Source organism: Macaca thibetana, chromosome 4 (genome assembly GCF_024542745.1).
Source record: "Macaca thibetana thibetana isolate TM-01 chromosome 4, ASM2454274v1, whole genome shotgun sequence".
Classification (NCBI taxonomy): Eukaryota; Metazoa; Chordata; class Mammalia; order Primates; family Cercopithecidae; genus Macaca; species Macaca thibetana.
In genome coordinates, this window is record NC_065581.1 from 135441023 (window position 1) to 135511879 (window position 70857).

At 36.7% G+C, this 70857-nt stretch overlaps 1 protein-coding gene and 1 long non-coding RNA gene across 3 annotated transcripts; one reads left to right on the forward strand and one right to left on the reverse strand.

Moving 5' to 3' along the window:
- Positions 1-3399: 3399 nt before the first annotated feature.
- Positions 3400-18304, reverse strand: LOC126953022 (uncharacterized). Its single transcript, XR_007725111.1, has 5 exons — positions 16506-18304; positions 14638-14720; positions 10433-10551; positions 7268-7316; positions 3400-4182 (listed from the first exon to the last, which is right to left on the reverse strand). It is a non-coding gene; the product is annotated as an uncharacterized LOC126953022 (long non-coding RNA).
- A 6960-nt stretch (positions 18305-25264) lies between these two features.
- TMEM244 (transmembrane protein 244) lies at positions 25265-58758 on the forward strand. 2 transcript variants are annotated; one of them, XM_050788281.1, is made up of 6 exons: positions 25265-25779; positions 40941-41026; positions 43159-43232; positions 53196-53321; positions 55415-55459; positions 58204-58758. In XM_050788281.1, exons 1-6 carry the CDS (start codon positions 25747-25749, stop codon positions 58293-58295), a joined length of 456 nt encoding a protein of 151 aa, XP_050644238.1. In that variant the 5' UTR covers positions 25265-25746; the 3' UTR covers positions 58296-58758. The 2 variants fall into 2 exon arrangements, with proteins under 2 accessions (XP_050644238.1, XP_050644239.1); XM_050788282.1 differs by lacking the exon at positions 58204-58758 and having other exon boundaries at positions 55415-55554.
- The last annotated feature ends 12099 nt before the right edge of the window (positions 58759-70857 follow it).

Here is a 70857-nt window from a genome sequence, read left to right on the forward strand (position 1 = left end):
GTGGGATTGTAAACTAGTTCAATCCATTATGGAAAAGAGTATGGTGATTCTTCAAGGATCTAGAACTAGAAGTACCATATGACCCAGCCATCCCATTACTGGGTATATACCCAAAGGATTATAAATCATGCTGCTACAAAGACACATGCACACGTATGTTCATTGTGGCACTATTCACAATAGCAAAGACTTGGAATCAACCCAATTGTCCATCAGTGACAGACTGGATTAAGAAAATGTGGCACATATACACCATGGAATACTATGCAGCCATAAAAATGGATGAGTTTGTGTCCTTTGTAGGGACATGGATGCAGCTAGAAACCATCATTCTCAGCAAACTATCGCAAGAACAGAAAACCAAATACCGCATGTTCCCACTCATAGGTGGGAACTGAACAATGAGATCACTTGGACTCAGGAAGGGGAACATCACACACCGGGGCCTATTATGGGGTGTGGGGAGAGGGGAGGGATTGCATTGGGAGTTATACCTGTTGTAAATGATGAGTTGATGGATGCTGACGAGTTGATGGGTGCAGTACACCAACATGGCACAAGTATACATATGTAACAAACCTGCACGTTATGCACATGTACCCTAGAACTTAAAGTATTATAATAAAAAAAATACATGCAATTTCTGACAATTGGAACATTTGGGGAAAAAAAGCCTAAACTTCTTTGTAACCCACAATTAAAAATAAGTTATCAGATTGGCACTACATTTTTCTGGGATCATATCCAAAGGAAAATAGACCTTCATATATACTGAAAGTGTAAATCAGCGTAGGCCTTTTGGTAGTCTCTATCAGAGCTGGAAATCTGCGTCTCTTTATCCAATGGTTCTACTTATAGCACTCTATCCTTTAGAAGTAGTCTTATTTGTGTAGTACACAATATGTGTTGCTTGTACTACCAAGCAAACCAACCAACCAAACAAAGCAACCCAAAGAGGAAACAATCTCAATACGCACATGTAGGTGAATTACTAAGCAATTTATGGTGCATTCCTGTTACTCAATAACATAGGTGCATTCCTGTTTCTCTGTTTCTCTAAAGAAATAAGATGGCTAATGTTAGTCAACATTTATTAGCACTCAGTATATGCCACATACTGAGCTAGGTGCTTTGCATATTTTTTTCTTATACTTTAAGTTCTAGGGTACATGTACACAACGTGCAGGTTTGTTACATAGGTATACATGTGGTATGTTGGTTTGCTGCACCCATTAGGTCATCATTTACATTAGGTATTTCTCCTAATACTATGCCTCCCCCAGCCCTCCACCTGACGGCAGGCCCACAGTAATACTTGCATCTTTCTACTCTTATTGAGACATTGGCTTAAACCATACATTTCACGTATGGATGGATTATCTTGAGAACACAGATCATATTTTCTAATTTCTTTTCTATACTCACATGTGATGCATTTGGAAATTTAAATTGCACTAACTGGTTTGATCCAATGCCACAAACATATTCCTTTTCATCTTTAGCTGTCAATACAAGAATTTCAAAAGCAATTTATTTTTATATTTAGTTTGGACAAAATTAGTTAGATACTTCAAATTATATAAGGCTTTATGAGAAAACATTAAAGCTAAGATCCTTTTATTGCATGGAATTCAGAAATGCTTTATGTCAAAAATTGGGGTTGAAATGCTCCTTTAACTTACGTCTTCCAATCACTTTGCATATTTGGAAAACACTTCAAATTGATGAGGTGCTTTCTTCATCAGAATGCTTGATGTTAAAATCCAGTTATTGCTCTGATTTCCCTGCAATGTGTGTTTTAAATCAGAAACTTAAAATAAATCCTAAGCTTACTTACGTATGATGAAAAGGTAATTAAAGATACACAAAATCATTCCCCTTTTATATTAGGGCTACATAAGACAATAATCATAAATTTCAACTACTTCAGTAACCCGTCTCAAAAATTAGCATTTCAATATTTTAAAAAAATATATTCTTCCCTAACAAAGTGTGGTCTGGAAGGATTGATTGCTTCCAAGGGTTGTCTGCTTTTTTTATTTTGTTTATTTAAATTCAGGAAAGACTACAACTTCCTAAAATATCACAAATTTGGGATATTGACAGGTTTATCTTTTTATCTGTGGTATAATTATATAGATCTCTTTTGCATCTACTTTGGTACTTGCCACTCTTTCATCAACTCAAATAAAGAAGTCTTTTTATGCCTTGTATTGCTTTAACATATTTCCTCTTGACATGAAAGACTATTTCATTGTCAAATTATTGTAACCTGTGCAGGGCCATATCTGCATTTATGCTGAAATCTTATTTAATTTTACTTTTGTCATATGGGAACTGAAGTAATTTAAGATGTGATATTAAATTTTGGATACTAATAAATTTATTTTTACATTAATAAAAATTCTTTTTATACCAAAGCCTTGCTTATTATTCCAATTGCCCTCTGGAAACAGCTGAAGGACCTCCTTAGGGTGAATTATGTTGCACTAAGGATTTTCTGCTTTTCTGATAATTAACCTCCCTTGGCAGACCAAGACAGAGCCACACAAAGCCAAATATCAACACTGTCTTTGAATGTGTAGTCAAAATTTTTATTGAACAGAATGACTGATGTGATTTTAAAACATTTTTAAAAAAGCTAATTTACAAATTTTAGGATCTCATAAAACTTGAAGCATATTTTGAAAGCCAATTGAATATAATCATAACAATGTTAGCAACTCTTCCAGTGTTTTTCTGAAAGCAGGTTTGAAACAAGAAGATAAAGATAAAATGAAGGCCTTTCTAAGTATAAAAAACTTATTTAGAAAAGGAAGCCAATTTCATCACGAAAATAAGTCATTACTGCCAGTGAAGATACTGAGCTAAATAGTGCTCAGATAGATTCAATGAAAACATTAATCCTAAGGTTTCCTACATTAGATGAATTGAAGGATCTCATATAATACATTTCTATTGCACTTATAATGAGCGTTATACTACTATTGGCAGCTAAGATTTAGTGGGTACTTACCATATGTCAGGCAAAAACTATATTACTGAGTTCTCACATGAACTCTCTGAGGTAGTTGCTATTATTATTCATGTTTTGAAGATGAAGGGACTGATACATACAGAGAAGTTAAGCAAATATCCCAAAGTTATGTGATTATTAAGTGGTAAGTAGCTGGGATTTGAATCTATAATCAGGCTCTAGAGTCAAATATCTTAACCACCATATCAACTCAACTGGGTCATATCTATATTTTAATAGTAGAATTTGCTTGTCATCAAGATAAGTGATTACATGACAAATGAAGTAACTGCAGACCAGAAAGTTTAAAGAAATGATCCCAAGTCATTCAGTTAATAGGAAAGCCACGAATGAATCCTGGTTTCCCTGTCCAATGTGTCCCTCCAAACTGCTGTCTCCCAGTTATATAATATGTTAAGAAAACCAGAAAGTAAATTCAGAAATAAAGTCTGTGGCAAAATGACCACAGAATAATGAAACATGACCAAAGTGATTTAATCATTTCGATTCTCATCGCCTGTCTAGGTCCCCTCCCCAACTCTCACTCAAAGTTTTCTATTCATCGTGGCATTTTAAGAAGCCTCAATAAATTGATCTGACTGAATTTCTTAGACACATATAATTCTGCCAGTGTCCTGAGTTACGGCCATGGAGATGACACAGTTTTAGCTCATTTGTAAATGATGTTATTAAAAGCATGTTATTGTTTGGATTGTAGATTAAGAAGGTAGGAGCCTTCTGAGCTATTCATCTGCCATCTTTTATTAATTTTTAATTAACCTAGAAATTAAACTGAATTACTTTTATGAGGATGAAAAATTGGTTTGGTAATTATCAGAATAGTCACTAGATTGCATTTGATTCTTAGGTCATGTCTTGAGTTGCTTATACAACCTTCAGAAAGTCAATAAATCTCTCTGTGATCCGCGGAGAGGAAGGAAGAGCAATGTGGTTCGGTGACCCGCCTGAGAGCCACAACTGGGCAGGGGAGCCCCCACCTCCCAGCCAAGGGAGGCAGTTGGTGCCCCTCGAGGTCAGAGGTCTCAGAAGAAAAAAGCAGGCACCCATCTTTGCCGTTCTCCAGCCTTCTTGAGTGACATCTCCAGGCACGGGAGCAAACCAGATGAATAGGGCCTGAAGTGAACCCCCAGCAAACCGCAGCAGCCCTGCAGAAGAGGAACTTGGCCATTGAAGGAAAAACAAACAGAAAGCAACAATAGCAACATCAACAACAAAAAGTCCCCAAAAAAACCCCATCCAAGGATCAGCAGCCTCAAAGATCGAAACTAGACAAACACAAGAAGATTAGAAAGAATCAGCAAAAACACTGAAAACCCAAAAGGTCAGAGTGCCTCTTCTCCTCCAAATGATCATGACAACTCTCCAGCCAGGTTGCAGAACTGGCCAGAGGATGAGATGGATGAATTGACAGAAGTAGACTTCAGAAGATGGGTAATAAAAAACTCCACTGAACAAAAGGAGCATATTCTAACCCAATGCAAAGAAGCTAAGAACCTTGATAAAAGGTTAGAGTAGCTGCTAACCAGAATAACCAGTTTAGAGAGGAATATAAATGACCTGATGGAGCTGAAAAACACAGCATGAGAACTTCATGAAGCATACACAGATCGACCAAGTGGAAGAAAAGATATCAAAGTTTGAAGACCATCTGCTGAAATAAGGCATGCAGACAAGATTAGAGAAAAAATAGTGAAAAGGAATGAACAAAGCCTCCGAGAAATATGGGACTATGTGAAAAGACTGAACATACAATTGACTGGAGTACCTGAAGGACGCCGGGAGAATGGAAAAAGGCTGGAAAACACACTTCAGGATATTATCCAGGAGAACTTCCCCAACCTAGTAAGGCAGGCCAGCATGCAAATTCAGGAAATACAGAGAACACCTCTAAGATACTGCAAGAGAAGATTAACTGCAAGACACATAATCATCAGATTCTCCAAGGTCGAAATGAAGGGAAAAATGTTAAGGGCAGCCAGAGAGAAAGGCCAGGTCACCTACAAAGGGAAGCCCATCAGACTAACAGCAGATCTCTCGGCAGAAACTCTACAAGCCAGAAGAGAGTGGGGGCCAATATTCAACATTCTTAAAGAAAAGAATTTTCAACCCAGAATTTCATATCCAGTCAAACTAAGCTTCATAAGTGAAGGAGAAATAAAATCCTTTCCAGGAAAGCAAATGCTGAGGGATTTTCTTACCACCAGGCTTGCCTTGCAAGAGCTCCTGAAGGAAACACTAAAAGTGGAAAGGAAAAACTGGTACCTGTCACTGCAAAAACAACCTAAAATATAAAGTCCAATGACACCATGAAGAAACTGCATCAACTAATGTGCAAAATAACTAGATAGCATCATGATGACAGGCAAGTTGGATAAAGAGTCAAGACTCATTGGTGGGCTGTATTCAGGAGACCCATCTCGTAGAAAGACACACATAGACTCAAAACAAAGGGGTGGAGGAAAATTTACCAAGCAAATGGAAAGAAAAAAAAAAAAAAGCAGGTGTTGCAATCCTGCTTTCTGACAAAAAACTTTAAACCAACAAAGATAAAAAAAAAAAAAAGGGGCATTACGTAATGGTAAAGGGATCAATTCAACAAGAAGAGCTAACAATCCTAAATATGTACGCTATGTATGCACCTAATACAGGAGCACCCTGATTCATAAAAGAAGCTCTTAGAGACCTACAAAGAGACTTAGACTTCCACACAATAATAGTGGGAGTCTTTAACACCCCACTGTCAATATTAGACAGATCAACAAGACAGTAAATTAACAAGGATATTCAGGACTTGAACTCAGCTCTGGATCAAGTGGACGTAATAGATATCTACAGAACTGTTCACTCCAAATCAACAGAATACCCATTCTCCTCAATGCCACGTGGCACTTATTCTAAAAACAATCACATATTTGGAAGTAAAACACTCCTCAGCACATGCAAAAGAACTAAAATCATAACAAACAGTCTCTGAGACTACACTGAAATCAAATTAGAACTCAGGATTAAGAAACTCACTCAAAACCACACAATTACATGGAAATTGAACAACCTGCTACCGAATGACTCCTGGGTAAGTAATGAAATTAAGGCAGAAATTGGGAAATTCTTTGAAACCGGTGAGAACAAAGAGACAATGTACCAGAATCTATGGAACACAGCTAAAGCGGTGTTAAGAGGGAAGTTTATAGCATGAAATGCCCACATCAGAAAGTGGGAAAGATCTAAAATTGACACCCCAACATCACAATTAAAAGAGCTATAGAAGCAAAAGCAAACTAATCCAGAAGCTAGCGGAAGAAAAGAAATGATTAAGATCAGAGCAGACTTGAAGGAGACAGGGACACGAAAAACCCTTCAAAAAATAAATGAATCCAGGAGTTGGTTTTTCAAAAAACTTAACAAAATAGACCGCTAGCTACACTAATTAAGAAGAGAGAGAAGAATCAAATAGACACAATAAAAAAATGATACAGGGGATATCACCGATGACCCTGTAGAAACACAAACTACCACCAGAGAATGCTAAAAACACCTCTACACAAATAAACTAGAAAATCTAGAAGAAATGGATAAATTCCTGGACACATACACCCTCCCAAGACTAAACCAGGAAGAAGTCAAATCCCTGAACAGACCAATAACAAGTTCTGAAATTGAGGCAATAATTAATAGCCTACCAACCAAAAAAGGCCCAGGAACAGACAGATTCACAGCTGAGTTCTACCAGAGCTACAAAGAGGAGCTGGTACCATTCCATCTGAAGCTATTCTAAACAATTGAAAAGGAGGGATTTCTCCCTAACTGGTTTTATGAAGCCAGCATCATCCTGATACTAAAACCTGGCAGAGACACAACAAAAAAAAGAAAACTACAGGCCAATAACCCTGATGAACATCAATGCAAAAATCCTCAATAAAATATTGGCAAACTGAATCCAGCAGCCCAACAAAAAACAGCCACCATATGGATCACCTGAAGTCAGGAGTTTGAGAGCAGCCTGACCAACATGGTGAAACCCTGTCTCTACTAAATATACAAAAATTAGCTGGGTGTGGTGGCGCATGCCTGTAATCCCAGCTACTCAGGAGGCTGAGGCAGGATAATTGCTTGAACCCGGGAGGCAGAGGTTACAGTGAGCCAAGATTGCGCCATTGCACTCCAGTGTGGGCAACAAGAGTAAAATGCCATCTCAAAACAAACAAACAAACAAACAAAAAGCCAACTTACCTATCATGATTAAGTCAGCTTCATCCCTGGGATGCAAGGCTGGTTCAACCTATGCAAATCAATAAACATAATCCATCACAAAGCAGAACCAAGACAAAAATCACATGATTATCTCAATTGATGCAGAAAAGGCCTTTGACAAAATTCAACATTCCTTCATGTTAAAAACTCTCAATAACCTAGGTATTGATAGAACATATCTCAAAATAAGAAGAACTATTTATGACAAACCCACACCCGATATCATATTAAATGGGCAAAAGTTGGAAGCATTCCCTTTGAAAACCAGTATAAGACAAAGAGGCCTTCTCTCACCACACCCAGTCAACACAGTATTGGAAGTTCTGGCCAGGGCAATCAGGCAAGAGAAAGAAATAAAGGGTATTCAAATAGGAAGACAGGAAGTCAAATTGTTTCTGTTTGCATAATTCTATATTTAGAAAATCCTGTCATCTCAGCCCAAAAACTCCTTAACCTGATAACCAACTTCAGCAAAATCTCAGGATACAAAATCAATGTGCGAAAATCACCAGCATTCCTTTACACCAACAATAGACAAGTAGAGAGCCAAATCATGAGTGAACTCCCATTCACAATTGCTACAAAGAGAATAAAATACTGAGGAATACAGCAACAAGAGATATGAAGGACCTCTTCAAGGAGAAATACAAACCACTGCTCAAGGAAATAACAGAGGACACAAACAAATGGAAAAACATTCCATGCTCATGGATAGGAAGAATCAATATCTTAAAGATGGCCATACTGCCCAAAGTAATTTATAGATTCAATGCTATTCACATCAAACTACAACTGATATTCTTCACAGAATTAAAAGAAACTACTTTAAATTTTATATGGACTCAAAGAAGACCTCGTATAGCCAAGACAATCCTAACCAAAAAGAACAAAGCTGGAGGCATCACACTACCTGACTTCAAACTATACTACAAGTCTATAGTAACCAAAACAGCATGGTACTGGTACCACAACAGACATGTAGACCAATGGAACAGTACAGAGACCTCAGAAATAACACTACATATTTACAACCATCCGATCTTTGACAAACCTGACAAAAACAAGCAATGGGGAAAGAATCTCCTGTTCAATAAATGATGCTGGGAAAACTGACTAGCCATATGCAGAAAACTGAAACTGGACTCCTTCCTTACACCTTATACAAAAATTAAGATGGATTAAAGATTTAAATGTAAAACCTCAAACCATAAAAACCCTGGAAGAAAAGCTAGGCAATACCATTCAGGACATAGGCATGGGCAAAGACTTCATGACTAAAACACCAAAAGCAATTGCAACAAAAGCCAAAATTGAGAAATGGGGTCTAATTAAATCAAAGAGTTTCTGCAAATCAAAAGTAACTATCATCAGAGTGAATAGGCAACCTACAAAATGGGAGAAAATTTTTGCAATCTACCCATCTGACAAAGGTCTAATATCCAGAATTTACAAGAAACTTAAACATATGTACGAGATACAAACAACCCCATCAAAAAGTGGGCAAATATGAACAGACACTTCTCAAAAGAAGACATTTACATGGGCAAGAAACATATGAAAAAAAGCTCAACATCACCTATCACTAGAGAAATGCAAATCAAAACCACAATGAGATACCATCTCATGCCAGTCAGAATGGCAATTATTATAAAGTCAAGAAACAATAGATGCTGGCAAGGCTGTGGAGAAACAGGAATGTTTTTACCCTGTTGGTGGGAATGTAAATTAGTTCAACCATAATGGAAGACAGTATGGCAATTCCTCAAGGATCTAGAACCAGAAATATCATTTGCCCCAGCACCTCATTACTGGGTATATATCCAAAGGAATATAAATCATTCTACTATAAAGATACATGCACACATATGTTTATTGCAGCACTATTTACAATAGCAAAGTCATGGAACCAACCCAAATGCCCATCAGTGATAGGCTGGATAAAGAAAATGTGGTACATATACACCATGGAATACTATACAGCTGTAAAGAGGAATGAGATCATGTCCTTTGCAGGGATATGGATGAAGCTGGAAGTCATCATCCTCAGCAAACCAACACAGGAACAGAAAACCAAACACTGCATGTTCTCACTCATAAGTGGGAGTTGAACAGCGAGAACACATGGACACAAGGAGGGGAATAACATACACCAGGACCTGTTGGGGGTTGGGGGGTGAGGGAAGAGAATTTAGAGTACAGGTCAACAGGTGCAGCAAACCACCATGGCACAGGTTTACCTATGTAACAAACCTGCACTTCTGCACATGTATCCCGGAATTTAAAATAAAAATAAAAAATAAAATAAATCTCTCCTACTCTTAAGATAAAAATTATGAAGCTTAATTTTATCATGCTTTCTGTCATTTAGCACTGGCCAACAATTCTCCTATGTGTAATGTGTTCCACTTACAAGATTACATGGAATAAGCAGAAGTCAAAGAAGCACAGTTGCACACATGTTTAGCAGGGCTTTCCCCTCTCTCTCCCAAATTCTAGGCCTCAGGCCCCATGCTTTTAAGACTTACTGAGACAAAATTGCAAGGGCTGAGATGGAAGCCTTGAAAAGAACCTCACCTTTCCTACATGGCTGGTTATCAATCAGTATAACCTTTCTAGAGGAGCATTTTCAATACACAACAAATGCCTAGAAAATGTGCAAATTACCTAGCAAATCCACTTTTGGTAATTTACTTTATTCAAATATTTATTCACAATCATAAAAGAATTCACATCACAGCATCATTTAAAATAGTAAAACAATAGCAACAATTACAACTAAGCCTGTGTGTGGTAAAAGTCTGGCAATAAGAGATTTGTTAAATAAAGTGATACCTCCATAGTGTGCAGTATTCATTCTACAGCCATTTTAAATATATAATAGTTATTGACACATGGAAATGTCAATTAAAAGTTAATAAAACATGATCTCTATTTTTTTAAAAAAAATTATGTTAATAGTCTAAAATTTAACAAGGATTATATCTGAGGAATGAAATTATGTGTTTATTTCTTATTCTTCTTTGTGAGTTTCCCTATTCCCCTACTTTCCCTAAACAAACTTGGCACATTTCCTGGTCTGATCTCTTTGTAAGTACTGACTTTGGATTATCATTAAATTTGGGTATTTCTTATCTCAATGCTCACCTTGGCCAGGTGCAGCTTCCACTATATTTATCTTCAGCAATGGTGACACATCCATCTCTTTCCCAGCATCAGTTTGACTGTTTTGTTTTGGTTTTGTTTGCCGTTGTTCCATCAATGTTCTGTTGGTAAGGTCAAGGGGAAGTCCTGATAAGAATCTTTTTTTCCTTTCAGTAATCCTTGAGCATGTTACTCATCACTGTGAGCTGAGCGATTAATTTATTCAAAGCAAAACTTTAGAGTAACTGACAAATAGGAGGAATCATTCTCTAATTAATTTTATAGATGCTATTTATGTTAGAATAAATAATGCCCTGGGGATAACTAGGCTTGTGAATGAACATTTACTTAAACATTGACAAAGGGAGTGATGTGTACGATTATAAGACTTTCTCCAAAGTCTCTATCTTACATAATAAATGTGCTCCCCAAAGTAATGGGGCATGAAGAAAAAAATGCGTGACCTTGCAATTGAAAAGAGAAGGAACAAAGAGCTTCTTACAAGACAAATATTCATTCTGTAATTTTCTGATTGGTAAGTTTAAATCTGACATATAAACTATGTTTAGTTAAAAAACATATTAACTAAACAGTTAATGTCTTGAAAAGGGCAAGGCAAAGCTTTCTTGGAGGAAACTTTGTTTATCTGAGTAACTTCAGTTTTGTGTGGGTTTGGTTTCATGCAATTAGGTTTCACTTCCTGTAATAGATCATTATTTTTTTAACCCATGATGAAGAAAGTATGTCAGTTTATATCATAGCAATTTGAGCAAGCTAGCATAATTTAATTAATGTATCAGGTCTTATCTCACATGGGATTTTTCTGCAAAACTTCAAATTGTCCAAGAATGCCATTACTATATGCAAACATAAATATTTTCTGTTGGCACAAAACTTTCTATGTAAATTTTTCCATATTCAATTATGCTTAGCTGAATCGCCAGGCTCAAGAGTCATTATGATTGAGTTTCACGAGAACACTGGGCTGGAAGTGCAAATACAGAGCCTATGGACTTATTTTTGGAACACCTGTCTGCATTGTGGTGTCTGAAACAGTATTATTGAATGGTTCTTTTTATAAATGTTCAATATGCTTAGTTCTGTAACAGTATCTTATTTTTTGATTCAAAAAACACTTATTTCACTGTCTTAAACAAAAACATAAAAACCAGACAGGCAGGGGAAGTCTAGATGACTTATGATTGAAGCAGCTCTATACAGAAATAAAGATGGTCCAATGCTGTGACTTCAAAGAAAATGACGAAAACAAACATTCACAAACATCTTCATGTTTGTAATAATATATTAATGCACAAAATATCAAAAACACAAAGTCTGTTTTTTTCCCTATAGGTTTATGATAAGCTATCAAACTTCTATTTAACACATTTACTTTTACAAGCCTTCAGTGTTTAGAAGTATACACTATACAAGTACATACCTGCTGGGATTTTACCATGAAAATTTTAGTTTCAGTTTTAGTTTTAGTCTCATACTAGTGACTTGCCTTTTTATTCATATTTATATACATTTCACTTCCATTGTAAGCCATGTAATACCTTTCTAGTGGTATATTTTAATCAACATATATTTTTAAAATATTGATTTTTAAATGAATCATTTTAGTGCTGTGACATGATAGGTTTAGCAGATGAAGCACAATATGGTAACTACATTGTACTGTTTAAGCTAATTCACAGTTGTAGGAAAATGTTTGGTTATTAAAATATAACCAAGATGAGGCTGGACAGTAATAAACACTGAAATACTAGAAAACAGTGAGTGAATAAGTAATATGACTTTTCATCAGTGACCATTGATTATTTTGTTTTTAGAGACATGGAAGAAGTTGTCTTGAGTTTTAAACGTTCTGGTAAATTGTAACAGTATCTATTTTAAGTCCAGTGGTAGTTTAGACTCATTTATTTCCAGATACTTCTCAAATACTTCAGGTTTGTTCAAACTCAGAAGACCTTCATCTAACATCGCCTTCCTACCATCCATTTGAAACTGTTCATGCCCTGGGGGTAAATTCTAGAGAAATGTGCAAAGTTAACCATCAAGTTATCATGGTGTCATTTTCTCTACCCTTTTTATTTTCTAAAAGTTGTGGAAGTTATTTCACGAACTGCTACTGCTCTTTCTCCTCCTCCTCCTTCTTTTAAACTGCTGGAAAGATGCACTCCCTAGTGCTAGGCAAAGCAAAACCCAGAAAGAGCTGGAAAATTCAGTGTATTCTAAACTTAGATTCCATGAAGTTTTGAGTGGGTCTAAATTTGGTAAAACCTGTTCTCTCATTTTTACTGTCGGCTTGTTTTAGATCATCTGGACTTGATTTTCAGAGAGAAGAACCTAAGGATCAAAATTCAGCGGCATAACTTATTGCCAAATCAGTACTTTAATGGGCATATGCATGTAGGATGTATGTGTTTGCATGTGTACGTGCGTGTGTGCTCATATATGCCTTTAAATAAAAGACAAGCTATACATTGAAACTAATGATTAATCAAATCAAGTTTTAAGGTTCCTACCCCCATCCCTGGTGCTGACCGTGGGTTTGCATTGGAAGGAAAAGTGGAAAGCTATAAAGAAATGGGTATAAATAGTCTAAAACTGTTTTTTAGAATTTTTTTAAGGTACCAATCAGTGTAGAGAGTTGTTTTTTCTACAATTTATTGGTCAAACTACTAATGCCTTTATTGACCTATATTACATTTGAAAAGAGGATGTCAAAATTCATACTTTTTTCACAGGTTCCTTCACAAGACCCTGTATATAGCAATTTTTCAATACATTTTAGTGAAATGAATGTTTGGATAAATGAGTCAGTGATCGATCCTGTCTTCAAAGGTATGCAGAACATTCAGTGATTAAAATAATTTCATGTTTTCCTATGAATATGCTATAATTATGCTTTTTTATTTAAAACTATACTCATGTTACTGATTGCTATAATCAATTCATTTCTCTTAACTTTTGTAATGTAAAAATCCTTGTTTGGTCCTCAGGCACCCTCTAATCATATTATCTACCCAAGATGTTAATATTTAATGATATTTGTGTTAGCCTCCAAAATGATCCCCAATGACCCACACCCTTATAGAGCCCTCTCTGGATTTAGTAGATGAATCAAGGCTGGCCCTGTGTGACGGAGAGAGTACAAAAGTGATTGTATATGGTCTCAGGGGTGCAAAGGTATTGTATTTATCACCCTGATCTGTTAGATTGCTTTCTCTGGGGGAAGACAGCCACCATACTACGAGGGCATTAAAGTGGCTCCTTGAAGAGGAAAACTGGAGCAGCTGATCAACTTCTCACACCTGTAAGGAAGGCACCTTAGAAGAGGATCCTGAAGCCCCAAAACCTTCAGATGACAGTCACCCCAATCAAAATCTGACTGTAGTCCTAAGTGAGAAATAACCAACAGTGCCCTTGAACTCCTGACCTAGAATTTATGGGCATAAAAAATCATTACTTTATGCCATCAAGCTTTCTGTAACTAGAATAATATTTAAAGGTCTTCATAGTTAGCAAATTTATGAATTAATTTTCACTTTTAAGAGAATTGAAAATCAATAGTGATTCTGAGATCAAGTACATGCTTAATTGTCCAAGAATCATCTATCAAATTTCTCTTAGAAAAATTTCTATGTTGAGTGTATTCAGTTCTGAGTCATTAAGTTCCTTGTTGGTTTTGTTACTATTTGACACTGAAAGGCTGCAAAGCAGTCAGTTCCAGGTCCAGCTTTTCTAGACTTTAACTGCTTTGGTGGATTTACTTCTTATCCCTCTCTGGAGACACGCAGACAGGGATAAGAAGTAAATTTTATAATCGATATCTGCAGCTTCTCTTGGGATTGGTGAGCTAGACCTGGTGAGTGAATAAATTAAGGGATTAACAAATAATAAATGATAAACATATAAACCAATGAACAGATTTTAGTGCCTAATATGTGCTGGGGACTGTGTTAAGTGTTCTCACACATTATGCTCTGTGTTTCCACCCACATTACCCCTTTCTATGTATGCAGTGAGTTTTGTAGTACCTCGCATGCATTTGATCTTTCCAATTAGCCTGATATTCAGAAAAAAAGAAATCTCCTGGACAAAAGGAGTTTGTTAGCATTTGGTATCTTCCTGACATAATTTTCTCGTGAAGAATGTAATCAGCTTTTGATTTGTGTAAAAAAAAAAAATCTGAGAATTACCCATTAATCGAGAGCTTCAACTTCCTCCAAGAGCCACAAGACCCCTGCTCTCCAAGGTCTTCATTCTTTTAGAGAAAATGACACTAAACAAAAAGAAGAAAATTACTAAAGAGCAATAAGCTCTGTGCAGAGATGTAAAATAGAATGGTATGCTAGAGTCACTGAGTGGCTGTTTCAGAGGACAGATAACCTGAGATTTGAAAGAGGTGACAAAGATGAAGGGAAGGGTATCACAGGCAGAAGGAGCAGAAAGTAAAGGCCACACGAGGTGGGAAAGAGGTTGGCATACTTGGGATGCAACAAAGGCCAATAGGTGGAAGAAAAGTGTACAAAAGTGTACAATGGGCAGGAGAAGGGTGTACTTGTCAAATGAGGTCAGACAATTCAGCCATTCCAGGTAGGGAGACCTTTCTATGATAGAATAAACAATTAGAATCTTTTTTTTTTTTTTAAGCACTAAGAAGTTAATGAAGATTTTAAGCCAGTGATTTGACTTATATTTTAAACTGATTCTGGCTGCTTTGTGGTAAATGGGTATTATATGGTGGCAAAAGTAAAAGCAGAGTTGTTAGAATGGGCGCTAATCCAATGCAACTGATGTCCTTATAAGAAGAGGAAATTTGGACACACGAACAGCCACCAGGGATGTGCACACACAGAGAAAAGACCATGTGAGGACACAGAGGACTAGTAGAGTAGTATAAGGAAGAATAACGGTGGCTTGACCATGGAGATAGTAATAGAAAATGAGAGAAGCTGATATATGCAAGGTACACTTTGGAGGAAGATCCAGAGGAGCTTGATGGATTGCATGTGGTGAAGTTGTCTGCCAAACCTCAGCTCTTTTGGCTCTGTCAAATTTTCTGGCCGGCACAGCTCTGTTTATACACTCATTTTACCCTTTACTGCCCTTTCCCTTCTTATTTTGTAAAACAATAAAAATTGGAAAAATGAAAACATTGGTATTAGTGATAAAAACCATGGATTTCATAAATGTGACATCTCAAGACAAAGATGGATATCATTAGGCATTCTGAAAAACACAGTTTTTGGCTTCAATTTGTTTGTCTGTTAAATAGATCTAAAGCAGTCAACAGTGTATTCAATGTTGAGGAATGAAAGAAAACGAAAGGTTGTGTAAAATGAAGGAATGTATGGTTTCTTTAAGAAAAAGCACACTTAAAAATGTTTTTTAAATCTCTCTGGTCTGGAAATCTATCACGTTTAAGTCTGTTGTTGAACTTTTGTACACTTTTGCTATTCTACTATTCATGTTTTCACACTTTCAAATGTATACAGTCCTTTAGTAGGCACTGTATTCCACTTAAAATAAAGGACCGTATATATCTGAATGTAGCCCATGATCCATTTATTTATCTGTTAATATATGTATGGATGTGTGTGTGTGTGTGTATATGTGTGTGTGTGTGTATATGTGTATATATATGTATATATGAATGTGTGTCCATGTATGTGTGCATGTGTGTGTGTCTTGGGCATTTTCTATGTGCTTGCATTGTAGAAATAAACCAGGTCAGACACAATACCCGCCTTAATAGGGTTTATAGTCTAGTGGGTATAAAGATAAGTAAATAGGCAATCACAATGGAAAGTGACAAGAGCTATGATGGGCAATGTGCAAGGTGCCATAGAAACACACAGGTAGATGCACTAACTAAGGCGAATGTGTTGGGTTGGGGAAGAGTATTGGAAAACACCCTGAGGGAAGTGAGTCTCAGGCTGAGGCTCAAATTTGAGCTCTGTTTGCTATGGAGCTCATCCATAAGAACTGGTTGCCTCACTAAGGTGAGAGTGCAGTCATTCATTCATTCATTCATTCATTCATTCATTCATTCAGTAGCCATAACCTGGAGCAGCTTCTTTTCCCTCCGTAATAGGGCACATGCAGTAAATCTGGTAATGAGACAAAATTGCTCTTATTTTAAAAAACAGGCCCTGGAAAGAAAGACAATTGTTAAGGCCAAAGATGGAAGTGAAGATGAAGTAACCAGTGTAATAAATTAATGGCTTTTAGCCATAAAAATAGAAATCTATGATCTATTGAATTGTTTTACAATAGTTCCACTCTATGAGGCAACTGAGTTCCCTTGTGTGTTCTGTATGGAAATAAGTAAAAACAGATTGAAAAATTGATACAGCAAGTACCAGAGCCAGGAAAAATGTACTTGTAGGTGAGAGAGATCAATCACCATGTGTCTGAAGAGGTGCATAGATCTTCACTTGTGGTTTTGCTTTTGTTTTGTAGGAAAATAGTGTTTTACGGTGGCATTCACAAATTTGGAAATTCACAGAGGTCTCTGGACTTCCTTTCTGCCAACATGAAGGCCTATCCCCTTCAGAGAGACATGATATTTTCTCTAAAGAAAAACTTGTAGAAATCAAGCATCCGTATCTTGGGTCTCTTAGCATCTTCTGAGCAAACCCATCCACTTTCCCATGCTTGTTTACCCTCTCCAAGTTCTCCTTCCCTGCAAAGACAGGATATTGTCAGAGGTAAGAAGTCCGTGAGACTGACTTTCAAATATTTTAAATGTTATTTACACAGCTAATTTAGTTTGCCCAAGTAAAAATGTGCACACCTAACAGGATCTATAAATGACTCCCCAGTTCAGCTCAGATTTCACTTAAAAACTGCTCCTATTATTAGCTTATTAGCTGGAAGTGCTTATGATAGGTTTTATGCTCAAATGAACCTTCCTTTTGAGAAGCTAGAACCCATCTGCAAAGTAAAAAACAGTGAATTCACTTACCCAGGGTCAAGAGCAAATTTGGGGTAAGTTGAGGTTTCTGATATTCTTGCTTACGTCCATGGTATGTCTAAATTTTAGATTCCTGGATTAAAACTACAAAGATTATCATACATATCCAACCCTATAAAAGCTCTCACCATGCATTCCATTCCTCTTCTTTACCTTCCTTTTCAACTAAACACTGAAAAGTGACTATTTAGAAAATCTCTTTGTAACTACTTTCTAAGCTATTACATGAATATAGTTATTGAATAGGATCCTGTATGAATAGGATGCTAGTTTTTGATCCACCAGAAAAAAGGCATGGGAAAAATCGTTAAACTAAGATCTTTGCTAGTGCTGAACAATATTTAGTACAATAAAAACAATAGAACTGAGATTTTTTAAAAATACATGTTTTCCTCATATATCATTTTGTTAAAACCTTTTAAAAGCTTTTAAAGCAGCTTGAAGCTTACTTTTACTTGCTAAAGCACCAAGATTAGTATAAACCTGGCTTTGTCTTACCTGATACTAGAAGTCCCAGAAGGCCTTGCTGTAGCGTGGTCACACCCCAAGAGTGATATGATATAGACATGCTGTGTACTAAAACAAACAAAAGAGCCTAATAATGCATACACGTAAGAGTCACTACGTGTTTTTCTTAAAGTGACATTTTAGTTATTGTTGTTTATTTTAGTTTCATTTAGGTTGAGGGGAAATAAAACGGCCAGCAAATGAAGCATTCTCTCCACAACATCAGGTTGTACTCCTGCTGTATCTTTGGGCACTGAGCATTTCTTTGTAGTCTGTGAAACTAATGCCAATGTTTGATTTATATTTGTGCGCAAATGCCCTCAGCCCAATCCCTTAGAAAACTAATGCTTATCTGTGAAGCTTGGTAGTTGCTGTACAAGCAGTATTCCATGTCTTCATTAAATTATAATTAGGTGACTTTTATTTCTTTTTTTAGTTTAGTGCAGTTTGTAAAAATGAAAAAAAAAAATTGGCACAGTTTTGCATCCACCCAAGAACCTCAGATAATTTCTCAAATGTTTTTGGTTCAGTAAAATCCCAAATGCATCTTGCCAAGTGCCCTTTTCTCCATGACTTCCAAATCCATGCAAATTTCAGGGAAAATTTAATCCGTATGTTTCTGATTCATTCACTCTTAACTCATCATATTGTTGTCTTCAAAAAACAATTTTATGTCCAAGAAACCCTACGGGCATGTTTTATATATACATATATATACATATAATCTGGCTTTAGTCAAATTTTTCCCCAGTTGGAGCCTGGAAGCTGTACATTTTCAAGTATTAAGGATTGCTTGAACTTTCCCCCAACTTCATTTTAACTTCAAATCATTCTGGTAAGAGGTAAGTTCCAATCAGGATACAGAGAATGTAAAATGGCTGAACATTTCTGCCAGCAGCTGCCTTGCCAGAACCAAGGCTGATACAATGAGCTCGAGCCTGCTAAACAAAGTCAGTTTGCCCCTTAATCACCTTCCGTGCTCTGGAGTCTCAGGCGAACTCCCCTCCACTGCGTCATCCTTTAAAAAGTTAGGTTCAGGGATCTGAACCCGCCATTTTGTAAAAAGTGTAAGCTCAGACACGTCTGAGCCCTTTGGGAACAATGTAGTATCACTTTGTAACCATTATTTTTGAAGGGTTGAGGGGAGCCTTTGTATAAATGGTATAGTCTGCATCTACCACAATATTGTTTGTTTAGTTTTCCAAACATCATTTTAGGGTCATCAAATCACATAACACAGGACTTTAGTTTTCATGAAAAAAAAAAAAAAAAAAAAAAAGGCCAGAATACATAAAGATACTGAACACATTAACAAGTAAATAACAAATACATGTTTATGCATTGGCTTCTAGTTGAAGCAGTCTGGTTGGCATTTTCTCAAGGGAGTTATTTAAATTTTAAATGGAACAACATCTCATTTAGATTTCTACAAATATGCTAGGGCACAGAAGTAATTTATATGTACATGAAACTCTTCACTTAAGCACCTGGGTACTTGACAATAATTAAAATACAAAGTAGACTTATTAACTTTTCCTTTTAAATTTCCACCTTTTTGCATCTTTGCAGAGAGTGAGAAGAAATTTCTAGAGTAGATTGTCAAGTACCTAGTCTTTTTTCCCCAATATCACATAATGCCTGATTGCAATTCCCTCCTGGTTCTCTTTCTGTTGCATTCTTCAAAAGCTATGCTCTGATCTTCCCTTATACACTCACTGTCTATTTTCAGAATGTTTTTATTTCTTAAACTTTCAGCCCCTTTTACTCCCAACTGCCAGAGAATAAACATTCATTTCACTTCAATATGAGCATATAATTAAGGAAACAGTTGATGGAAGGTATCAAAATCATAGGAAGTGCTGTAAGTCAGAAATTTCCGTGACAAAATTTCAACAACAGCCTGGGTATAGATACTTCTCATACTTATGTCGTTGGCCCAGACCTCCATCCTCACCTTCAACCATCATGAATTGTCTTAGAGGACATAATTTAAATAAGTGCTTCTCAAAATATGGTACTCAGAAGTGCAAACACTAGGTCCACCCAAGACCTATTGAATTAGAAACTCTGGTTTGAGGCCCTTCTATCTGTATTGTAACAAGTCCTCCAAGTGATTCTGATGCCCACTGATGTATGAACTGACCCTGAAAGTTAATGTGTTGAATCCCACAGTTTGCTTTTCATTGCCTGTTTTCATAACCTATTCTTACCAATAGCATTGTAATCCCCTTAATTTATTGGCATTAAAATCTTGACTTTATTTTTGTTCTTCTTTGTTCCCCCTTCCTCAGTTTCTCATCAAGAAGGCTGTTATTTCCAAGGTGTTCTCAAAAATCTAACTATTCTCAATTATTCTAGGCCCCAAAATCAAACTTCAAGCCTTTTCAATAAGCCAATATATACTCACTTTGTCGTCTCTTCTCCTATATTGCTGTTAAAATAATTTTTCACATCTGCTGATTTTGTCTTTCATGCTGCTGCTCAAGAACAGTGCTGTTTTATTTTGAACCAAAATACAACGCTCCTTTTGTCCTTTGAGGCCTTCACCAATCAACATTCCACCCCTGCATTAGTCTTATTTCTCATTCTCTAGCAAAGCAGATCTCATTGCCTTGTTCTCACTTCCTTTGTACTTTATATTTCTCTTATCCGAATGCCCCCTCTCTCCTTCTCTCCACTCTATTTTATTTTCCTATTGAAGATACAACTCATATTCTTTGAATTAGGGCTCTAACTTCATCTTTCGTATTTATTTTTACTATGTGATCACTGTATTGAATTGCTCTAACTTGTATGTTTCTTTCCCAATGTGAATTCAAGTTGATACAATGTATATCTCCAGATCTTTTCTATATCCTCTTAAAGATGATCCTTTATTCCGTACTACCTATGATAAGATGCAGCACATAGTCAACTGGCTTAAAAGTAAGTAAAATGAGATACCAAAACTCAAGTGTCCACATTTGCAGTCATTGGTAAACCTGGTTTAGGTTTATGGGAGGCAGCATGGAGACTACTATCTATCTAATAACAGTTTGAATATTCATAACTAGTCATCCATGCCAACTCTTTTATGATGCCGTGCCATTCATTACCATACGGGGCACTCCTCCTTATTGTGCCTTTATCTTTCAAGACACAATTTACTGTTCAACAAATATGAAGCAGTGAAATCAGTGTGTGCTCGTGTGTATACATGTATCTTTGCCTTAACATGGGCCTAAACCTAAATTCCATGAAGGCTGTAAACAGAAAAAAAATTACCCCACTTTTGACCATTATTTTCATGGCTCCCTGAAATAAAATAGAGTCTGTTTATTCTTAATGTTTTTATGATTTAGTGATATCCTATAGAATAATTCAATTTCACAAAGGCGGTGAACAATAGATGTGGTAGAAGGGCCTGAAGGGAAGAAATGGGTTAGAGAGAATCAGTAAAACTAAAAATATAACACCATCAGACTTCCAAAGCAAAGCCAGCTATAATGGAGCAGAAAGCATCAGGGGAAATCTCTTATTTCATTCTGGCACTGAGGGCAAAGAAATTTTACTTTTTAATTTCTTGGGGACAAATTGACTTTGTCAACACAGCATTTTTATTTTTACCACATCATTTAAAATTGTATTTACAGTTTTAAAAGAAAAACTTTAGAAAAATTAAATTTAGCAGAGTTTATTTGAGGAAAGAATTATTCATCTATTGGGCAGCCCTCAGAACCAGGAGAGGTTCAGAGAGCTCCACTCAACATGGGGAGGCAATATTAGGAAAAGGAAATGACATACAGAAACAGCTTGATTGGCTACAGTTCAGTAGTTGCCTGATATAGACACTCTCTGATTGGTTGACAGTCTGTGATTGGCCAAAGCTCAGCTGCTGTGATTGGCTGAGGCTCAGCAACTCCTTAGAAGAATATGCTCTTAAGTTAGGCTGCAGTTTGTTATGTGCAGAGGCTGCTTTAGGCCAAATTTAATTTAATTTAGCAAGAGTTCTATTATCAATGCCAATCTGTAGATTCTTATAATTAAATCTGTATTTGTCTAGTACTCCTTTTGTGAATCCAAAAATCTAAAAATCCGTGGAAACTATTTTTATTATCCTTGGGTGACAGAATATTACCAGACCTTAATGAATTTGGTGATGAAACCAAATTGACAAAATTATTTAATTTTCATTTATCCCACTTCTGGCAAATATTTATACATTTTGCTGCTCAAACAATGTTTGGATACAGAGGGAAGTTCTGGACTACTTGGACATGTGATATACTATATGGATCCTATTATTTGACTAAAATTCAAAATTTTCTGAAATTGGAAGCCTATCTGGCCCTAACGATTTGCAATTAGTAATTGTGGATCTGAGCTCATTTTCTCTTTTGATTTTATCAAGGAGAAATTCTAAATTATGTGCTACAATCTTGAAAATATTTCTTTAGTACCTTGAAGTTTTTGAATGCCTCTATCATGAAGGAAGTAGCTGAGTCAGATTTTTAACAAACAAAGGAGAACTCTGGATACAAATTACACAAAAGGACTGAAAATAATTTAAAACATGATGAAATATGAAGGAGCACAATTCAGAACTCAAGAATGTGAAGAGTTGTATGTATTTTATTCTTTATCATAAGTATGTGCTGAATGAATATATGTATACACTATATATATGCACACACATATACATATAAAATGTACACATGTAAATATTTCATCAGTCTAATGACAGACTTGGAAATCAGAATTGTAGTTGCTGAATGTGTATGCGCATGCCTCATGCCTTTTTCTCACAATAGATCACAGTAGCAATTCAAAAAATGATGCTTAAATCCAGTGTGGTGACTCTGATGAAAAAAAAATGCTTATTATAGATGTAAATACCCATATACACATAATCTCTACCCATCAGACTACTGGCCTTCCAATTTTTTTCCAATGTAATTATAGAAAATTAGTACTTTTCAGTATTTTATCCAGTAGAGTTGCTGGAGTATTGGTTCCCAATGTATGGTGCCAACTTCCTGAGCGATAATTTTTGGGTGGTTATTGTTTACCTGAGTAATTCAGAAGGCATCTGAGTTGTACACAAAGCAGCCTGTGTTGGGAGTAGAGTGAGTCAGGCACAAGTCCTCTGCTTTATGCTGTGCTCTGACTCCCAGGAAGTTCCACTTGCCCTTTTTTTTTTTTTTAATTTTTTTTATTTTGTTTGTTTGCTTGTTTTTTGAGACGGAATCCCTCATTGTCACCAGGGCTGGAGTACAATGGCGTGATCTCGGCTCACTGCAACCTCTGCCTTCCGGTTTAAACGATTCTCCTGCCTAAGCCTCCCGAGGAGCTGGGATTACAGGCGCCCGCCACCTTGCCCAGCTAATTATTTTGTATTTTTACTAGAGACAGCATTTCACTATGTTGGCCAGGCTGGTCTTGAACTCCTGACCTTGTGATCCACCAACCTCGGCCTCCCAAAGTGGGAGGATTACAGGCATGAGCCACCGCGCCTGGCCTCCACCTGCCCTCTTTAAGGAGAAAATCTGGGTCATCACTGTTACAAACAGGGCAGGGCATGGGATTTGGACAATCAGCATTTACTTAGGGTCCACCATGTGCTGAGATCTGAAGACGACACTGGGAGCTGTTTCAGTGTTACTAGCAGACAGAAAAGTCTTTTTCTGCAAGAACTCACAATATAAGCAGAGAACAGGGCAACCCCATATTAAAGGAATTATCTAAGGTATATGAATAAAAGAGCATTGATAGTGTTATTAATATACATTATGAATGTCAAATTCAATAACATATTCAGATGAAAACTATCAAGGCCTGGACTTGCTGAAGGCACTCTTTTCACCTTTGCTTTTGGTATGCAGGTAGGTATTGCAGAATCTTCTCTTTATAGAGGTTAAGAAGATGCTGTAATGGAAAAAGGATTACAGGGCACAGCTAAGTTGCCATCTAAAGTTGGTGCCACAGCAAAGGAATCAATCAACAAAGTGAAGACACCAACCTGCAGAATGGGAAAAAAGTACTCAAACACTATCCATCTGACAAGGGGCTAACAACCAGAATATATAAGGAGCTCAAACAACTCTACAGGAAAAAAATCTAATAATAGGATTTTAAAATGCTCAAAATATCTGATAGACATTTATCAGAAGACATACAAATGGTAAACGGGTATGTGAGAACTGCTCAACATCACTGATCATCAGAGAAATGCAAATTAAAACTACAAAGTAATATGACTTCACCCCAGTTAAAATAGCTTTTATCCCAAAACAGGTAATAACAAGTGCTGGTGAGGAGGTGAAGAAAAGGAAACCCTCAGACACTGTTGGTGGGAATGTAAAGTAGTACAGCCACTATGGAGAACAGTTTGGAAGTTCCTCAAAGGAGCAAAAATAGGACTGCCATATGATCCAGCAATCCCACTGCTGAGTCTATACCCCAAAGAATGGAAATCAGTCTATCGAAGAGGTATCTGCATGTCCATGTATATTGCAGCATGTTTCACAATATCCTAGATTAAGAAACAACATAAGTGTCCATCAACAGACAAGTGGATAAAGAAATGTGGTACAGGTGCAGAATAGAATTCAGTCAATGGAAAGAATGAGATCCTGTCATTTGCAACAATATGGATGGAACTGGAGGTCCTTATGTTAAGTGAAATAAATCAGGCACAGAAAGACAAATTTCATATGTCCCCACTTATTTGTGGGAGCTAAAATTGAAAACAATTGAACTCATGGAGATGGAAAGCAGAAGAATGGTTACCAGAGGCTGGGAAGGGCAGTGGGAGGAAAGGGGGAGTGTGGGGATGGTTAATGCATACAAAAAAGAGTTAGAGAGAATGTATAAGATCTAGTATTTGATAGCACAACAGAGTGACTATAGTCAATAATAATTTAATTGTACATTTGAAAATAACTAAAAGGGTATAATTGGATTGTTTGTAACACAAAGGATAAATGCTTGAAGTGATGGAAATCCCACTGACCTTGATGCGATCATTACATATTCAATGCCTATATCAAAATATATCATATACCCCATAAATACTATGGGTATATTACTGTATTACTATGTAATCACAGCAATTAAAAATAAAAAAATAATAATAATAGAGTTGGTGCCGGTAAAAAGATGAGAGAATGGATTGTAAATGAAGGATTGGTTCTGGAGCCTCAGGACTCAGAGAGACACAGAGCTCCAATACTGCCTCCTGGCAGTTTCTGGAAAACATTCCACCCACTGTACTGTGACCATTATTTTAGAGTATGGGAATCCTTTTGTTTCCTAACAAAAAGTCATAGTTTTTACATTTCTTTGTCATGATGTGAAAGGAACTGATGATTTCTTTCTCAGAACTCTGTGGCCCTTGTGAGTGAAACAGAGAGGACAGGCCATGCTTCAACATGAATGCAGCAGCATCCTTTGGAAACAATCTCAAGACCTAACTGAAAACCAATGTTTCTAATTTAAGTATGAGACAGTAATTACTCATACAGCCAGAGAGGATTCCAAGTCCCTGCCTATTTGCAGCACTATCTAAAAACAATCAACTCATCTTTCAAATCTGACCAAACTACAAATGGTATGAGAACTCCGTCGTTTAATAAGGATGTTCATTTTGGCACTCAGCAGCTTACGCATGGCTCGCAGATGGCATCTGTCTCATTTTGCGTAATCCAATCATCCTGCACTACTGCGTCTCACACTTAGTCTCCAGGAGTAATTGAAAAGCTCACGGTGACAATTGTGTCTTCTTCCAGATGTCATCGCTATAAGGAGTGGGGCTTTCATCACCTCCTTGACGTAGGATGTGTACATGGCTCTCCAGGTCAGAGTTGCTCCAAGCAAGGTAAAGAGAAATTACTTCTTTGCATTGCCTTTCAGTGGCTGCCTAGCACTGGTGTAAATGAATATGTTCTATAAATGGCCTCTCTGTCAGTGGGCAACTTGTTTCACTTTTGGCTGGGTACCATACAGAAAACATTCTGCTGCACGGCTTGTATCTTGTGGTAATAGGGCAATATAAAGGCACCCATGCCCAAGAAAGGATTCTAAAACATGTAAATAGTGGCTGTTTAGAAGGCACCATTTTATTCAGAGGTGAGCTCTCTGGTGTTAACACCTGCACGTCTGCTATCGTTTTCTGAAATCATGACAGTTTGTTCTCAATCTTTTTTTCTTTCTTTCTTTCTTTTTTTTTTTTTTTACAGGGAGTGGTTTTTATTTTTGTAACTTCTAAAGGGTGTGCAAAATTTTAAAGGCAAAGTTTTGAAACATTTCAAGCTGTAGGTTTGTTAGTTTCTTTTTCCCCCCCAGGCTAGTGTTAATAGTTGTGTTTTACTTCAGTGTAAAAATACCCCTTAAAAAAAAATCAAAGAATCTAAAACAAGGAAATATGCAAAGCCTCAAAGCAGCTGTGTAAATTCACACAGGCTTTAGGCCTATAACGAGCCAGGCTTAAGGGAATGATAGTGGAAATCAGATTTTTACTTAAAAATTAAATTACAATTATGAATGAGTGCTACATTCATTTTAGTAAAATATCAGCACCGTGTGTATTTCCTCAAGCTTTTTCTTTACACTGCCATCATTACCACATATGTCATCAGTGAGTAATGTTGAGCATGACAACAGCTAAGAAAAATTTTCAAGGTCAGTAAAAACATTATTTCAGGAAAAATATTTATTAAAAACTTACTTTTAAGGGGTTTTTAAATTTCATAATTTATGTATAGATTTGGGATTGAACTAGCAATAATAACTTCTGCTGAAGAGATAAAAATTAAAAGATAAAATCCTTTCTCTTAAGTAGCTTACACAAAGAATGGGGGTTCTATATTTAGTCGGGGCTTACACACACACACACACACACACACACACATTGCAGGGAAAATATCCAGATAGTTGCTGCAGTTCCTCACTATCTTAGAATTATCTGAGCTTCATGTGTAGAATTACAGCCTTAGAACATTAGAATAATAGTGAATATGTTTGAAACAGAGAGGTTGTTGACTATCTGGACTCTCATTATACATCCCTATAAGTTATGAGTTAACTCTTCTTTTAAGTGCTTGTTCACTGTCAGTATTATCAGCACAATAATTACCGATATGCTCATAAATTAATAGTAATAGCAAAAGTGACCATCTAGAGAGAACTCGAATACTCAACAAACATTTATTGAGTGCATGCAATGTGCCAGGCATTGGGCTAATTAAATCCCCCCTATCTCTACACTTTAAATGAGAGAAAAGCTGACTCAAGGGAAAGAGTCATGGCCAAAGGCCATTTAACTAATTTGCTGTCTGGGAAAATAGCACAAGAACTGGGAAGAAAGTCCAAGTCTGAGGACTGCTAAATTGTTCAGAATACAATGTATTCTACTCCTGTAGACGACATGTTTCCTAACTATGTTAAACTAATGTAAACTTTCCTCTGTAAAACAAATGTTGTAAAAATCTCAGAAGCACAACACATGCCTGCATATCCTCAGGGCTGTTCACCTGAACTGGAGAATTTCATTCATTCAGGCAATTTCAGAGGGAACTACTTATCAGTAGGATGGATCCTTTGCTGTGATTCTTCAGGTGAGAGAGTCATATCTCATGATTTCTCCAGGAATTGTCCAGAGAACTACAATGCAGGCTTTCCCATGGGGAGAAGAAAGAGAGAAAGTATTATCTATTGAGCACATACAGTACTTAATGTTAAGAATTGTACACATGTTCGGAATACAAATCCCTTATGAAACTTTACCTATAGACGAGTAGAACGAAACTCAGAAAGTAAGCGGCCAATGTTCCACACCTGCCAGTCATTCAGATCACTGGGGGAGAAACTCCAGCATATCTGACTTAGAGTCCACATACTTTATTAATAGACTATGGTTCCGGCCAGGTGCGGGGGCTCATGCCTGTAATCCCAGCACTTTGGGAGGCCAAGCCAGACAGATCACTTTAGGTCAGGAGTTCAATACCAGCCTGGTCAACATGGTGAAAACCCATCTCTACTAAAAATACAAAAATTACCTGGCTGTGGTGGTGCACACCTGTAGTCCCAGCTACTCAGGGAGGCTGAGGCAAGAGAATCCCTTGAAGCCAGGAGGCAGAGGTTACAGTGAGCTGAGATTGTGTCACTGTACTCCAGCCTGGGTGACAGAGCAAGACTCTGTTTCAAAAAGAAAAAAAAGACTATGGTTCCTACTATAGTGGTCTTGTCTTCCATTATTTCTTTCCTTCCATCCATGATTATTATTCAAAATATATTTAATGAATACCTATGAAAGCCTGACCCGTATTTTGGGGGCTGAAGAATTAAATGTGATCAAATCAGTGTCTGTCTTTTAGAGACTGGAGAAAGAAATGTATACCTCCAAAAGTAGGTATGCTACAATGCAAGCATGATCAGATCTATAAGACAAATGTAATATTATGGAAGCAATAAAAGAAAATAGAGATTGATTCTGTCCTGAAGTGAGGGGTGGAGTGAGAAGATGGTATATGAGCCAGACCTAGTGAATATAGTTACTTGCTCTGTAAAGAAGAGTGAAACTATTGTAGGCAATGGGAACATTCTGCTTTGCAAAATCACACAAGGGCTTCCAGTTTCCATAGAATAAATGGAGAAGGCTATAACAGAAGAACTAGGCCTAGATTTCACAAAAGAATTCTCCTAAGTCTTCAAAGATCACATACTCCCAATGCTACTTAAATCATTTTTGAGTATAGAAAAACAAGAAAAGCCACAAGGAAGTTTTATGAAACAAGAAATATATTGTCACCTAAACTATATAAGATAGTACAAAAAAAAATTATAGATCAATCTCACTTATGAATACAGAAGTAAAAATCTAAACATATTAGCAAACAGAACCCAAGAACTCATCATAAAAATAAAACGTCATGACCAAGTGACATTATTCCAAAAACATAAGGATGGTTCAATATTAGGTAATCTACTAACGTAATTTAGATGTTCATAAATCTAAGCAGAAAATCATATGATCATCTTCACTCATCTTCATAGATGCTAAAACTGCCTTTGACAAAAATTGGCAATCGTTCCTGAACCATTCCTGATTAAAATACTGAATAAAATAAGAACTTATGATTTTGTCTGATCAGATATATAACTGAAATATATATATATATAACCACACATGCACACACACATTGCAGTCCTAAAGCTGGTATATTACTTAATGGAGAATACTAGCGGCATTTACAGAAAGGCCAAGAACAAGGCAAGAATGTCCACTAACTCCACTACTATCTAAACATATGTTAGGGTCAGGCGCAGTGGCTCATGTCTATAATCCCAACACTTTGGGAGGCTGAGGTGGGTAGATCACCTGAGGTCAGCAGTTCCAGACCAGCCTGGCCAACATGACAAAACCCCATCTCTACTAAAAATACAAAAAATTAGCCGGGCGTGGTGGCATGTGCCTGTAATCCCAGCTACTTGGGAGGCTAGGGCAGAAGAATTGCTTAAACCTGGGAGATGGAGGGTGTGGTGAGCCAAGATCTCACCATTGCACTCCAGTCTGGGCGATAGAGCTAGACTCCATCTCAAAAAAAAAAAATTTTATATATATATATATATTAAAAAAATATATGTTAGAGATACTATTCCATTCAATCAGATCAGAACAAATGAAAGAGCCATGATAATTAAAATAGAAGTAAAACTATCTCTATTTACAGTTGATATCATAGTATATATGGAAAATCCAAAACAACAATGAAAACACTAACACAATTTTAAAAATCAGTAAGGTAATAGACTATTAAAATACAAAAATCAGAAGCCTTTCTATAAACAAACAATAGCTAGTTAGATAATGTAACAGAAGAGGAAACTTCAGTTGTATTAGTAGCAAAAAGAATTTATTTAATCATAAGCTTAACAGGAAGTGTGTAAAATCTATATGAGAAAAAAATTAACATACTCCTGAAAAATACAAAAGTGGACTTGAATAAGTTTGGAAATTTTTCTTGTTTTTGAATGGTACTCGTAAACATAATAAAGCTATCATTTATTCCCATCTTAATAAGTTTGGCATAATCTCAATAAAAATAACAAAGTTGTTTTTATGGAGCTAGTCAAGTAGATTTTGAAGTTTATATGAAAAAATAAAAATAGTTATGAGAACCCTAAAGAAAAGAAAAAGGAGAGGTGACTAGCCTTACTAGATATTTTTAAGCAGTTTTATTGAGGAATAAATTAATATACAAAAAGTGTACTTATTTAATGTATACAAGTTTATACATTTGAACATTTGCAACACCTGTGAGACCATCACCATAATTAAGATAATAGACATATTTATCACCTCCACAAGTTTCCTTGTAAACGTTATAAAGTTTCCTTGTGCTCCTGTGATGGTTTCCTGTGTGTGCATGCGTGTGTGGTAAGAACACTTAATGCAAGCTCTATCCTTTTAACAAATGCCTTGCCAGATTTTAAAACATACTATAAAGCTTCTATAATTAAAACAGTGTGGTATTGATTCATCAGTAGATAGTTCAATGGAGGCGAATAGAAAGTTCACAAATAGACAAACGTGTATATGAAAATGTAGTAATGAAAAAGACAATATCCCATTGGAATGTCATAAAGCAAGGAAGTATAAAAATGATGGGGATATGTAAAAAGAACACAGGTGGTATCTGGTAGGTGCTCAAATTGATCAAACTTGGGATAATTTGAGCATCAACAGGAATCATGATGTTAATTAATTATGGCACACAGAAAACAAAAAAGACCATAAGTTATCAAAAATAAATGAATAAATAATAAATACATAAATTAATATGTAAGTTCAAGGGTAAGAAAGGAAATCTCTTCATGGAAGAATATCTACTGAAATGCAGAAGAAAAAATAAAATAATAAAACCATCGATTTACAATACCAATATAAATAATTGATTCAGACAAGATATGTTGATGAATGGCTAAAAAGTTTTGGGGGAACCGGGTATTTATATAGTCTCAAGTGTCACCCCACAGATTACTTATTAATTACAAATGATGAACAGTGCAGTGAAAATAGATCTAGTAGATATCACCTTTACCAAGTGATCAAACTGACCATCAGTAATAATGAAAGTCATATTTTACATCTTCTCATAAGATACAATGGGAAATGCACAATATTACCTTTGTAGAATTCTTCCCCAAAGAATCTGATCATGAGGAGACCATCAGACAAATTCAGAGTAGGTTACTAAAGAGACATGACAACCAAATGTAACATGTGAAAATATGATTGATTCCAGAATTCTCAGATTTTGAGAACAATAGAGAAAATCTGAATATAAACTCTATATCAATAATATTTTATATCTATGTAGGATTTATTGTGTGTAGTAATAGTTTTGAATTATAGGAGAATGTCCTTTTTCCTGCCTGTGAGAATTTGGGAAAAATACTTACTAAGTTCTTTGGAAATTTTGTCTTCACTTTCTGTCATTGAGAAATAAATGTATTATAATGTCACATTAGCTTGACACTATACCCCACCGTCTTTAGCAAGGCTGTCTAGAACAGTATGCATTTCATCCACCAGAACAAGTAATTCATTTTTTAAAAAAGAAAAATATCTTCACTAACTTGATAGAACAATAGTGTCTATGAAGTTTGGGTATGTGTTTCTTTATTGTTAGTGAAGTAAAATATTACATTTGCTCGTTTTAATTGGAAATTTGTCTCTTGCCCGTTTTGCTCAGGAACCCAGACCTGTGGCTGTCCCATGTGGAAATCCTGCCTGAGGGGAAACTCTAGGACAGGTCTAGGTTTCTGTTTGTCACCTAGACCAGTTCCTATATCCTCAGTAGTTATTTCCATTGTAATCACCTGAGAGGTTTGTTAAAATGCAGTTACCAGCGTTAAGAATAATAACCTTTGTGAACCACTTAAAGGCCGTGTATGTGGGCAGATGTTGAATATGAAGAGTCTGGACCATTGTGATTGTTCCTAGGAGCCTAGATCTTCATGAAACCTAGCTTATCTCTTTTCTGTGAGGTAGCTTTGCAATTACTTTTAGCAATTATGGATGCTTCTTGACTTACAATGGGATTACGTCCCAATAAACCTGTTGTAAAGTTGAAACATTGTTAAATTGAACCATTGTAAGTCAGGGACCAGCTGTAATCAGAACCGCAAAGCTTTTTGTTCTGACCAGGATTCAATAAATTTTATATACAATTGTATATACAATTGTAACTCTTTAAGTGAGTAGCTTTGTGAAAATCACTTAATTTCTCTAGGCCTCTGTTTTTTCATCTATAAAGAGGTGACTATAATCCTAACTCACATGTTTAATCAGATGAGTGAGCTCATCTAGACAAGTACACAGTAAAGAGTCATAAATGTTGGGTATACTTGCTTGTTCTAATTATTTTCTGTGTGATTATTTTGTCTCTTCTTACCTCTTCCTTTTTATCCCCAGGAAGTCTGAAACAGTTTTGGGCAGAATGTCAACACCTGATAATTATCTCCTGATTGGTGACTCTCTCACTGTACAGCAAAGATTGCTTTTATCTGGGGTACTGTTCAGTGTGGCCTGGACTCTGACCAATCGTAACTGATTCTACTTAAATAACCAGAATGTCTGTAGAGCCATCCTTCTATTAATTCTAAAACTGTAACAAATCATCCAACAACTTATATTCTTTGAATACCTAATGTGTGTCAGGAACCACACCAGACACTACACATATATTAGTGAGCCAAATGGACACATCTCTTCCTCCCAGTCCCTTCTTAAATAAAATGAGGTAAGTAGCATAGAAAAAGTAGACCCTGTATCTTTTAGCAATTACTTGCAGAACCATAAAATAATATCTAGAAGACATCCCACTAGGGTGTTATTAAACGCAACAACAAGAAAAACTCGAGAGCTAAATGAAGAGAGGTGGCTCTCAGCTCCAGGAGAGTGGAATGAATGTGAGCTTTTCCTTTTTGAATTATGCCCCATCGAGCCAGTGTAGAAATTGGCAAGGCAGTTAAGTGAGTTACACTGCTGAAGTACTCAGCTCCACTTAAGCTCTGAATCCTTAGGGATGCCACCTGCACATACTCATATTCTATCCAGGTTCCAGCCTACCCTTAGCAAAGATAGTGCTCATGGTTTTGGGAGATTCTAAGTGTGCAAATCAATAGCACTTTCCTCTATCCTTTTTTACATAGGTATAGCCGTTTCTTAATTTCAACTTATTAAAACTGCTTTAGTTTTTAGGGCAGTAGAAGGAAGGCTATTATCAAAATATTTTGATCGAAAAAGATGACAAAGATGTAAAGACCAGTTGTAGCAGACCATTTTCTGAAAGCAACTTGTAAAAACATTCATTACATCATAAATGTGCACATTTTGCAGACTGGTGCACATTTATTTCATTTTCAGAATAGGATTGTAAAACAAAAAAAAGGTGGAAGCTTTTTAATAAAGAAATTGCAGTTATAATGATCTGTGTTTGAATATTATAAATCTTCAGACTAATGAGGGCTTTTTTGGGAGAAAAGAGAGTGTTAGGGAGCATACAGTAGAGACTAAGAAGTCAGGAGGACTTCTTGGAGGAAGTGAGGTATCAGTTTAGACCTGAAAAGATGAGTGGGAGTTAGTTTTCCAAAGAGAGGAGTCATTAATTCTAGATAGGGGGAACAGCATTGAACTTTTCCAGATATAGGAAGTACTTAAGAATGGCTGGAGCACCAAAGAGGAAAGTGAACACAAAGGAAATAACAGGACCCACGGGTGACTTTCTCATATGCACAAGATAATATTGTGAAATGTTCTTGTGTTTTCCTTTTCTACCAGTTCCTCCATTGGAGGTGATGTTGTGCCGGAGAATTAGACTTGGTGTAGTGGGAAAGCAATGAAGAGGAACATTCAATGCTGTGGGTGCTCGTTTGTTTTTTCAACTTCCAAAATGAGCTCCATCAATAGACTGGAAAGAAAATTCCAGAGGGAGCTTGAATAGGCTCTGCAGGGATCTGCCTGAGGAGCACCAGATCTTGAGGGAGGTGGTGAGGAGGTGGCTGGGGGAGAGGCTGAGACTGGATTGCAGGTTGTGGGGCTCGTATGGAGAAGAGCTGGAGAAGGCAGGAGAAGGCTACCTAGAACGGTTTGTGGCTGGCGCCAGGGCGCTAAAAGGAAGGTGAGGCACTATTTGCAGACAAACCCCTCGTAGAGCCCTGTTAACCTGCTGTTACTGGGGGAAGGTGTGTTTCTCCTTGCCAGTAGGCATAGCTACCTGCCTCTTCATTGCCCTTGTATAGTCCAGCAGAACAACACGCCCTCTGGTCCCTGGGACTTTGCTGAGTCCATGGACTTGCTCAGTGACCCTTTTCTCTTCATGCCAGCCCCATCTCAATGGGCCAGAGTACTTGTAAACCCCCTGAAACCATATGTCCTTGACCCCAGAGGAACAAACAAGGTGAAGTGCCAGCTTCTGTGCTCCAGTGATAAAGATGGATCATACTTGCTGTCTGGCAGTGTTGTTGTGAGGATTAAAGGAGATAAGGTTTGCAAAGTGGCTAGCTTAGCGTCTCGCACATACAGGTATTAAGCAAAGGTTACCCCTTACCGCATCCCTCAGGGATGTTCCTCAAAATTGTATTAATCAAAGCATGCTTTAAATTTTGTGAAGATGCTCACTGGTTGAATAAATTTATTGAAAAAAGGTATTACCAAAAAAGTAAACATATGCAAATTTAAATAAAATGGTATAATGAATCCCATTTATCCCTCACCTAGCTTCAAAATTATCAACTCCTATTCAATCTTGTTTCATCTTCATTTCCAGCTATTCTCTTATCTTTTTATTTGGAAACTAAACCAGGCATCATATTGTTTCAACTGCAAACATGTCCTTATGCATCTTCAAAGACAACGACTTAGAAAAAAACACCATACCATTATCTTACCTTAAAAACGTAGCAATAATTTTTTAACATTATTAAATATCCAGTCAAGTTTAAATAGCCAAATGTCTCATAAATGTCTTAATTTTTAAAAGTTTATTTGATTCAGGATCCAAATATATTTAAAAACATAATAAAAAGTTTGGCAGTAGCCAAATATCTAGACAGCTACAAATTCTGAATCTCACATATTGGCTTTTCCTAGAGTGCAGCAATAATATTGTATCATAATAAAATAATGCTCCCTCATTTGGACCGCATTATTCAGTGCTTTTACTTTGTTAATTCAATACAATTATTTTCCTAATCTCAACTTGGCCACTAAATAAAGGTGTGTCCTTGGGCTATTCAATCAACTTGTCTGAGTCACAGTTTTCATACTTTTAAAAACAGAGTGTTGAACTAAAATTGATTATTCATGCCAGGTGCAGTGACTCATACCTGCAATCCCAGCACTTTGGGAGGCTAAGACAGGCAGATCACTTGAAGTCAGCAGTTTGAGACCACCCTGGCCAACATGGTGAAACCCCGTCTCTAGATAAAAATACAAAAAATTTGCTGGGCATGGTGGCGGACGCCTGTAATCCCAGCTACTCGGGAGGCTGAGGCAGGAGAATTGCTTGAGCCTGGGAGGTGGAGGTTGCAGTGAGCCAAGATCATGCCATGGGACTCCAGCCTAGGCGACAAAACAAGACTCCTTCTCTAAATAAATAAATAAAGATTATTCAGCATGCTTTCATTGTGAACTTCTGGGTGGGGGCAGGACAGCACAGGGTTGAGAGGAAACATCCAGCAGATCTGGCCTAGAGCCCTGCCACATGTAGGCCACATGAGCTGGGATTAGTTCCTTAATCTCTCTTTGTCTCGGTTTCCAAGTCTGTGAAATGCAAATGAAAGACAGCCAAACCCAGAAAGTTTTTCCTGTATGCATATAGTGGTGGGGTACAGGGAAGGGTGAATACAATGAGAAAATATGAGTACAGTGATTGTCACGTAGGAATCCTCAATAAAATAGTCAATATAGTTAGGCTATCGACTGGGGCAGGGGATGAGGAGATGAGGCTGGAGGACAGGCAGAGGTGAGAACTGTCTTGTCCACTGTCCACACATGGCAATTTAGTACTTGAAATGTGGCTAGTCTGAATTGAGATGTCTTGTAAATAAATTACCTTTTGTACTTCTAAGACGTAGTATGAACAAACAACATAAAATATCTCTATTTTTGATGATTCATTTATGTCAAAATCATAATATCTTGGATATGGTGTGTTAAATAAATATTATTAAAATTAATTTTACCTTATCAACATTTTTATAAATGTGGCTATTAAAAAATTTAAAATTACATATGTGGCTTGCATTGTATTTCTGCTGGACAGCACTGGGCTAGATTATGGATTACCATTCCAGTCATTTAGAACTGATAGTGCTCCTCTTATTGTCCAACCAATCAATAAAATTGGGTTGGAAAACTGGGAGATAGAGTCAACAGTTTCCTCTCCCTTAACCCCCACAAGTTATCTATTCTGTTTCCTTAATAGTTCACATACCTGTCCTCCTCTCCATTTCCACTGCAAACCCATTTAAATGCTTCCCCGACCTAATGGCCCCTCTCTAGTCTATACTACTCCTTAAATCTTTCAGTCTCCCCAGGGCCTTCAGAGATATGCAAAATTCCTCATTAAGGCATAAACTTCCCTTCACCTCTGACTTCAGCTCTTTAAACCTCTCCTACCAAAACTCCTCTCCATCAAGTTTGGCTTCACCCAGGTCTTTGCAAGTGCTTCTTGTGCCTATGGACACCCCTGCCACTGCTCCAGCTCATCATAAGTAGAATAAGGGTTGAGTCAGAGCAGCACTTGCATCTCAGCTCAGCATTTTACTGTCAAATGTTCAGAAAGTTACAAGAGCTCTCTGAGCCTCATTTTTCTTCTCTCTAAAAAAGGATTCTACCACTCAGAAGTTTTATAAGGATTAAATGAGGTAATGCAGATGTGATATCGTAACTCAAGAAAACCTACAATAAATGTTGTCAAGATTTTCTGGGGAATGTTCATGCCCCCTTCACACATGTGCATGGAAGCACACAAACACACACACACATAACCTACCCATTCTCTGCTGTTGTCTTGCTTGGGCTTACATAGCACTCCATACCCTCCTCAATTATACCTCTTCTCTTCGTATTGTAGCCATTTCTTCACTCATTCTTGCCTCTAGATCAGTAGTTCTCAAAGTGTGGTAATAGGTACAGCTGATGCAGCATCAGCTGGGAACTTGTTATGAACACAAATTCCTGGAACCCATCCCAGAATTACCAAATCAGAAACTCTGGGACTTGGGCCCTGTAATCTGTGTTTTAATAGGACCTTAATGTGAGTCTGATGCTTGTACATTTGAGAACAACAGCTCAACTGCATCTCTATGGCTTGGACCACATCCAATTTACCTTGCATTGCCACCCCGCCCAGTAACTATTTGTCAAATGAAAAAAGTGGAAGAATAAATCCTGATAATGATGTGAGGCCATAAAAGGATATAAAGCAGAGGAAGTGATGGTCTGATTGTTTTTTAGAAAATACTTAGGTTCCATAGACTCTGTAGGGTGTAGATTCGAGGAAGAACATAGTAAAAGCAAATGAATTTGCATATGAGAAAAGTATTATTTGAAAATCTAGACTTATAATTCAGGTAGAAAAATTGTTTACAAACATTATGCCTTGCTTTTCCAAATATTTCTTACAAATCATTTTAAAATATATTATTTTGATATTATATTTATATTTAATGTTTTCTAAATTTGTCAGGAAAAGTAAGTGTATCTCTATGTAAAGTTTGTCAACAAATATATTGTCTCACAAATTATAATTTAATTAAAAAATGGTGCCAAATGTCTTACACAGATTTAGTATTTGTAGGTTTTCTGGGTATGTAGTACAATCCTCATGTTTTTGGATTATACAAGGGAAATTTTATAGTAAGTGAATGTATTAAAACATTAAAATGTTATTTAAATTTTAATATTAACAGAGATAAGAATAGTTTCATGGTTGAAAATACGTGTTAGTATAGAGACTATATATTATTCATCTTATTTTGGATTGAAATGAAATAAAGCAATCATCTAGAAAGATCTAAAGGCTATTAATGCTCAAATTAAAAGAAAAACAATTGATATATCAATACATGGTAGGAAGAATAAAGCAAACCCAAAGACACATGACTCTTAAAAAAATTATAGTGCTGAAGAAGCTCCCAGCTGCTCCGTTTTACATACCCATCTCCCAGCAGCAAATTCTTATTCCAGCAGTTGGGGAAGAATTGAGCCAGTTGATGCATGGGCCTCAACTCAGGCAATACCTCCACATTTTCTTTTGACCTTCAAAGACTCTTTGCTACAAAATGAGGGCTTTTAGCTATTTCCGTATTGATTCCTTCCCAGTGGAAGATGTAGTTTCCTGCCCAACTCCTTCTTCCCTGCTAATAGAACTCCAATTTTTCTTTTATTGAGGCAGTAGGTGCCTGTCCCCGGAAGCGCAGTCATGATGTCATAAAGCTGCCATGGTAAACCCTTTTACTCTACCTGTGATTGTTCAGTAAGTGGACATGTGGCCCTGTGGCGGACAATGAGACATAATGGGAAGGCTGTTTGCAGCTTCTAGGAAGGATTTTTATTCTCTGATAAAAGAAAGACAGCTGTGGGAAGAAGGTCTCTTTTGTACACATTCCTTTTAAAAAATCATGTTGTGTCAGCTATCATGGAACCACAGGCTATGCAGGTCTTAGGGAGAGAATGAGGAGCATGGACAGGAGGGGACCAAGGGTTGAGGAAGGAGAGACTGAAGGTCATAAGGGAGGAGAGATTAAGAGACAAGGAATGTGAAGGCCAGGCACGGGGTGGCTCATGCCTGTAATCCCAGCACTGTGGGAGGCCGAGGCAGGCGAGTTTGAGACTAGCCTGGCCAACATGGAGAAACCTCGACTCTATTAAAAATACAAAATTAGCTGGGCTTGGTGGTGCATGCCTGTAATCCCAGCTACTAGGCTGAGGCAGGAGAATTGCTTGAACCTGGGAGACTGAGGTTGTGGTGAGCCGTGATAGTGCCATTGCACTCCAGCCTGGGCAACAAGAGCGAAACTCTGTCTCAAAAAAAAAAAAAAAAAAAAACCCAAAAAACAGAGACAAGGAATGTGAGATCCTGAGGGTGAACTGGGGATAAGAATCAGCGAAGAGAGATGAGACTTGGTGAGCAAGGCTGGGGGTGGACATAGGCAAAGAGTAGGGGGTGTTGAGGATGGTGTGGGAGCAAGGGATGGGGGAAGACTCTGAAGGTCCCAGAACCTTGGAGTCCTGTTTTCTCATGGCCCTGTCAGGCTTCACATCCTACCCATTTAAAAATAGTTGAAAGAAGTAGGTTCTTGGTAGATCTGTAAATTTGGTCCATTCAGCCACTTGGTTGTGGTCTACTCTCTGCTAACTAGCTTCTCCTCCTGCCTCTAGCTGTGGGCTCCTTCTGTACCTAGGCAAGTGAAAATATGTGGTCAGTTTGGTGAATTGGTCATTCAAGTAAAAATAATAATAAATCTAAAGTGCTGGAGTGTGGGTTAAGCAAAAATGGCTTTAAGATTCTAAAATAAAAGAATAAACTGAGTAAATTGAGCATTTCTCATGTGAAATGCTGCGACCTTTATTATAGTCATAAGGATATCTTTGAAAAGGTTAATAGCGAAGTTGGCACATTTTTGATTGTTTGTTGGCTTTTTAAGTATTTCTTCATGTGAATTGCCTATTTATATACTTTGTCCATTTTTCTATTGGTTTGTCTTTTTCTAACATTTGTGTGAGTTTATATATTATAGATATCAATCCTTTTCCTATGATATATATTGCAAATATTTTCTCCCAACCTATTCCTTGGCATTTAAGCCTATAATCCCCTTGAAATTTATTGTGGTGTCTGGTACAAGACTGGAATCTAATGGGATTTTTCTGTTTAGAAGTTAGACTATTTTCACAGGACCATTTGTCAAATAATCTTTCCAATTCTCATTAATCTGCAGTGCTTCTTTCTTAGGTCTCAGATGTGGAAGAGTCCATTTCAGGACCATCTATTGTGTTTTACCAAATTGCTCTGTAAATTCTTGTACAGAGGTTTAATTATTGTGGTATTATGTGGGTTTTTTGATAATATTATTTGGAATTTACCTGTTCTCATCTTTCTATAGGTTGGTGCAAAAGTAACTGTGGTTCTTGCCATTATTATTATGACTGGCAAGATTATATTATTATCACAGCTGAGGTTTAGAGTCATTTTGTCAAGTTAAAATACAAATATTGGCATTTAGGAAGTTTGTTCCAGTGAATGGAGCGTAAGTGATATGGATTTGTATATTGCATTAATTCTTGGTGCAAATGTGTGAGATGGTAACCTCTTCAGCTAGCAACATTTTAAAAATATGTAGTGTTTTATAAATTTGTCAGGAAAAGTCAGTGTATCTCTATATAAAATTTGTCAACAAATATATTGTCTCACAAATTATAATTTAATTTAAAAAATAGTGCCAAATGTCTTACACAGATTTAGTATTTGTAGGTTTTCTGGGTATGTAGTACAATCCTCATGTTTTTGGATTACACAAGGAAAATTTTATAGTAAGTGAATGTACTAAAAAATTAAAATGTTATTTGAATTTTAATATTAACAGAAATAAGAAAAGTTTAATGGTTGAAAACACATACTAATATAGAGACTATATATTATTCATCTTATTTTGGATCGAAATGAAAGTAATCATCTAGAAATATCTAGAGGCTATTAATGTTCAAATGAAAAGAAAAACTAACTGATTTCAATACGTGGTAGGAAGGATAAACCAAACCCAAGACACATGACAGTTAAGAAAATTATACCGCCAAAGAAGCTCCAAGATGGACACTTTGAAGTCCTTCCCATCCCGTGGGTCCTTAAGCAATACAAGGCTAGCCAGCACTATCTAATAATCATTCATCATCTTTTGCCAAACTAGTTACCAAAGACCATGTGAAAAATCCCAGGCTCTTGGACCTCACATCTGTTTTCTCCACAGGTTGTTTTGCAGAAGCTTCTTCTGTGTGTCATCCTGTTCTACACCGTGTACTACGTGGCCCTGAGCACGGGGTGCATGTTGTTTGAGTAAGTAGCACATTGTCTTCAAACAGAATTAAAAAGCTAACATTGAATAGGAAAGACTTTTATAGTTAACGTTTCATATGTCTTTATGGATTAGAGGATGTGGATTTTTTTTTAAGACATAATTTCTTACTTTTGTTTATTTTTTATTTTTTGGTAGAGATAAGGTCTCACTATGTTGCCTAGGCTGGTCTTGAACCCCTGGCCTCAAATGATCCTCCTGCCTTGGTCTCCCAAAGTGCTAGGATTACAGGCATGAACCACTGCATCCAGCCTACTTTCATTATTTAAGTGAAAATAGGCAAATGTTCTATCTCTGAAAATGATAAAAGTAACAATCATGAAATGAAGTGAATAGAATCAGTTAGGACTGTTTCTCTTACCTCTTTGGAGGATGTTCATGGAAAGAAAGTGAACCCATTACTCCCTGGTCTGGTATTGAATCAGAGAAGGCTTGAACAAGAAAGGCGCTTAAAGATCATCCACATCCAATTTATATAATTTCTGTTAGGTTGGAGATAGCTTTTGGGAGGCAAGAGACCCAAGTTCTTACTAACTTTCTGAATCATCTTGACCAAACCACAGTGTATCTCCTATTTCAGTGCATTCGTTTGTCAAATGGAATAATCCAAAAAAGAGTTATTATGAGGACAAAATGGGACAATACACGTATTTTAATGGTATTGTTTTTATGTAAGTGTAAAACATTATTTTTTCAGGTAATTTTTTGTCTTGCTATGGTTGAATTTTGTCTCTACAGATTTTGGCTGCCAATATATTGGTTGCCTTGAGATTCATTATGTGTATTTACAAATGATTTCTTAGAAATTGAGTGCTTACACAATTGAATTTTATTGTGCAAGCAAGGAATTCTATTTCAATGCGCAAATTAATACCAATATGCAACTATCAAAACATAATGGTACCAATGTTTGCAATGGAAAGAATGTTACTCAGCATGCTTGCAGGCAAGCCCATGGAGGAAGTATCTGGCGCTCACATGCAGCCTCAGCCTGTTTGCTGGGACTGGAGATGGTGAGGCTATGCCGGGGGCAAGGAGAAGGCAAGACTCTGTAGGATTCTCTGAGCATTCAAGGGTTTGTAGTTAACATGAGTCAGAGGTGAGGAATTTGAAGTAATTAGACCTTAAAGCTTCAGGAGGCAGCAAACTGGTTGGCCAGCTGCACACAACTACAAACTTGGGTATAGTATAAAGTCCAGTTGTGTGCTTTATAGTCTCAGATTTTAGAACAGGAAGGGAACTCAGAGATTAATCTCTTCGATTTACAGATAGGAAATTGGAGCCCAGAGAGGTTAGGTGACTTGCCCAAGTTCATGGTTATAGCACCACCGGGATTAGAACCTGTATCTTGTTGTTTTTCAAGCCTCCGCTGTCTCCATGGTATTACATTCTCCTTCCATGTTTGATGGCAGGAAATACCAAGATTCTAGCTGAGACATCAAATAAAATTAAAGTGGAACTTAATTGGACAAAGAAGACAATGTGGACAAAATGTTATTTGGCTGTCATCCAAGTCAGCCAGTTTTTAAAAACTCTTTCTTTTTAGCTCACTTCATTTTTTTCTGCTTAGTAAGTTTTTTTTATATAAATGGTATCATATAATAGGTGTCATTTTATAACTTTTTTCAACATTACATTTCAAAAATATATCCATGATGGGATGTATTTAGCATTTTATTAATTCTAACTGCTACAGTAGCTCACTTAATGTTAAAAAATATGTTATAGCACCATTTGGGTGAACCTATTTTACATCTGTAGAACTACTGGTTTGGCCCTAAAGTGAGCTTACATTTTGTAGCTAGACATTGCCTTGTCCCTTGTTACCTTTTTTCCCTCTCACCTAATGATTGATCTGAAAGTTTGCTGTAACTGTTACCACAACTTGTAATTCTAGCAAGAAGAGTGAGACGTTTGAGTCAGAAAAAAATTCTATAGAGATTATTATCTTCACTGGTGATTTCTTCCCATTTCAGCCAGTTTTGAAATGTGCCATAATGTGGGTAAATGGAGTAACTTATCCTTGTATGAGAATAGTAATATGCGTTGCTTTGATGTGCAGTTATGAACTGCTTCATCCAGAGTAAACTGTTTTCATTTATAACATCTTTAGGGTGCATGAGTTGGATGTCCTGGCACCATTTGATTTCAAAACAAATCCCTCATGGCTCAACATAAACTATAAAGGTAATTGTTTTAATTTAAAATTCTTATCAATTAGTGAACAAAATGCCACTAAAAATAAATTTTTTAATAAAAAAATTTTAAATATCAGGCCTATCTCACAGTCATCTATGTATTTTATCTGACTTCAAAAATTAATTAGGAAAAGTGCTATCAAAAATTTTAAAGTTGTAATTCCTTGGAGGTGGAATAAGATGGAATAAGTGGAGAAAAGGAAGGAGAATTCTTATATAAATTTTCATTTCATTGTATTGGGGGTGAATTTTTATTCATTATTTTTAAAGAAAAGGACGAATAATAACTTAATGTGTTGATGTAGAAAAATATTTGTGAGATATAAAATAGAAAATTAAATACAGCAAAAGAGTTCATATAATACAATTTCATTTTTGTAGCATAAAGTAAAATACATGGTGTCAGTGATAAGAAGTCTGGAGAATTATGCAACAAATTGTTATCTCCCATTTGGGATGACAGAGAACTTTCATTTTCTACTTTGTACATTTCTGCTTGGTTTTATTTTTCTTCCCAAAATAGTATAGAACTTGTTGCAGAAGAAAAACAATAAGAAAGAATACACTAAGGCAAAATTTGTCTCTTTTAAATTTGGCATTTTTGTTGAATAGTTATTAATTAATATCTAGTATGTTCATTAACCTTATGTATATTAATAATTATACCTATGTACCTTGAATATATGTAAAATATTCTTGTTTGGGGGCTCTTCATGGTGAGTTTCCTACATCTTTAGAAAAGTAAAATTTTAATGTGTTCTATCATAAAATAAAACATATTAATTAATGAAAGTTTAGAAAATATCTACAAGCAGAAAAAAGTAAAATAAATCACATACTTACATTCTATATACAGTAATTACTCTTAATATTTTGTTAAGTTTTTCCCTATTCTTGTTTTTTAATGTATTGTCAATTCCTTAAATCATACAATTCACTAGAAAACCATTGGAGAATCTTTTTGGGGTACAAATATGCAAATATGGAAAAATTGCTGGAGGCCAGTGAAATGGGATTTCTAGTATAATTTGTATAGGAAACTTGTTCAGTTAGAGTGACTGAATTGAAATAAAAAGCTTTAGAACAGCCTCCTCAAATGGGTATCCTTTTTTGGTGCCATTATTGATTCAATTTTGGATAGCAAAGCATACGTGAGAACGAGATACTTCGATTCTGAGATACAAGAGGTCTAACACTTTATCTTAACTTTCTTTCAGGCACTTCCCTAGCTTTTACCAACACTATCCACAAACGATTAAAAAATATAGTCCCAGTAAAGAGTCAGGTATGGGCCATGTGTGTGTTTTGGGTAGAGGGAGAGATTGAACACTCAATTGTCATTATTTAATTCTAGTCTTTGGGTCAGTCATTAAAGAAAAGGCAATATCATAGGCTTATTGGAGAAGGCTGTGTTTTTTCATAGCGGAGACCAGTGATGATCTTTTACATAGCAGGGATTAGTGAAGATCCCCAAAATGCCTGGCAGAGTTTACAGTCGTCCTTTCCTCTCATGAAACACAAACATTTGTACAAAGATATCAATAAACCCTCAGCCTATTAAATCTTTAATTTTGGGCTTGGGGAGATAAATGTCATAACTCTTCAAAGTTGTTGCTCTGAGAATCTATACTTGTCTAATCTCAGAGATATTAATAAAATATAAGAGTAATCTCAGAGACTTTGGCATGTATTTATTATGGTCAGGTTTTGTGTAGGTTTCAATAATTTTGTCACCCAAGAGATCAGTTTTAGCAAGGACACTGGAAAGTGTGAGTCCAGTTAAAACACTCCAATTACTAGTATCTTTCCTCTGCATCGCAGAGAATAGTTTGCAAATTTCTTTCATTTTACATTAAAATCCTCCCAACAACTTTTTGAGATAAATAATACTCCATATTCCAATTTATGGAGAAGAAAACAGACTTATCTAAAAGTTAAAATCCTGCTCAACATCTTATAACTCTTTATTATTATTATTATATTTTAAGTTCTAGGGTACATGTGCACAATATGCAGGTTTGTTACATAGGTATACATGTGCCATGTTGGTTTGCTGAACCCATCAACTTGTCATTTACATTAGGTATTTCTCCTAATGATATTCACCCCTAGCCCCCGACCCCCCCGACAGGCCCCAGTGTGATGTTCCTCGCCCTGTGTCCATGTGTTCTCATTGTTCAACTCCCACCTATGAGTGAGAACATGTGGTGTTTGGTTTTCTGTTCTTGTGATAGTTTGCTTAGAATGATGGTTTCCAGCTTCATCCACATCCCTGTAAAGAACATGAACTCATCCTTTTTTAAGGATGAATAGTATTCCATGGTGTATATGTGCCATATTTTCTTAATCCAGTCTATCATTGATGGACATTTGGGTTGGTTCCAAGTCTTTGCTATGTGAATAGTGCCTCAATAAATGTATACGTGCATGTGTCTTTATCATAGAAAGATTTATAATCCTTTGGGTATATGCCCAGTAATGGAATTGCTGGGTCAAATGGTATTTCTAGTTCTAGATCCTTGAGGGATTGCCACACAGTCTTCCACAATGGTGGAACTAACTTACACTCCCACCAACAATGTATAAAAGTGTTCCTATTTCTTCACATCCTTTGCAGAATCTGTTGTTTCCTGACTTTTTAATGATTGCCATTCTAACTGGCATGAGATGGTATCTCATTGTGGTTTTGATTTGCATTTCTCTGATGACCAGTGATGATGAGCATTTTTTCATATGTCTGTTGGCTCCATAAATGTCTTCTTTTGAGAAGTGTCTGTTCATATACTTTGCCCGCTTTTTGATGGGTTTGTTTTTTTCTTGTAAATTTGTTTAAGTTCTTTCTAGATTCTGAATATTAGCCCTTTGTCAGATGGATAGATTGCAAAAATTTTCTCCCATTCTGTAGGTTGCCTGTACACTCTGATGATAGTTTCCTTTGCTGTGCAGAAGCTCTTTAGTTTAATTAGATCCCATTTGTCTATTTTGGCTTTTTTTTGCCATTGCTTTTGGTGTTTTAGTCATGAAGTCTTTGCCCATGACTATGTCCTAAATGATATTGCCTAGGTTTTCTTCTAGGGTTTTTATGGTGTTAGGTATTACATTTAAGTCTTTATCCATCTTGAGTCAATTTTTGTATAAGACGTAAGGAAGGGATCCAGTTTCAGCTTTCTACATATGGCTAGCTAGGTTTCCCACCACCATTTATTAAGTAGGGAATCCTTTCCCCATCTCTTGTTTTTGTCAGGTTTGTCAAAGATCACATGGTTGTAGATGTGTGGTGTTATTTCCAAGGCCTCTGTTCTGTTCCATTGGTCTAGATATCTGTTTTGGTACCAGTACCATGCTGTTTTGGTTACTGTAGCCTTGGAGTATAATTTGAAGTCAGGTAGTGTGATGCCTCCAGCTTTGTTCTTTTTACTTAGGATTGTCTTGGTTATGTGGGCTTTCTTTTGGTTCCATATGAACTTTAGAGTAGTTTTTTCCAATTCTGTGAAGAAAGTCATTGGTAGCTTGATGGGTATAGCATTGAATCTATAAATTACTTTGGGTAGTATGGCCATTTTCATGATATTGATTCTTCCTATTCATGAGCATGGAATGTTCTTCCATTTGTTTGTGTCCTCTTTTATTTCGTTAAGCAGAGGTTTGTAGTTCTCCTTGAAGAGGTCCTTCATATCCCTTGTAAGTTGGATTCCTATGTACCTTATTGTCTTTGTAGCAATTGTGAATGGGAATTCACTCATGTTTTGGGTCTCTGTTTGTCTATTCTTGGTGTATAGGAATGCTTGTGATTTTTACATGTTGATTTTATATCCTGAGACTTTGCTGAAATTGCTTATCAGTTTAAGGAGATTTTGGGCTGAGACGATGGGGGTTTCTAAATATTCGATCATGTCATCTGCAAACACAGACAATTTGACTTCCTCTTTTCCTAATTGAATACCCTTGATTTCTTTCTCTTGCCTGATTGCCCTAGCCAGAACTTCCAACACTATGTTGAATAGGAGTGGTGAGAGAGGGCATCCCTGTCTTGTGCCAGTTTCAAAGGGAATGCTTCCAGTTTTTGCCCATTCAGTATGATATTGGCTGTGGGTTTGTCATAAATAGCTCTTTTTATTTTGAGATACGTTCCATCAATACCGAATTTATTGAGAGTTTTTAGCATGAAGGGCTGTTGAATTTTGTCAAAGGCCTTTTCTGCACCTATTGAGATACTCATGTGGTTTTTGTCATTGGTTCTGTTTACATGATGGATTACGTTTATTGATTTGAGTATGTTGAACCAGCCTTGTATCCCAGAGATGAAGTCGACTTGTTCCTGGTGGATAAACTTTTTAATGTGCTGCTGGATTCGGTTTGACAGTATTTTATTGAGGATTTTTGCATTGATGTTCATCAGAAATATTGGCCAAAATTTCTCTTTTTTTGTTGTGTGTCTACCAGGCTTTGTTATCAGGATGATGCTAGCCTCATGAAATGAGTTAGGGAGGATTCTCTCTTTTCTATTGATTGGAATACTTTCAGAAGGAATGATACCAGCTCCTCTTTGTACCTCTGGTAGAATTTGGCTGTGAATCTATCTGGTCCTGGACTTTTTTTGGTTGATAGGTTATTAATTATTGCCTTAATTTCAGAACCTGTTATTTGTCTATTCAGAGATTCAACTTCTTCCTGGTTTAGTCTTGGGAGGGTGTATGTGTCCAGGAATTTATCCATTTCTTTTAGATTTTCTAGTTTATTAGGGTAGAGGTGTTTATAGTAGTCTCTGATGGTAGTTTGTATTTCTGTGTGATCAGTGGTGATATCCCCTTTATCATTTTTTATTGTGTCTATTTGATTATTCTATCTTTACTTCTTTATTAGTGTTGCTATCAGTCTGTTTTGTTCATCTTTTCAAAAAACCAGCTCCTGGATTCATTGATTTTTTGAAGGGTTTTTCATGTCTCTATCTCCTTCAGTTCTGCTCTGATCTTAGTTGTTTCTTGCCTTCTGCTAGCTTTTGAATGTGTTTGTTCTTGCTTCTTTAGTTATTTTAATTGTGATGTTAGGGTGTCGACTTTACATCTTTCTTGCTTTCTCTTGTGGGCATTTAGTGCTATAAATTTCCCTCTACATACTGCTTTAAATGTGTCCCAAAGATTCTGATATGCTGTGTCTTTGTTCTTATTGGTTTCAAAGAACATCTTTATTTCTGCCTTCATTTTGTTATGTACCCAGTAGTCATTCAGGACCAGGTTGTTCAGTTTCCACATAGTGGTGCAGTTTTGAGTGAGTTTCTTAATCCTGAGTGCCAATTTGATTGCACTGTGGTCTGAGAGACAGTTTGTTGTGATTTCTGTTCTTTTACATTTGCTGAGGAGTGTTTTACTACCAATTATGTGGTCGATTTTAGAATAACTGCAATGTGGTGCTGAGAAGAATGTATATTCTGTTGATTTGGGGTATAGAATTCTATAGATGTCTATTAGGTCCACTTAGTGCAGAGCTGAGTTCAAGTCCTGGGTATCCTTGTTAACCTTCTGTCTTGTTGACCTGTCTAATACTGACAGTGGGGTGTTAAAGTCTCCCAATATTATTGTGTGGGAGTCTAAGTCTCTTTGTAGGTCTCTGAGGAGTTGCTTTATGAATCTGGGGGCTCCTGTATTGGGTGCATATATATTTAGGATAGTTAGCATTTCTTGTTGAATTGATCCCTTTAGCATTATGTAGTGGTCTTCTTTGTCTCTTTTGATCTTTGTTGGTTTAAAGTCTATTTTATCAGAGACTAAGATTGTAACCCCTGCTCTTTTTTGCTTTCCATTTGCTTGGTAGGTCTTCCTCCATCCCTTTATTTTCAGCCTATGTGCGTCTTTGCATGTGAGATGGGTCTCCTGAATACAGCACACCAATGGGTCTTGACTCTTTATCCAATTTGCCAGTCTGTATCTTTTAATTGGGGCATTTAGCCCATTTACATTTAAGGTTAATATTGTTATGTTTGAATTTAATCCTGTCATTATGATGTTAGCTGGTTATTTTGCCCATTAATTGATGCAGTTTCTTCATAGCGTCGATGGTCTTTACCATTTGGCATGTTTTTGCGGTGGCTGGTACCGGTTATTCCTTTCCATGTTTAGTGCTTCCTTCAGGAGCTCTTGTAAGGCAGGCCTGGTGGTGACAAAATCTCTCAGCATTTGCTTGTCTGTAAAGGATTTTAATTCTCCTTAACTTATGAAGCTTAGTTTGGCTGGATACGAAATTCTGGGTTGAAAACACTTTTCTTTAAGAATGTTATATAGTGGCCCCCCACTCTCTTCTGGTTTGTAGGGTTTCTGCCAAGAGATCCACTGTTAGTCTGATGGGCTTCCCTTTGTGGGTAACTTGACCTTTCTCTCTGGCTGCCCTTAACATTTTTTCCCTCATTTCAACCTTGGTGAATCTGACAATTATGTGTCTTGGAATTGCTCTTCTTGAGGATTATCTTTGTGGTGTCTCTGTATTTTCTGAATTTGAATGTTTGTCTGCCTTGCTAGGTTAGGGAAGTTCTCCTGAATGATATCCTGAAGAGTGTGGTTTCTAACTTGGTTCCATTCTCCCGTCACTTTCAGGTACACCCTTCAAACGTATATCTGGTCTTTTCATATAGTCCCATATTTCTTGGAGGCTTTGTTCATCTCTTTTCAGTCTTTTTTCTCGAATCTTGTCTTCTCGCTTTATTTCATTAATTGATCTTCAGTCACTGATACCCTTTCTTCCTCTTGATCAAATCGGCTATTGAAGCTGGTGCATGCATCACAAAGTTCTCATTCCATGTTTTTCAGCTCCTTCAGGTCATTTAACATCATCTCTACACTGTTTATTCTAGTTAGCCATTCATCTAACCTTTTTTCAAGGTTTTTAGCTTCATTGCAATGGGTTAGAACATGCTCCTTTAGCTCGGAGAAGTTTGTTATTGCCAGTCTTCTGAAGCCTACTTCTGTCAACTCGTCAAACTCATTCTCCATCCAGTTTTGTTCCCTCTCTGGCAAGAAGCTGTGATCCTTTGGAGGAGAAGAGGCACTCTGTTTTTTAAAATTTTCAGCTTTTCTGTTCTGGTTTCTCCCCATCTTTGTGGTTTTATCTACCTTTGGTCTTTGATGTTGGTGACCTACAGATGGGGTTTTGGTGTGGATGTTCCTTTTGTTGATATATATGCTATTTTTTTCGCTTTGTTAGTTTTCCTCTAACAGTCAGACCCCTCAGCTGTAGGTCTGTTGGAGTTTGCTGGAGGTCCACTCCAGACCCTTTTTGCCTGGGTATCACCAGTGGAGGCTGCAGAATGGCAAATATTGTTGCCTGATCCTTCCTCTGGAAGCTTTGTCCCAGAGGGGCACCTGCCTGTTTGAGGTGTCTGTCAGCCCCTACTGGGAGGTGTTTCCCAGTCAGGCTACATGGCGGTCAGGGACCCATTTGAGGAGGCAGTCTGTCTGTTCTTGGAGCTTGAACACCATGCTGAGAGAACCACTGCTCTCTTCAGAACTGTCAGACAGGGACGTTTAAGTCTGCAGAAGCTGACTGCTGCCTTTTGTTCTACTATGCCCTGTCCACAGAGGTGGAATCTATAGAGGCAGCAGGCCTTGCTGAGCTGCAGTGGGCTCCACCAGTTCATGCTTCCAGGCCTCTTTGTTTACACTGTGAGCTACTCAAGCCTCAGCAATGGCAGACACCCCTCCCCCCATCAAGATGCAGTGTCACAGGTCTATCTCAGACTGCTGCACTAGCAGTGAGCAAGGCTCCGTGGGTGTGGAATCTGCCAAGCTAGGCAGGGGAGGGTATCTCCTGGTCTGCTGGTTGCTAAGACTGTGGGAATAGCACAGTATTTTGTCAGGAGTGTACTGTTTCTCCAGATACAGTCTGTCATGGCTTCCCTTAGCTAGGAGAGGGAAATCCCCCAACCCCTTGCACTTCCCAGGTGAGGCGATGCCCTGCCCTGCTCACCCTCTGTGGGCTGCAGCCACTGTCCAACCAGTCCCAGTGAAATGAACCAGGTTCTTTAGTTGGAAATGCAGAAATCACCTGTCTTCTGCGTCAGTCTCGCTGGGAGCTGCAGACAAGAGCTGTTCCTATTCGGCCATCTTGGAACCGACTCCATAACTCTTTTTTTTTTTTTTTTTAAAGAGACAGAGATTCACTCTGTCACCTGGTCTGGAGTGCAGTGCAGTGGCACAATCATAGCTTATTGTAATCTCAAACTCCTGCACTCAAGAGATCCTCCCATCTCAGCCTCCTGAGTAGCTAGGACTATGGGGCAAACTATTATGCCAGGCTAAGTTTTTTTCAATTTCTTTTAGAGACAGAGTCTTGCTATGTTTCCCAGGGTGGCCTTGAACTCCTAGCTTCAAGTGATGTTCCCACCTCGGCCTCCCAAAGTACTGGAATTACAGGTGTGAACCACCGTGCCCAGACAAGGTCTTATGACTCTTTAGCTGTAAAAGCGAGACTAGAATGCTGTTATCTTGACTTCAAATTTTGTATTACTTCCCTTAAGTCATGCTTTCTTTCCTATCATGAACAAAGCATAAGTATTCTGTATTAATAAACATGAATACAGCTTGTGCAAGACTAAAATCACTATCTCCAAGCAGCTGCAAGTTAACCTATAAAATCTCTAAATGCTGACAAAAGAGGCATCTCTCTTTCTCTACAATAATGTAGTGATTCTGTAAACCAGTGGGGGAGGGAGGAATGAAATGTGATGGAAAGTGATGGTGTCAATATGACACAACAGGACAGTTCTTTCTTGGATATTAGGTGGCAGGACATGCTGAACTGATCTCCACTGATCAAAGGAATTCCTGTACAATAGAAAAGAAGTTAGTATGAATTCTGTATTTAACTTTTGAAACCCGTTAAGTTAAATTAAATAGAATTGAAGAGGAATATGTGTGAGGCCTTTAAAAAGATTGCACCTGGGGCTTGCTTCCTTGGTACCTCGCTTACCGACTGCAATTGCTGGCTTGCTGGATAATAAATTACTTCTACACAGTAGGACATAAGGTGATTATTTTATTTTTTGCTTTGAAAAATATTAGAGTTTGCCTAGATTTATTTATCCCTGAATTATATGAACATATCACTTATTTTCTGTGTTTTAAGAGGAAAGGTAATTTTTATGGAAAGTGGTATCATTTACAAAGGGACCTTGGTGGTGTATCACATATATTTGTCACTTTAAAGTTTGATGGATTTCTCTTTTGAAACCATGATAGTCTTAAAGATCCATATCAAAGACAAGAGGCAAAAGATGGACCCATCACATGTTCAGGGCTCTTAGAGATTTGTGGTTCTCACGTGTAAATATCTAGCTCTTCATATGTGTTCAGGTAAACCACTCTGTCACAACTAGTGGATTTAGGAGAGTGTCTCCATCCATACCTGTCATCTATGAGACTTTCTTTCATTCATGGTTATCAGTTATGTTTCCCAAGTGACGATCTGAACGAACCATTTTATTACAAAGACACAAAGGAACTCATTTCCAAGTTAGGCAGTGCTTGGTATCAAACAAATGTTATAGTTCAATAAACTCTTACATTTGGTTTAATTTTTTTTTTCATTTCTCAAAACTCAGAACTGGATTTTTTCATTAGTTTTTAATATATCTTAAAATGAGATTTGCAATCCAATTACAGATTTGCACATATTGGTTACACTGTAACACTTCTTTATTGTATTTCACTTTCTAAAATGTTAAATACAAAGAATGTGAAACAGAAATGATATATTGTGGTTTTCTACAAATCTAAAAATTGTTAAAAGATAAAATGCGTTAATCATTTTATCCAAATATGAGGATTGTTAGGAAATGGAACATTTAAAAAATTCTTACCAAAATTTCTTCTCAGAGTAAGCTTTCCTGGTCTTATTACTAGTTGTATATCAGAATGTTAGTTGCTCTAGTCCCCAATAATTATATTCTTCCTTGTATTTGCAGTTCTTTTAGTTTCAACAGAGGTCACCTACTTTGTTTGTGGATTGCTTTTTGTTCCGGTTGTGGAAGAATGGGTTTGGGATTATGCTATTTCAGTAACTATTCTTCATGTTGTCATCACTTCAACTGGTAAGCAAAATGAAATAACAGAAACAAGGAAAATGTATTAAAACAGATGTTGGACGTAAACCACTTCCTGAGTAGAACTTTGTTGTCTGCATATTCTTGTATGATAGCTAAATGATAAAAACTGAAGATGAAAGGTCTTCCTCCCTCTTTCCAGCCACATTTTTTTCTACCGCTCTTCTCAGGGAGGTTTTTTAAAACTTTTTAAAAAATGTTTTATTTTGAAATAATTTTAGAGTTACAGAAAAGTTACAAAAATATAACTGAGAGTTCCCATGTACCCTTCACCCAGCTTCCCCTAATGTTAGCATTTCATATAACCATAGTACAATTGTCAAAACTAATGAATTAACATTGGTATAATACTATTATTACCTAAACTTTATTTGTATTACCCTGGTTTTCCCTGCATCATTTTTCTGTTTCAAGATCCAACCTGATTCAGAACTAAACTGAAATAGAGATCTTTCCCTTTCACATTCAACTTATCACCAACTTGGCAAGGTTTGCCCTGTAGGACATATTTTTCCTCCAAAACCCTTCCGTGAGGGCAGAAACTGATCAAAGACTGGGAACTGGGATTAATGGACACCTGTCCAGCAACAGTTATTTTAAAACAAATACCAGTTCTTAGATTAAGTGGTTTTTATTTCTACCTATGATTTTTGGAGTCAGAAGAAAATAGATACAAATTCCAGTCCTACATTTTACTAGGTGGGTAGTTGTGGCCAAGTCACATCTCTCACATCAGTTTCCTTCTCTACAAAATGTGGGAAACCTGATGAGGTTTCAATTAGATAATAAGAAATTTTCTGACATGTGTCTAGTATATAATATTCACTCAGTAAATGACTATTTCATCCATTTGTTCGCCTATCCACTCAAAATTTACTCATCCACTGTATTTTTTTCTCCCTTACTATACTGCCTTATTTTTTAAAGCATATCAGTCAAAATATGAGTGATAACCAACCACAGGTTATAATTCAAAGTTTATTCTTACTTATGACCAACTTAAATCACTGTCATATTTTCAGTGCCCTGATCTGTTGATAGTATAATCTGTCTCTGCCAGGTGCAGTGGCTCACGCTGGTAATCCCAGCACTTTGGGAGGCTGAGGTGGACAGATCACCTGAGGTCAGGAGTTCAAGACCAGCCTGATCAACATGGTGAAACCCCATCTCTACTAAAAATACAAAAATTAGCCAGGCGTGGTGGCAGGCACCTGTAATCCCAGCTACTTGGGAGGCTGAGGCAGGGAGAATCCCTTGAACCCAGGAGGCAGAGGTTGCAGTGAGCTGAGACTGCACCATTGCACTCCAGCCTGGGTGACAGAGTGAGACTCTGTCTCAAAAAACAAAAAACAAACAAACAAACAAAAACAGTACAATCTGTCTCCAACTGAAGAACACACAATTTCCAAATGAATTACAACTTCCCAGCTTCACTGCTATTAAAGAATGCCAGTATATTCATGGCCTAGTATCAGTTTCCACAGACACAAGCCCTCCCTCAGTAACTCAAAGAATCACTGAAGGCCCTGCCCCCATCACTCTACTTCTGAAGTGCTCTACTTTACTTTGGGGCTTAATTTTTTCTGCAAGACAACCACCAATATTTGTAAAAGGACTTGGAGTATAGGTGGTTCAATCCTCAGGGTTGAGATGAGCTATAGGTTCTGGACCTAGAAAAGTTATGAGTTAATCATCTAACACGTGGCACTTAGAAAATGTTAACAAATGACTACTGGACAGAAGTGACTTACTTCAGCATGAAGTGGTTTGGAATTCCTGAGGGAACTAGGCATTGAGGATTCAGGATGGCCTTAGGATGATCACTTAAAATCAACTTTGGGAGCTAACCTGAGAACCTCACAATTCATAGTATTATTTCTAGGAGAAGAGTTGTAAAGGTTTGACTTAACAAGTGACCTTTTAGACCAGGACTGAAGTACAACTGGGGGCTACCTGATTTCGTGAACATGGATAAACCTTTTCTTGTTGGGTGGACATATTTTGACCAAACAGGATTATTTCGTCTTGAGTAAAAGATAAAAATGCATGTTTTGAAATTAAACATTTTTTTTCTATTGCAGTTATGTTGGAATTCCCCTTGACATCACATTGGTGGGCTGCTTTAGGTATAATGAAATTGTTTGTTTAGATTCTTTAATGCACAGAAACAACGTTAAATAGAACAACTGTGGAAATATATTTTATTTTCTCATAGATTTTATAATCATTACCTTTCTAAGATAATAATAATATCTAAGATAATTTTTAAAAAAACACAGTTTTACTGAAGATGGACTCCACTGATTGTCTCTTTTGGCCCAAATATACTCTCAGGCCAACCCAGATACCATCCATGGGAGAGAAGGTGCAATCTTAACATGTATTTAGAAACAAAAATACATCCGGTAAATAGACATATAAGACGTATAGTGGCCAAGTGCGGTGGCTCATGCCCCTAATCCCAGCACTTTGGGAGGCCAAGGCAGGCAGATCACTTGAGGTCAGGAGTTTGAGACAAGCCTGGTCAACATGGTGAAACTCCATCTCTACTAAAAATACAAAAATTAGCCATGGCGTGGTGGTGGGCACCTGTAATCCCAGCTCCTCAGGAGGCTGAGGCAGGAGAATCGCTTGAACCTGGGAGGTAGAGGTTGCATAGAGTTGAGATTGCACCCCTGCACTTCAGCCTAGGAGAGCCAGAGCAGACTATGTCTCAAAAAAAAAAAAAAAAAAAAAAAAAAAGAGAAGAAAAGAAAAAGGAAAAAAAAGTATAGCATACTCTACTTCTGCTTCTGGTACAATTTGAATTTACAGAGGAATAACAGATGTTGATATCAATAAAGGAGCTGGAGTGAAAGTCAGTAAAGACTATATTCTGGCACAGTCTTCAATAAGCCATGGATTTTCTTAGCTTGCCTCCAAGACTGATCTGCACCAGTTTTTTCTCCCTTTCTTCTCCTCTCATTTTTCCTTTATAGTAGGAAATAGGGACTGAGTTTCCACGAGGAGCAAAACTTGAGCAGATAGATATAACTTTCTTTAAAAAGTGTTTTAGGGACCATTTTTGCACTTGTAATGGAATCTACATACACACTTGATTATATGCTCATGGGTGCATCAAACATTCTACTGTAAAAACAGGCAGACTGGGTAGACTCAGAAACAGTATGAGTTACAGGTACATGAAAGAACGGATGCCAAACAATACAGTTCCTCTTCTTTCCTTCTCTGACATTTCCTCATCTATTCACAAAGCTTCATGCTCTCACATCTTATTATGGGACTATATTTTATTTATTCCTATGTTCCAAGACACAGTTTTCTCTAACTTCTTATTGTACACAACTTATCTAAATAAGCCCTCTCATAACATTTATGGATCCTCAAAAGGTTGAATTTTTAGTAGGACAAAGAGGTTGAAACCTGATTGATAGATCGCTAGAGGGAACTGCCCTCTGTAGAAGAATTCAAGTGAAATAGTCAAGACTCAAGCTATACTTCGGTGAAGACAAAATTATGATGAAGGAAGTGGAAACCACAACAAAAATGAGTGTGTATTGAAACTAGCAAAGTATGAAAAGAGCTTCCAGGTAAACAACTAGGAACATAAGAATATACAAAGATAAATTAGCCTCCACTCTTTTTTTCCCATATTAATACAAAGAGCCTAGAAGTATATCTCAGAGCAGAATTTCTCAATTTGTAATGTACATAATGCATGCAAATCACCTAAAGATCTTGCAAAAAGGTAGTGAGTCTGGGTAGGGCCCAGGTTATGCTGGCACTGCTAGTCCAGAGACCATAGTTGGAGCAGCAATAGCGTAGACATTGTTCTGAGTCTTTTTATTCCCTTATGCAACGCATAAGTTGAAACAAAGTCAATAAATTTTATGTCTTCATAGTATTTTCAAGTTCTTAACAATTGAGAAGTTCTTCAAGGTGTTTAACTTTAATCTCCCCTGTTGTTTTTTAAAATCATTTTCTAGAATTGAAGTAGCCAACCACATTTAGCTCAGTCTGACTTTTAAGAAATCCAATCTAAATTGGATTATGTTTTCCATAGAATTCTATTTTATGAAATAGGAAAATCAAGATACAAAACAGTGAACATACAGGAGACGAGATTACACACGCTTTTACTTATTTTCTTCCTTAATCATAGTATGTAACAGTAATTAGAAATTTAGGAGAGAAACAGAACATTACAATATTAACAGTTACTTGTGTTAATAAACTGCTACACAGTCCTGGCATGGTGGCTCATGCCAGTAATCCGAGCTACCTGGGAGGCTGAGGTGGGAGGATCTCTTGAGCCCAGGAGTTTGAGGCTACAGTGAGCTATGATGACACCACTGCACCCCAGCCTGGGCAACAGAGTGAGACCCCATCTCTAAAAAATAAAAAAGTAAATAAAAGTAAATGTAAAGCAAAGTTGGATGCTTCTATGCTTCTTAACAGACTTCAATATTTGTCAAATATGAAAATCATTTAGTTCTAAATCTGTTGCATCTGGCTTTCAAATATAAAGGTCATAAAATCTTTTTTTAATCACTCTTATTGATTTGGCAATAATCTTGTATAATATCTTCAATCTGTTCTGACAACAGCATGCATACCCAAACATGCTCTGGAATTGCCACTCAATTTTAATGGCCTACACAGTATTAATAGTACTTACCATTCATTGATATGCATAATATAAGCCAGGGACATTGCATTTATCTCATTAACCTTTATTACAGTCCTGTGAGATAAGTATTATATGCCAATTTAGCAAATGTAAAAACCGAAGCTTATAGAATTGGATCATTTAGGAGCATTTTCAGAGTCACTAAGGTGTGTCCTCTAACTAGCCTTTCCCTCAACATAGATGGCCACCCAGAGACACTTCTACATAGAATCCTGAAGCTACTACTGCACGGATGTGATGGTTGCTGCCTCTGTAGTGGGTACACACTCTAAGATAAAGAATGCACAGGGTTAAGAGCAGAGCTTACAGAAATTGAGAACACCATTTAGACAATGTGAAGAGTCAAAAGAAACTGAAAAGAAGATGGATTGATCAGTTAGTATCACAAGCCATAGTAGGACTTCCCTGTTGCTTTCTAGTTCTGTGACTATTGCTTTCAAAGCACACAGAGGCAAGCATACAAGATATGCCTTGGGAAAGAACATACAAATGGTCAAAGGAGTTGTTTCTATACTCAACTGGAAAATAGCAAACGCTGCTTAACCTTTGAAAGGAAAATTATGGAATGGCTTAATTTTCATTTTTAAGTGTTAAAAAAATCTCTTAAGAGCTAAAATGTCCATAATAAAATATTCAGTCCTCAGGGCCGTGCCTGGCATATAGTAGAGCATTAATAAATATTTGCTGTGTAAGTATGGAGAGAATTAAATGAGATAAAATTAAGGAGCAGAGATTTTCTTGGCATGTAATGATATAATTTGTATATTATATATTACATATATTATATATTATATAGTTGTATCTTATACAAATTTGTAATGTGTATTTGGGGTCCTGACAAAGAACACACTCCAGTAGACTATCAAGGAAAGCTGTTCAATCTTCACCATGGGAGGGTCCCAAAAGAATATAGACAATTGCCTTTTGTAAGCAATATGTGTATATATATATGTGTGTGTGTGTGTGTTATATATTTAGCATTATAAATATACGCATATTACATAATAGTTATATAATATAAATATATATTTATATATAAAGATGGGGGAAATATTTTTATGTGGGTCATGTAATTAAACCAAAAAAATTCAAAAACTTTATCATTCAAAAATTACAGAGAATAACACACTGGATATATTTGTGACACCTTCACTTTTCTTCATGTATGACATCACTGTCTTTATGGTAGCAGTACAAGAAGAAATTACATTTTTTTTCTCACAAATTGAACTGAATTCATCAACCACATACCTAGTAAGGAAATTAACCAGGTGAAAATGAACTTTCCTAAAGCTTTTTGTTTCGCTTAAGCCAGGTATTGACCGCAATGATCACAACATCTAGTCACATTATCTGTTTAGAGTACTCGTATTATTTATGTCATTTATTGGCTCCTTCACTAGAGTTTATTCTCCACTACCTTGCATGTCTGTTAAGTCTTAGATGTGTAATTTCCTCCAGTATTATTTAATATGTACAGAAAACACATGTAGAAAGTACTGAGGTTTTATTTTGTATGTCTTTCAAAGATGTAAATTTTTAATAAATCAGAAAAGGTTTGGTAAGAAATTCTGTAAGCATAAGTGAAATGACTTTTTCTCTCCAAAAACAAGAACTTATAACTTTTGGGTTTTATTTTTAATACCACAGAATTTACCGTGCTTTAGCCAGCTCAGTTACATGGTATATGCCACCTTGATACCAAGAAGAGTCAAGTTAGGTGTAATGGAATGGCCAATTCAATTTGCTAAAAGAGTTGGATGACTATTTTTCTTCAATAATCATGGTTGGATTACTCAGAAAACAGTTGCTGCAGTTGGGCATTGTGGCTCTCGCCTGTAATCCCAGCACTTTAGGAGGCCTAGGCAGGTGGATCACTTGAGGTCAGGAGTTCAAGAACTGCCTGGGCAACATGGAGAAATCGATCTCTACTAAAAATATAAAAATTAGTCAGGCATGGTGGCACACACCTGTAATCCTAGCCACTCGGGGGCTGAGGCAGGAGAATCACTTGAACCCGGGAGGCGGAGGTTGCAGTGAGCAAAGATCACGCCACTGCACTCCAGCCTGGGCAACAGAGCAAGACTCCATCTTTAAAAAAAAAAAAAAAAAAAAAAAAAAGTTGCAGTGTAACATTTGAGTTAGCCTTTTTTTTTTTTTTCTTCTTTGAGTGAAAAATTTAAATGTAAGAGAACAGTGGCTACACATTTGGGAAATTCTATCTCATGGTCTCACTCTGGACATGTGTCTTTGTGCAAGGAAGTCGTGCAGTCCTGTCAGAGTTCTTAACTCAGGAAACTTTACCTTTTATGGGAGTTATACTATTACTGCCACACAGAGAACAGCAGATTTGTGAAAATTGTGTAAGGCCAGATCAATATTTTAAAACAAACAAGAATCACTGGGCCAATGAAATCAGAACTAAAGACATTTTCATAAAACCAAACAGTTGAGAATCTCAGGGAGGTGAGATTCTGCTTTTTAAAATATATTTTCTATACTTGAAATATTTCCCAAGTTAGTGGACATGCTTTCCTTTTATAATTAGAGGGAAAGCACTTTAGAAAAAATATATATTCTAAACAACCACAACACAAACAAAAGGCAGATTGAAGAGTTAAAAGAATTGAGAATCGTGAATTCTTTGGCATGTGCTTTGACTCCATTGCCTTTGATTTCTGAGTTTTAAGAACTTCTTAATATCATTTGACAGAACCATGCACCTATTCCCTGAAGGAAGTTTTAAATTGCAACAATTTACCATCCTCAGACTACATACCTACCTCTTTTAGCTGAATCTATAAACTATTCTGTTTCAAATGCTATGTCAGTTTCAGAAACATTATTTTAGTCATGACAATTGTTCTTATTCATAATGTCACTAATGAATTATTCATTATTGACAGTTAACCAAAACTTCCCTTTCATTTACTTGCAGGATCCGGCTTAATTTCAATGATATGTGGAGGCCAGACTTTAGCATACTATTTGTTCAAAGACAACTTTATCTATCCAGATCTGGATAATTTTTAACAGAACAGTTGAATTAATTTGCCTCAGAATTTCTATAATACTACATACATTGTGTCAGAGCTAAATTTTATTTTTTGTTCAAACTTATATTCAAGGTTAAATATATTCAGTATAAAAAGAAAAAAAAAGAAGCTAATGGAGTACAGAACAACTCTAGTAAAATACTTCATAAGCAAAACGTTGCAAACTCATAACATGCAGTGTTTCTCAAAGTGTGTTCCATGTCTATTTGTGGAATCCTGGGTTTAAGTAAAACAGATTTATTTATTTCAGGATTTCTCCAAATGTTTACTTATTTATTCTGAAACAGGATCTCACTTATTCACCCAGATTGGAGTGCAGTAGTATAATCAAAGCTCACTGCAGCCTTCAACTCCTGGGCTCATGCAATCTTCCTGCCTCAGCCTCTTGAGTAACTGGGACAACAGGCACCTGCCACGATGCCTGGCTAAAATCTTTAACACACTATTATGAACAAGCCATCTCTAAACTATGGTATACATTATGCACTGTTTCTCGAATGTATTTGACCAGGGGCACGCTTTAGAAGCTGCTGATGTATCTTGTGGAAAGTGTAATGTAGTAAGGGGCAGATTCAAAACTACTGTGAATCCCTGCAACCAGAATTGCATTCTTTGATTGGCCTCTGGTATTTGTTCTCTGTTAGAGCATTTCTTATGAAATTACTTCCCGTATTTAGACTGTGGTCTTCTAACACAGTGCTTTTCAAAATTTAATGTGGATTTGATTTATGTGAGGATCTTGTTACAATGCAGATTTTGGTTCAGAGGGCAGGAATTGGGGCCTAAGATTCCATATTTCTAACAATTCCCAAGAAATGCCAGTGCTTGGACCATACTTTGAGTAGCAAGGGTCTAAGTGATTGGGATCGTATTTTGGTAAGTTGGTATAGCTCTGTATAGCCAGTCCTATGTTTTTAAAAATATCCTGATTATTCAATAAAGGTTTGTTGAATTGGATGTAAACTGAGATGAGTTAAGTTTTTATAACTGTATTAAATATTTACCACATTTTAATATAGTTAAAGTATCTCCTGATATAAAATAAGTGCCTACTATGGTTACAACTAAAATATAAGCATAAGAAAAGGGACAGGAAAGTAACACTCCCTCAAACACACATCCACACAAATGAGAAACTAAACTAAGTCATTGCCTAGATTTTTCTCCTGAGTCTTTTTGCCCTAAAAATGCATTTCTTCCACAAAGGCTTTCAATTCTCCCAATAAGAAATGTCATGCTGATTTTATGTATTTTATGTGTCCATCCAAAACCTGTGATGTATTGATCAGTTACTAGTTTAGAAAATGTAAACTGACCATGTACAGGTAAGCATGAAAATATGGCACTGGCTCCTTTGCTTCTTTCTCACATTACTTATCACACGAACTTTTGTATCCCATCCATTTTTCCCATTCTTCCAGTTAATTTCTTCCAAAATGATTGGCCGGGGAAGTGACAAAACCTGGAGCTCACCTAATCAGTCAAGGTACTATGAATTCCAATTACTAACGAAGATTTTATATATATATATATATATATATATATATTTTTTTTTTTTTTTTTTTTTTTTGAGACAGAGTCTCGCTCTGGCGCCCAGGCTGGAGTGCAGTGGCGCGATCTCGGCTCACTGCAAGCTCCGCCTCCCGGGTTCACGCCATTCTCCTGCCTCAGCCTCCTGAGTAGCTGGGACTACAGGCACCCGCCACCACGCCTGGCTAACTTTTTTTTTTTTTTAGTACAGACGGGGTTTCACTGTGTTAGCCAGGATGGTCTCGATCTCCTGACCTCGTGATCCACCCGCGTCGGGCTCCCAAAGTGTTGGGATTACAGGCGTGAGCCACCGCGCCTGGCAGATTTTTTATCTTTTAAGGAAGGCAGCATAGGGTGGTTATGAAAGTGCCAGCAATATGAGCTTTGATTCTGCAATTAAAACCCCCATTGACAGCACACAGGAAAAAGTGCCTTGTTAGAGAGACAGCAAAACTCATTTCTGCTCTGTGCAAAGTACAGACAGTAAACAAACTATGAATACACTGATGAGGAACTGTGCCCCTGTAAAACTAACACCCTTGGAAGAAATTTACAGAAACACTAAAACTGCCTAAATACATTGGTTAATTAAAAAAGATTTGGTTGATTAAGTACTTTTTAATATAATGAAAATTAAGTTCTACTGGTAAATTAGAATAACAATCTCTCCAGACTCAGAAGACCTTAATATCTTGTCATTCTGTAGTGTAGCTTCATTAGCATGTTTATTTCTAGGATTAGAAATCCATCTGCTCAGGTAATTACTATTGTGTTACTCCTTCATTTTATTTCTTCTGATCATAGGAATAATCTGTGGTTTTCCTCTTTTACTCATTAAAATGATTACCATTGTCTATTCGATGATATCTCCTGACACAAAAAAATTAAAAATTCAATTAGAATGCATATTTTAGCACAAAAATATTATATATCAAACATATCAACTAAATATCCACTTTAGTTTTTATTGCCTTAAATGATAAATAAGACCTTTTCAAAGGCCAAGAGTTATGTTTATTTAACTAACTTTTCCAGTGTCCCATATAAAAGCATAAGTTGGTAGAATTCTACCTGGTATTTTGATGCATAGTTTTAGGATTAATATTTTCATATTTTCAAGAAGGATAATACTTGTATGTTATGCATAACTTCTTCACAAACATGCTTTAAAGTTATGATACCATTGTTATTTTATATTTAAATCCATTTACATACTCCTTTAATAATGTTTTACTTAAAAAAATTATGTCCCAAATGAATGAACAGTATATTTTCTTTTGCTGATAATAATCCCAAATGTATATGAGAACTATTTTCACATTTGCAGTATAAAGATCAGATTCCTATCTAAAATTTTATGGGTTTTGTTCAACCAATTTACCTTAATAGCTGAACTGATAAATTCTAAAGCTGTTTAGTATCACTAAAGCTGTAGAGATTATCCTCTAAAATTGCAAACATGTATATTATGAGATAGAGAAGTTTGTTTATGACAAATATCTAACAGAAGAACAAAAGCACTTCCTAATGTTGTTGCTTTATACACTTTAGAAACATGAATTGCTAGGTAAGTAAATGCATAACAAAGCATCCATAGATATAGCTTTGGTAAAAATTGTCAAAAAAGGAAGAAAATACAATATGGTTCATATGAAGATAATGTAATTCTTCTATAGAAAATTTCAACTGTATAAACAGTTCTCAAAAAATATGAAAAAATGTGGGAATATTTCACATTTTTAATAGGGGACAATAAAATTACAATTTTTCCATTTATTATTTCGTACTTAGCTGTTTCTTTCACATTTTTTGTTTTATTCTACAAATGTTTTTGGTGGTTCAGTAACATAAGGCTCAAATACATCCTAAAAAACAGTTAATTACCACTTGACTTTCTTCTTAGTGAAAATATTCACCACCACCATTCCCACATACCCAATAATTTAAACAAACCAAAAATATTATTTCAACTAAGTATTTTAAATGACACCTTTTTAAAATATCAAACTGTTAATCTAACCAGTATTTTAAAAGTTGATATAACATTTCTTTATCTAAAACTGAGTTTGTATTTCTTTATTATGCCTGTGTATTTCTTGTACATTAACACTCTTAGACATTACCACAGTATTGTGTTCTTTATTGTTTAAAAAAAATACAAAAAGTGTGAAGAAGAAAACCAAGATAACTCATAATCTTACAATTCAAGATAATCTCAGCCAACATTTGTGTATGTGTGTGTATATGTGTATGTATGTGTGCATTATTTGAATACTTTGGATCATACTATAATTTTAAATTCTGCTTCTCTAAAACTTTATGTTATATTCTAAACAGGTTATTAAAGATATTTCGAATGGCTGTACATTTTTCTACAATATAAATATTATAATTTAATCCTTAATATTGATGCTTGAATTTTTTGGGTTTTTTTCCTCACATTAAGTAGATAGACCTTAGATAGGTCTTCATTTGCATTCTTGGATAGTTCTTTTAAATGGATCACTAGAAGTAGAATTATTAGGTCATACAGTGTGACAATTTTTTAATTATTGAAAAATATTTTCAAATTGGTTTTCAGAAATATTGTATTATTCTCCCCTCAGAAGTTTGAGCACACCCACTTTATATGTCACTCCAACATTAAGAATTATTATTTTACACTATTAATATGCATCTAATAATTATATTTTTGTGAAAAAAATACCAACTTCTCAGTTGTTGCAAAAAACTGATTTGTATAATTGAAACCTAAATGAAGGTGGTTAGTAAGCCAAATCTAATTCAGAAGAATTTAATTTTATCCTACTTCTGGAGTAACCTTTAACAACAAATATGGATTAAATGCCTACACTGCACATGATGCCAGTTACCCATCCATTTATGTAGCTATTTATTTAACCAGCCAACAAATATTTATTGAATGCCTCCTACATGTCAGACAATTTTGCTAGGTTCTGGGATATCATGCTAGGCATTATGGGAAATATAAAAGCAAAGGACATATCTGATTTTTCTCCTACCTCCCATTTTTGGTTCACCGAAGCACATAATGTCTCAAGAGAAGAAGCACATGTCTCAAGCACATAATGTCTCAAGAAGAAAGGGGAAAGTTTGTGTTGGAACCCTACCCCTATCTCTTATTAACTGTGTGATCCAGATGAATCTTTTTACCTTACCTTACAAATGAATGGTAATCTTCAAATTACATAATGTTTAGCATAGTCAAGTGTAACAGGTAAAGCAGTGTATCTAGTAATTGTCATATCTGTAACTAGCTGTTTTTGGTTAGATGATAGGGCATAAAAGGAAAAGAGACTTAAGCTATTTGAGGGCAGGAATATGATTTTGTTCATTGCTATATAACCAGCTTCTAAAACACTGTCTGTTACATATCAAGTGTGCAATACACATTTGTTAAATAAGAGAAAAAACAAATTAATTTTTCCTTGCTTCAAAGCAGTCAGCTATAATCCACCAAATTAGTTGCAAACTGGAAGACTCCAGGAAGTGTCAAACACTGGCACACCTGGGAAGGGACTGATCCTTGAGCTGATTCCGCCAATCAAAAGTCTTTAATGTCCTAAGGAAAAGACATGCACAGATTGCCTTGGAGAAAGAAGATACTAAGTAGCAAGGAAGTAAAATGTTTAAACTCAATGTAATTGGACACATTGTACATTCCCAAAACTCCTGTTGAGAGCAGACTCACAAAAACTACATTTTAAATTTTCAACTCATTAGTAAGTAAAGCATATTTTACATAAGGTTTTTTGGGGGAGATGGAGGAGGGATTGCATTGCACTTGACAAAGCACACTGCTTTATCCCTTCATTAGACATCCTGGCTCTCTCCCCTAGCTGCTCCTAATTGCCAGATCTCTTTTCCCTTTCTTGCCTTTTCTCTACACAGCCTCTAAAAACACCTGTATGTTTCAAGCCAATCAGATTCAGACCACAGCTACCTTATACAGGCAATCAAAGCAAAATTCTTAGCTAACAACTATCCTTTGTTCTCCAATCTTGTTCCTTCAGGGTATCACTTTGCCCCATCCCAAAGGACCTTCTAAGATAGTCACCATATCCAAAGATATCAAGTCTCTTCTCAGGGCCAAATTTTGCTGCTGAAATGGAAATATTCTATGTATGTTATAGAACAGTCTTATCCAACAGCACTTTCTGCAATGATAAAAATGTTCTATATATATGCTGTGTTACGCAGTAGCCACTAGCTACATGTGGCTATGGAGCTCTTGAAGTGTGGCTACTGTGATTGAGGAACTGAATTTTTTATTTAATTCAAATTTAAACCAGTGGCAACTGCATTTCCCAGTGCAGATCTAGAGGATATCCTTGTCATTTTACAAGGAAAAGATAGTAGCATCTGCAGATGTTAGAATTCCCAATCAGGCTGAGCTCGAGGTTGAGTTTTTCAGGGCAGAAAGATCCACCCTGGAGAAGAAGCTTCAGTGGTAATCAATGTGCTTCCTTCTGTGGTCAAAACTAGATCTGATCTCCCTCTTCTCTGGGCACCTACTTACTGTTTGTGATTGCAGTGGAAAATGAAGAGGGAAAAAAAATCCATCAGTTACACAGTGATAGAAAAAAAATCCAGATGGAGATGTACAAACTGGACACTACCTTGGTGTGGAGGCAGAGTCCATTCCATAGCATGGGGTAGCATGGACACACAAGCACCTGAGCTATCTCAAAGTGGCTTGTAAAAAGTCATTGTCTGCCATGGATAACATTCATCAGAGGACAATCAAATGGGCAAAAACCCAAGTGGGATTAGGAATGAACAGCGTTCCAGCTTTCCGGAACTCAAGACATTCCAGAAGAAAGAGTGCACACATCTCAGAGACGTCGTGCATAAAGACTGTGTGTACATTGTGCAGTGATGTGCAATGTGTTGGTGTCTTTATTTCCTTTCACATTAAAAAAACGTGTGGCTGGGCGTGGTGGCTCACGCCTGTAATCACAACACTTTGGGAGGCTGAAGTCGGCAGATCATTTGAGGTCAGGAGTTTGAGACCATCCTGGCCAACACGGTGAAACCCTGTCTCTATTAAAAATACAAAAATTAGCCAGACATGGTAGCACACACCTGCAATCCCAGCTACTTGGGAGGCTGAGGCAGGAGAATTGCTTGAACCTGGGAGGTGGAGGTTGTAGTGAGCCAAGATCGAGCCACTGCACTCCAGCCTGGGTGACAGAGCAAGACCCTGTCTCAAAAAAATAAATGACATTTTTTTAAAAATTAACTTCTACCTTGGAGCTAGGACTGAAAGTTGTTGTTTTTTTTTTTTTTTTTTCCTTTCATGAGTGTTTAGTATCAGTGGGTCTTAAATGTGAAAATGTGCTGGCCATGCTTTAAAAACAAACAAGAAACAATCCCAGAAATATGTAATCTTACAATCCATCTCCCCTTTCCCTTTCCTTTATAGGCCTCCGGTTGTCTCCTGGAACTAATACTATGTGTACAGTCTAAGTGGAGTATTAAATGGCAATGTGTTCCAAACCATCAGCATCCGGTTAGGTTAATGGTATCAAGGAAAAAGAATAAATGGGAATTGGATGTAGTGATGCCTACTACGTTATATGACTATTTTTATGGTCACAATGGCTTTCACCATCGAGCACCATTCTTTATCTTGAATGGTTTGAGAACATGAAAATAACTTAAGATTTTCAGTAACGCTGAGAATGAATTAGGTTTTAAATGGTCATTTCCAGAAGATAATGTCAAATATATTTAATCCTATAATAGCTATCCCTTGTCCTTCCCCACAAAATGTTTTATAATATATTTTCTTAATTTGCTGCACTTTTATTCTCTGAAGATTACAGGTTTTTATTCTTTTATTCAACCCTGAAAAAAATGTAGTAAATTAAGATATATAGGAGTTATAGTATATAGGAGTTATCCAGTGAGACTTGCAGTTAATTTTCTATCAAATTTAAAGTAGTCAGCAAGTCTTCTAATGAGTGTATCAGTGGTACCTGGTTATGAATCATCAGCATCTCTTTCTAGGAAACTGCTGTCACAAAATGACTAGGATGCAGATAAAATGAGAGGTTGGCATTAGGCAGAAAAATTACTATTTGGTGCCCTCTGAAGAACTTAGAAGTTTTTTGATAAACATGCTATGGTACAATATGGTAAGCACTGAGTAAGTGTAACATGCCATTATACAACTGAGTAATTGAGACATAAATATTTGTTTATAGACTAGCACCAAGAACCATGGTGAGTTTTCTGCCCCTACTGTTAGCATCCTTTCACTACGGAATCGTTCTAATCCTTTGGCTACTGCTCTCACCTCCTTTTCCTCCATCCTTGTGTGCCAAGTGTTCAGGAAAGATTATTCCTTGGAAGGTAGTATGATGCCTGCTTTTGGTCTTACCAAAGGCCAGGAAGCTTTGTGCTAAAGCTAGCAGCAGATCTCAGCCACCTGGAAGTTATCACTCACAAAAGAGAATATTATCGCCAGGGGTAGAGCTTTAAGCAAACTCCCCTCAGACCAAAGGTCTCAGGCAAAGGTCACAGGAAGATTTCATATAAATCCAATTGCGTCTCATCTCAGCAACATCACTTTATCTAGAATGTGGGGTCTTCCTAGGTGCTACTGTAGGCAGAGAGTCTCTGAATGGCCTTGACCTGCCTCCCTGCCTCAGTCCTGTGGAGGGGATGATCTACCTCCTCCCATTCCCATCACGCTGGGTCCCAGCCCTTGGTGTTATCTGAGAATTCCCCAAGGACCTAAAGTGAATAAAGGGCTTTCCATTTTCAAGGAGCCACATACTTTGGAAGGAAATAAGAGTCTACAGGAAATAGTGAGATCTCAGATGTGGCCTCCTGGGAAAGGAGTCCCTAAGGGGTGTCGCCTTGCCTCTCTCTGATCCGGTACCACCCCCATCCCGCTCAACGAAGAAGAGCCATCCCAAAAAGCTCTAATGAAAGACTTGGTCTGACCTATGTAACACAGAGATATGGTCCAAGGAAAACACAAACCCACCAATCAGAGCACAACATGCACAAAAGTGTTTTTACACAATATAGTTCTTCCAAAAATGACAAATCAATTGAGCAAACATACCTCTATGGAAGATAGCATATTCAAGATACGGAAGAATTTCAACCACGGAGAGAAAAAGAAGGCAGCAATTTTAAAACAAATATATACATATTCCATATTTTCCCTCAAACAGAAAAATAGGAAACACCATTTCTTCAGTGGGAACAGTTGGTAATCATACAAAAGCAACAGATTTAGAAATCATGGAAATGAAAAATATAGTCATTGCTATAAAAAGCTAAGTAGACAAGATAATTAGTCGTCTAAATACGGCTGAAGAAAAAGATTAATGACATGAAAAAAGAATTGAGAAACTCAGAATTCACTACAGAAAAAGAGATGGAAAATATGGATAAGTTGAAACACAGAAGCTAGATTGAGAAGCTTCAACACCCATTTAATCAGCACCTACAAGTATATGCCAGTAAAAATAAAGAAGAGAAAATATGTGGATGTAATAGCTGAAGGGTTTCTGAAACTGCAGAGGCATAGGTGTTTCCAGGTGAAAGGGCGGACCAAACGTCAAGTCAGACAAATGAAAGAACCCAAACCTGATCAAGACATACAGAAGTTGAAGAAGAATGATGATGAAGATAAAAATATTTAAGAACAACCAGATATAAAAAGTTATCCAATGGAGGAAAAGGTGCTATTCAGAATGCTGGTCAACTTGAGGCAAATATGTTGTCCAAAAATATCTGGGGACTGACTCTGCTTTCTCCTGACCCTCTGTGTCCCAACCTCTCCATGATCAGGTGAGAATTTGGCCTTGCTGACACTGCATGTGGTTAATAAAACAGAAAGGATGGTGTTTATAATCATTTCCTTAAAGTAAGCAAATAGACTTAGTGTAAATTTATAGTGAATAAACCAAAATCTCTTAATAAGAAAGCAAAGTGGCATTAAAATAAATTGATCTTTCCAGACCTGTCAAGCCCCTACCTTGTGTGGAAAGTGCTACTGCTGACCAAGAAAAAGAGAAAATGTAAATAAACAATGTTTGGAATAAAATATTAGATATAATTCAGATGAAGTAGAGGATTTTAGAGTCGTATAATTAAAAATTGAGATTTTGACAAAATAGACACTTTTTAAATAATAGAAGATATAGAAAGATTAAGTGGGGGGTGCGGAGCAAGATGGCCGAATAGGAACAGCTCCAGTCTCCAA

Excerpts from the sequence above, each read along its gene's own strand:
- TMEM244 (XM_050788281.1), top strand. The coding sequence starts at position 25,747 with ATGGCTCTCCAGGTCAGAGTTGCTCCAAGCAAG. Across the intron at positions 53,322-55,414 it reads TGTTGTCATCACTTCAACTG|TTATGTTGGAATTCCCCTTG; the intron begins GTAAGCAAAATG and ends TTTCTATTGCAG. Across the intron at positions 55,460-58,203 it reads ACATTGGTGGGCTGCTTTAG|ATGGCCACCCAGAGACACTT; the intron begins GTATAATGAAAT and ends CCCTCAACATAG.